The sequence below is a fragment of the Apium graveolens genome, chromosome 5 (genome assembly GCF_009905375.1).
Source record: "Apium graveolens cultivar Ventura chromosome 5, ASM990537v1, whole genome shotgun sequence".
Lineage (NCBI taxonomy): Eukaryota > Viridiplantae > Streptophyta > Magnoliopsida > Apiales > Apiaceae > Apium > Apium graveolens.
Genome location: NC_133651.1, coordinates 75897741 through 75969829, shown reverse-complemented (window position 1 = coordinate 75969829; position 72089 = coordinate 75897741). Strand labels below are relative to the sequence as shown.

The 72089-nt window shown below is 36.9% G+C and overlaps 1 pseudogene; it reads right to left on the bottom strand.

Annotated features, from left to right (window-relative positions):
• Positions 1 to 13328: 13328 nt before the first annotated feature.
• Positions 13329 to 53966, bottom strand: LOC141660184 (protein transport protein SEC16B homolog; annotated as a pseudogene).
• Between the last annotated feature and the right edge of the window lie 18123 nt (positions 53967 to 72089).

Sequence of the window (72089 nt, the reverse complement as noted above, 5' to 3'; positions counted from 1 at the left end):
ATTGAGGAAAATGACAAAGGGCTAGGAAAGAAAACCAGGGAACAAAGAAGAAAAAGATGATCTGCTCAGACTAAAGGAGTGTCCTTGGAAACACTGTAAATCTTCAATTACCTCCTAGTACATACACTTTTGCAGCATTTTTAAATTTCTACTTAGTTTCAATTCATATATCTGTTAAGTGTTTTGTTATCATCAAGTTAACCCTGAATTTATGCCTACAATTCTTATAGACATAAATAGGGGGAGATTGTTAGGAATGTATGTGCATTAGTTTGATGATATGTTTAACAAAATACTTAAGTAGAAATTTAGTGTCTGTAGCCTCAACGGATAAGACCACTTTGGCTATCCGTTGATGGTGTAGCTTTACTTAGAAATAAGTCTAGTGTTGTAGCATATTTCAGTCTCTGTATTTAAAATGTAATTCTTAGAAGTTGAGAGAAACTATGAGTCATGTTGACTACTAGATGATATGCAGATAGGAAGGCCAATTGTAAATACTTCATGCCTTGTAATTTTGTATAAGTGAAGTGGTATCAACGGATGACTTAAAGACCTTCAACGGATGAGAAGCTAAGCTTCAACGGATGTCTCTAAAGCTTCAACGGATAAAGTCATCAACGGATAACATCCTTCAACGGATGAGTGCATCAACGGATGAAAGCTTCAACGGATGTTCTGATGATTAGCCGTTGATAAGTGGTAGTTGTACCTACAAACAGAGGCACATGGGTTGATAGAGACAACTGAGATGTGGAAGCCGAATTTCAGGAACAACAGAAAAAGCAGCCGTTCTTCTTCAGTACAAAGATGCAATAGTCAACAAAGTACTGGAGTGAACAGGAAAAGAAGCAAGTGAAGAACTTATTTTATTACTGTATTTTAATATTGTTTTTCACTTGTACACTTGGTAATATATAAACCAAGTAGAAGCTAGTAATTAGATGTGAGATTTTCCAGAGCTGTTTAGAAAAATATTGAGAGAAAATTCATCTAGTTTGTACTAGGATGCAGCTGTGATCAACATTGTTTAATCACAGATTTTCTAAAAATACCATCTCTGGTGGAACAACAAATCCACCAGAAAAGTTTTTAAGGTCTGTTGTGTTCTTTACATTTGTGCTTGAATATATATCTGTCTGTATTAGCTTAAAGCAATTCACACACTTGTTCTTCTTGAACACACAACTTTATAAACTGCTCAAAACCTGAAAAAGTTTTGAGATTTACATTCAACCCCCCTTCTGTAAATCTCATTGTTAGTCCACTAGGAATAACACTTCTTCAATGCATCATCAGAAATCACGGATTAACATTCTCCCCCTTTTATGATGATGCCAAGGGTAAAGAAGTGTTATGCTCCCCCTATCAAAAACACTTTAATCTCCTGTTGCAATATGTTAGATGAAAACAGTGTATATATACAACAATCAGTTGATAATCATGAGAATATGCAAATGAAACATATGACTAATCAAATGAGACAGGTAAACAAATGGGACAGCAAATAAGATTAAAAACCAAGATTAAAAACCAAGCACTCAACAGTACTTAAAGTTATAAAACCTTAAATATTTAATCCAGCACATAAACCAGTGCTATCCAACCTAAGCAATATTCAAAACAAGTCTTAACCAACACACACAACACAAACCAGATAAAGCGATCGTCTTAAACAAACACATTAAAAAATTCTCCCCCTCAACATCATAAAAGGCGGGTAAAGAAACTAGTCGGAATCATCAACATCGACAGGAGCAGAATCTCGAGTCTTTCGCTTTCCCTTATTGTGGTAAACTGGAGAAGCACCATACTCAGAGAACAGTTTGTCTAACTTGCCTTCATCTGGAGCTTTCCCATCCCTCTTGCGAAGCCATTCCAGAATATACGAACGATATTCAACACGAGTCATCCCAAAAGCTTCAGGTGGAGGAACTGCAGGCAGGGGCAAAGGGGAAGTAATCTCGGCCAGAGTCATATCACCAAGCCAGTCCTTTTTCTGGTGCCATGGCATGCTACGGGTAGAGACCTGCTGAGATATGTACTTGGTTTCTGTACCAAGTTTATAGAAGAGCTTGACAAATTCTTCCTCCCACGCCTTGGCAGTGGTAACCATCCCCTCATGAAGCACACCAAACTCAAAATCTATAGCCCTACTCACCTTCTTATCATGGACATGTAAAATCTCCAACTTAGCATTTATTGATTCAAGAGAAGCAGTAACAGATTTATTAAACATCTCATAGGAGGCACGCATCATACTGACTTGTGAAGTCAGGGATGCCAAGGACTCGATAGAAGCAAACTGAGTTTTAAGAGACTCTACGAGATGGTTGTTTTCAGAAACTTTTGACAACAACAATTTCAATAAAATAGAGTCCTCTTGATCAGGATCAGACATATAGTGAGGAGACTCAGGAAACGAACCAAACGACTTATGACCCTCACCAAAAATAAGAACACCAGACTCAATAATCTCAATATTATTAGCAGACAGGACAGACAGATCAAACATAGGAGACACTGGCTCAGTGCTATCATCATCAGAAATAATAGAAAAATGTCTAAAGATCTTTGTCAACAAAGCAGGAAAGGACAAGTTCATAGACTCATGAGACGCACAATGACTCATGTATTTGATAATCAACGAAGAAATATCACAAGGAGTTTTAGTCATGAAAACCGAAATTAAAACAACATCTTGATAAGTTACACGGTCACGACCGCTCTTTCGAGGCAAAAGATTTGTATGAAACAATTTAAAAAGCAATAAAGCAAGTGGAGTAAGATCATGTACCATGGGCTTAAGAGAGGTACCGATAAAGTTCTCACCAAGAATCACTTTCAGTTGTTCTTCATACTGTAATCCTGGAAACTCCATGAATGCTGCATGCGTGGTATACGGACAGACACCGGAGCACGAGATACCACAAACTCGAGACAACAGATTAGCATTGAACACAATCGGAACACCTTGAACCTCAGAATAAACCATATCCTCCTTCATCATTGAGAAATTAGAGTAAAATTCCTGAACCAAAGAAGGGTAAATAACATCTGGTGGGGATAAAAGAGGTTCACAACCGAGAGCGGAGAATAAATCAACAACACCCATTCGCTGAAGCAGAGCAAGATCACAAATTCGTTCTTTAAGAATGGGTTTTGACACAATTTTAGGCTGAAAAGATTTTTCGGGTAACATTGGAGTAGAGGTATCAGGATTAGTTATTTGGCGTTTAAGAGAAGAAGATGATGGGTTAGGGGTTTTAGCGGGTTTAGATTTGGATCGAGTATGAGGGGTCGACATTGTTGAAGAAGAAGAAAAACGTTTGGAAAGAGGAAAAGAAAAAGAAGTTGAGATTAAATAGGACAAGAGAAGAATATGAAGAGTTAGAAGTGAGATAGAAGTAGAAAGGTGGAGTGTATCTCGAAAAACGAGGAGACACACAGAGATTGAGAAGAAACAGATGGAGTAGTCAAATCAAAGTTAAAGACTTGAAGGAAAAATGCATGCAACTCGGTTTAGTTCTAAAGTTCAAGAGTCCCATCAAATAATTACATATAAAATATATAATTAAGACTGAAACACGCAAACTAATTAAACCAAACACGGCAATTAATTCACAAAAATTCATCAATAAATTCCATAGATAAATCAGCATTAAATTAATCAATTAATTAAACACTCGATTATACAGTTTCAGACATAAAGATAAATTATGCAAATAATTGACACAAATAAGCTAAATAGAATGCATGCAGGGATGTAAAAATGAATTAATGAGAAATAGTGCACATACCAAGTTCACGTCTCATAAGACAAAAACGGTCTTCACCTAAAGGTTTGGTGAAAATATCTGCTCTTTGCTTATCAGTTGAGATATAAATTAACTCAATATTACCTTTTGAGACATTATGTCGCAGAAAATGGTGACGAACATCAATATGTTTAGTACGAGAATACATAACAGGATTTTTAGAAATATTAATAGCAGAGGTATTATCACAATAAATTGGAATATTTGTATAAGAAATACCAAAATCCTGCAATGTTTGTTGCATCCACAAAATTTGAGCACAGCAACTACCAGATGCAATGTATTCTCCTTCAGCAGTAGAAAGAGCTACAGATATTTGCTTTTTACTGTTCCATGTAACCAAACAATCACCTAAATATTCACACGCACCACTTGTACTTTTTCTATCAACCTGTGACCCTGCATAGTCAGCATCTGAAAAACCAATTAAGTTAAAAGAAGTAGAACTAGGATAAAATATTCCAAGATCTCTAGTTCCCTTAAGATACTTAAAAATCCGTTTAACTGCATTCATATGAGATTCTTTCGGTTGAGATTGAAAGCGAGAACAAAGACAAACACTATACATAATATCAGGACGAGAAGCAGTTAAATATAATAACGAGCCGATCATACCTCGATATTTAGTAATGTCTACAGGTGTACCTTGTTCATCTTTAGTGAGCTTGACAGATGTACTCATCGGAGTAGCTTTAGCAGAAATATTTTTTAATGCAAATCTCTTAAGCAAATCATTCACATACTTACTTTGATGTATAAAAATACCTGCAGCAGATTGGTTAATTTGCAAGCCTAGAAAATATTGCAATTCACCCATTAAACTCATATCAAATTCTTTATGCATGCAGTTAGAAAACCACTTACACAAAGATTCATCAGTTGATCCAAACACAATATCATCTACATAAACCTGTACTAATAGAAAATGATGGCGTTTATGAAAAATAAAAAGAGTTGGATCGAGTGTACCACGAGTGAAACCATTCTTTAGCAAAAACTGACTGAGACGCTCATACCAACATCGAGGGGACTGTCTCAATCCATAAACAGACTTTTTGAGCTTGTAGACATAGTGTGGATATTTTTCATGAATGAAACCTGGAGGCTGCTTCAAATAAACTTCTTCCTTAAGATGACCATTTAAAAATGCGCTTTTAACATCCATTTGGTAAAGCTTGAATCCTTTGTGAGCTGAAATGCCATTAGAATCTGAATAGCTTCGAGACGTGCTACAAGGGCATATGTCTCGTCGAAATCAATTCCTTCCGGTTGGTTGTATCCCTGAGCCACCAAGCGAGCTTTATTCCGAATAATGTTACCATCCTCATCCTTCTTGTTCTTGAAAACCCAACGAGTACCGATTACTTTTACATTAGAAGGAGGAGAGACAAGTTCCCAGACTTGACAATGTTCAAACTAGTTCAATTTTTCTTGCATGGCAACCGACCAACATTCATTTGCAACAGCTTCTTGAGCATTTTTCGGTTCAAATTCAGCAACAAAAGCACAGAATGCACATAAGTTATGAAGCCTACTTCGCGTAGAAATCCCTTGATCTAAATCAGTAAGAAGATTATCTGGTGGATGATTCTTCACAGTCCTAGAAGATTTAGGAAGTTGAATATTACTCATCTCTTCCTCATTAGAATTGTCTGCCTGGAAATGAATCGGAGTTGTCTCATTCAAAAGAGACTGCCTCATTTCCGCTTGTGAAGATTTCTCCAGAGGAGTAACAGAATTCACGTTTGAAACACTATCGGGAGTCTTTGGAGAGCCAGAAGATTCATCTAATGCTTGAGTAGATCCCAAAGAATTATCAGAAGACTGAGATGGACCTGGAGAGTCTTGACTGCTTGATTTGTCAAAATGAGACTGACTCTTTTCAGAATGAGACTGTCTCATTTGAGAATGAGACGATAGATCCGCAACATCTTCTTCAATTTGAGATATCTTCAAGGCAGATTCATTAAATGTAATGTTGATAGATTCTTCAACTTTGAGCTTGATAGAATTATAAACTCTATAGGCCTTGCTTGTAGTAGAATATCCCAAGAAAATTCCTTCCGTAGACTTAGCATCAAATTTTCCTCTAGTGTTCTGTGTATCTAAGATAAAACATTTTGAACCAAATACTCGAAAATAACTGATGTTAGGCGTTTTATTCTTAAGCAATTTATAAGGAGTTTTAAGCAAAATAGGACGAATAAGCACTCTATTTAATACATAACAGGAAGTGTTTACCGCTTCTGCCCAGAATTTACGTGGCAGATTACTTTCATGAAGAAGAGTACGAGCAGTTTCCTGTAGAGTTCTGTTCTTGCGTTCAACAACTCCGTTTTGTTGAGGTGTACGTGGGGCAGAGAATTCATGAGTAATGCCTCTAGATTTGCAGAAAGTCACGAAATCTTTCTCGAATTCTCCTCCATGATCACTACGAATAGTCTTGAGCTTTAAGGAATACTTAGTCTCAAGGTTAGTAATAAGATCTTTGAATTCACTAAAAGCTTCATCTTTAGTACGCAAGAATAACACCCAAGTAAAACGAGAGTAATCATCTACTATAACAAAAGCATAATTCTTACCTCCCAAACTTACATATCTTTCTGGACCAAAAAGATCTAGATGTAACAACTGCAGAGGAACAGAAGTTGATACTTTATTCTTCGCAGTAAAGGAAGTTTTCACCTATTTTCCAAGCTGGCAAGCTGAACATGGTTCTGACTTCTTGTATTTCAGCTTTGGTAAACCTCGAACTAACTCATATGAAGATATCTTTCGAAGTAGATCCATATGAACATGACCAAGACGCCTATGCCACAGATTATGTTGTTCTTGAACGGTAGCTAGACAGATTTCTTCTTGCTGCTCATCAAAATCTAACACAAAGATGTTTCCCTTTCTTTTGGCTACTAAAGCAAACTCGTTAGCTTTATTACCAATATAGCAAACATCTTTATCAAACTTAACACTATGACCAACATCAGTTAACTGACTTACGCTAATAAGATTATATTTAAGACCGTCAACTAAACGAACATTGTTAATAGCAAACTTGTCGTTACCTATGGTACCTTTACCTACAATATGTACGGTAGTGGAATCTCCAAGAGTAACTAAGCCTCCCTCTTTAGCGATTAATGAGAGAAACTTTGATTTATCTCCAGTCATGTGACGAGAGCAACCGCTATCAATAATCCACTTGTTTCGAGGAACATTGACTTTAAAACAGACCTGCAAAAGATCCTTTATCTCTTAGGTACCCATGTGACTTTGGGTCCTTGAATGTTAGTATCATAAATCTTATACAAATGCCTGTCAGATTTCTTAATCCACATTTGAACAATATTAACAGATTTATGTACAGATTTAGATCTAGTTGCTGAGTTAGTATCGTGGCCCTTAATACCACATAACCGAGATGCAGAATTGGTGTGACCATATTTGCCACAGTCTTGACATTTTTCATAAGGCATCTTGTATTTCATAGGAGTTCTTTTGTAGCCACTTTGAAAAACCTTCTTCTTGTTGGCTGATCCATACCCCAAACCTTCTTTGTCAAGAGAAGATTTCTGTTGGGCAAGTAAAGCATTCAAGGTTCCTTCTCCATGAAAACATTTGGCTAGATCAGTTTCCAGCTGGGCAACCTTTTGCTTGAGTTCAGGAACTATAGAATCAGAAGATGCATTTGCTTCAGCAGAAAAAGTTTCCTTCTTTAATGCATCAAGACATGCATCTTTCATCTCGATCTCATTTTTGAGGTAGTTGACTTCTTCTTTCAGCTTAGAGACCTTCTCAGATAGTAGCTTATTTTCTTCTACTAAGGATCATATTTGATGGAATCATAAACCTCATTGAGAACCTCACTCAATGCTTGTTTAAGATAAGCATTTTTTTCTTTTAACTATTTATTTTGAGCCTCAAGGTTAGTACATCCTGAGATATATATGAATTTCTATTAACTTGAACAGTATGTACCTCATCATTGTCACTAGAGTCAGATTCAAGTCCAGCAAAGCATAGTTGAGCTAATTCATCGTCTGAGTCAATTTCCACTTCAGAATCATCATCACTCCATGTGAGTAAAGCTTTTTTTTTGGCTTTGAGCTTGTAGCAGTCCTTCTTGAAGTGACCTTTCTTTCCACACTCAAAGCATGCATCCTTGTTTTGATTATTTTTGCCTTCCTTGTTTGAACTAGGTCTGAATTCTTTCTTTGGAAATGAAGACTTCATGGGTCGTTTAGATGCATTCTTTTTGGCCAGAAATTTATGGAACTTCTTAGTGAGAAGTGCAATCTCCTCATCAGAATCTTCAGAAGAATCACCTGCATCTGCATTAAGAGCCAGAGTTTTCTTGCGAGGAGCTTCATCTTCTTCATCATATCTGCGTAGTTGGTTCTCGAATTCTTCCAATTCACTGAACAGTGTTAGAGTATCCATAGTCGAAAGTAGTGTCGAATCCTGCAGAATTGTAACCTTTGGAGCAAATTTCTTTGGCATTGCTCTGAGGATTTTCCTATTAATCTCAGATTGAGGAATGATCCTTTCCAGAAGTGAGATGGAGTTCATTAATGTCAGAAACCTCCCTTGAGCATCTCGAACGCTTTCATCTCTTTCCAACCTGAAACCTTCATAGTCACTCATTAGCATACTTAATTTTACTTCACGTACCTTAGACGTGCCTTCGTAGCTGACTTTGATCGTATCCCAAATCTGCTTGGCAGTAGTACATGCTGAAACTTTTCTTAATACTGTAGCTACCATGCCATTGAGAAGTGAGTTCATCGCTTTAGCATTGGAGTTCATTGCATTCACTTCTTCAGGAGAAAGATCCTTGAGAAATTTTGGCTTCCCTTCTTTCATGGGAATTGTAAAACCATTTTCTACAGCATCCCATTCGAATGCATCACGCTGGAGAAAGATCTTCATCCGAAACTTCCAATCATTCTAGTTTTCAGCACCATGAAGCAGTGGTGGATAATTGTTTGAATACCTATCTGGTTGAGCCATGGATCGCTAGCAAAATAAACACTAAAAAGAGAATTAAATGCACCTGCTCTGATACCAAATGAAATTCGTAGGCTCAACAGAATTAGTTAAAGTGCAACTGTTCACAAATGAGACAGTCTCTTTTGTCTTAGCAAATGAGACAGGCTGTATCTAAATGAGACAGATAGTATATATTCAGCAGAATGTAAATTGCAGAAATATAAACATGCAATGCTGGAAATATGTTAATGAAAGAACACCAAATCTTTTCACTTGGTTCGGCCCCTATACCTAGTCTATGGACTACATCCAAGTCCCCATGCCAACTAGCATAGAGAATGTATTATATTCACTTAAATAAAGTACTTACAAACTTTCATTGATTACAATCTTGGCCCTGAATGAAAGAACTCTTTCCCTAGCACACAGCTACCTAGCACACAGCTACTTGGCCTTGATCTTGTAATCAATATTCCCACAACCCGGGACAAGTGATACAATACACCTTTCTTTCAAATACAAAGATAATAATGTGAAAGATTACAACTCGATTATAAACTCTCAATTAACTGGATAATCAATGAATGTAATTAAGAGGATGTTTTTCTCAGAAAGATAAAAGATGGAAAGTGCAGAGAGTTGTCTGTTTCTGAAAAACATCAAGTCGGTTTATATAGAAAACATGTAACAGATATAATGTATTTCAAACTCTTTTAAAGATAATAAAAGATAAGATTAGGTTTGAAATATTTGAATGTATAAAACAAGTAATCTGTTAGTATTGTTTCTTGAAAGAGATAAACCTAAGAGGGATAAGGAATTTGAAATATGTTAGGTTTATCTAAGATAGAGTTTGTTTTGAAAAAATAAGTCAAAGGTTATCCAGTTAACTAAGTTAACATTAAACAAAACTCTAAGACTTATCTAACTAACTAACAATCTGATTTGCTGTAGACTTCTTCAATGCATCATCAGAAATCACGGATTAACAAAATCAATACATGCGGTTCGGTTTACTTAATTTTTATTAACCGTCAATCAAATCATTTAAAACGATTTTTTGGTTTCGGTTAACCATTAATCGGTTTCAATTTTTATTCAGTTTTTTTATACATTTTTTATTTGTATAATTTTTTGTTGGTAATGTGTTGGATAAAAAAATAACATCTCCTCTCTTTCTCCGATCATAAAGCCCGCGGTAAGTTAAATGATAATATTACATTATTCACCAAAAATTTGTCACTTTAGAATTCGTTAAATAAAATTGATATATTTTATAAAAATAAGAACATATAATTCATATTATCTTAGATAATAGATACGAAATATGATAAAAATATATGTTCAGAACAATGAAAAAATAGAGTATATATCAAAACATATGATAAAATTGATAATATACATATTAAAAAAATTATAATTTAAGAGTATTTACATATTAATCTTGATTAAGTTATGATAATATATACATGTATATATACATAATATTATATATATATACATAATAGCAGTGCGGTTAATTTCGGTTCGGTTTTGATTGAAAACCGGAACCGAAACCGCACCGCTAATTCGGTTTTTGTCAGTTCAGTTTTTTTTGGGTTTTTTAGCGGTTTGGTTTATCGAATTTTTTCAGTTTCGATTTTTTCGGCTCACCCCTAGTTAGAATGATGAGCAACAGATTTTTACAATGATAATACTTAAGTAGGCTAATTTACTTTTCCCCGTTGTCTTTGATAATAGAATTCCCTCAAGAGTCAAGCCCCATTGGTGTTTCAGCTGCCATTAACGGCTACAAGATCGAATCCAATAAAAACAAGCCACAATTCTTGTGCAAACATGAATTTACTTGGATTGCAGTAGGGGCAGTTGCAATAGTGTTCTGCATCAGTTCTAAATTTCCACTGATTTGTATTTTCAAGCATTAAAATGATGGAACTATTTGACAGTGAGAAAAAGATGAATTGAAAAACAGCACAATCGAAGGCCTGGAATTGAAAAAAATGATGCAGCACAGTACTGCAGGCGACATCTACTAGCCATCACATTGTTGTTACATTTGGAACCTTATTATCTATGCTAAAATCACAGCCAAATATGAAAGGAGTGACAGGTTACTGAAAGAACAATGAGATCTATTAAACCAATAATAAGGTGCATAATAATATACGAAGACACGAAATGAGGATGGAAGTTTTTACAAAATCAATCTTAGCCATTCAATCAGTGCCCATCACTGCCACTGTAGACTTTTTCATCATATTCCAACTGTCCAAAAATAGATATTCAAGGGAGCGTAAAAACAAACATATAACAAGATCAAAGTTAGAGAAATTCTATCAACATCAATGTCCCTTCTGCCAATACTCTTAAAAAGAGCTTTTCAATGATAGAGACAATTTCCAGAAGACCTATAAGATCATCAAAATTGAAGAGCAACTGAGCAAGTGAAAGAGCATTAGAAGGGAATCGATACAGATGATACTTCAACCATTTAAATCCATTTTCCTTTATTTAAAATTTTTTTCTGCAAAAGATAAAATGGTACATTGTTGGGGCAAAGTAAATCTTCTTGGCTTAGTACATTTACCCGATGGGCAAAAGTTAAAGCGTCCACAGTGATTTACATTTCTTCCAAAGTTTTTCATCTGTAGACTACTGCAGTTCAACTTCTTGGAAGTCATCCTGGATGCTACTTCCAGGTTAAGAAAAAAGACAGGTGAATATTCGCTGGCTTAACCAGGAATTTTGTATCCAGCAGAATCTGGATCATAAGACATCTCGTTGAAGCTTCAACTCCAAGAAACTGTCCGACTCAGTGAGGAGCGAGGGGGCCATTACTGTTAGCCCCCAACCCCCTTTTCGTAATATTGCCCATGCTGGGATTCCTTTTCAGTGCTTCTCATAATTTTGATCTTGGGATGGTAGCCATTTTCGGTGAATGATGTAGGATTCCAATTAAAAGAATTTGGTTCTTGCATGTATTCTCCCGCTGGTCTTGCTATCTCATTAGATGGAGATGACATTGGCGTAGGAACAAAAAACTTGACAGTTGGACCACCACCAGGCTTCGGAGATATGCCAGAAGATGAGAATGTGTTTTCCGGCTGCCGACATCCCACCACCCTTATTAAAAGTGTTGACATACCTGAGACGTACACTAGTAAAAGTTCAATAAGATCATATCCATCTTCCACTTCAAAAAAAATCTCATTTTCCTTAAAGATGTTTTATGTATGTAACAAAAACAAACTTCACCTCACTTGAAAAGTTGCCTAGTTATTTAGATTTTATTTTAGATCATCTAAAATAATTTGTCAAATTAGGCCAAGCTTGTAGGAATAATAAATATAAATTAGTTTTATGTTATAGCAGATATTTATGTTTAGGGAGATTAGATAATGTTTCTTAGGTTAGTTTTCTCTGTGTATATAGCACAGCTACAGAATTATGGATAATTAAATTTAAATTTTACATCAATGTGATTATTTCTTCATTATGATATATTATTTTTTATGTAAACAAATAACAATTGGTACCAAAGTACTCTATTCTTGAAAAGGATGTGTGTTTTTTTTACAATATTCTGATACAAAATCACAAAACCATACGAAAAATCATATGTATAAAATCTTAACAAAATCTTAACATGCCATGACCGATGATATGTAAAAAATTTTACAACCAAAAATCACATTTACATTCATGGATGAAAATAGAAGTTCTTCTTAACTTAAATTATGATGCATATAACAACCATCTCTTTTATATGTCCGTACGTGCTATAACATATTTGGTACGTGTGCCAATACTTTTGGAATTATAGGTCATAAATAATTACGCCCAAAAGTGCATTATAAAAGTCTAAATAAGGGACACCTCATGCCCAAATTTGGGTGGTCAGGGGATACTTGGCAGGTAGCCAAAATGTCAATTGTCCAATGTTATCAGAAATCGAACGATAACATTGAATTTCATACCACAACTTAAAGCCCAAGAAGAGAAGAAGTTAATGGAATCCAGGAACATGAGGGAGGAAAAAACGAAAATCCCCTGTAATAAAAATGTTATTGGATTTCGAAATATTATTTTGATTTACTGCAATGATTAGCCATCACAGAAATCTAGCACAATATTCAGTTTTGTCATATTACCTTTCGGTAGATAGTTTCTTTCGTAATTCATTACCCTTTGTACACAATCTTTGTACAAGTATAATGTTGTAAGAGAAAAATAAGTGTTTGCACTTAAAAATTTAAATTTAGATAATCTGAGTATAAATGCTATGTAATTGGAATACGTATTGGGTTCTTGAAGATATAACCTTTTAATATTTTTGGAGATTGATTAACTATGTAATCCTTTTTTTATTATTATGATTTTTTTTGGAAAATATATGGGTAGTGATTCTTCGTAAATCACCCCTTGGCCTATCATATTATTGTTTCATTCTTTTTATTAACTATGGTCCTACAGTTCCTAGCAGTCTACAGATAGTCGAAAAGGAATTCTCTTGGACACCGAAAAACACAGTTCAGTTAACTTGGGTTGATTATTATATCAAAAATATAATCACGAAAAAGGCAAACAAGCAAAAATCACACGGAAATCTGTGAAGTGGACAACACTTAAACGCTACAAGAACAGAGCAACAACAGTTCATTCCATGATACCTTGTGCGAATACCCATCCTTCCACGAGTCGTAGAGTGTATTGAGCTATGTGGCATTGGTGGAATACCTGGAGTTGAGTCAGAAGAAGAGCCAACATTTGAACTTTCTGGCCTACTACTGGCATGCATATATTCAGTTTGAAGTCCGTCTTTTAAATTTTCCTGAGAGACCTTCTTCTGGAGAGCTGAAGTAGTTGGTGGAGGTGGCAAAGCTGCTTCCTCAGCTGGACTATCAACAACTTAAGATTTTTATCATTATAAAATTTGTTCTTCCCTCACAGCTTCGTCTTCAATACATATAAATGCCTACCTCTGGTAACACCACTGGTGGACTAGAACCACTTAAAAGATAAGCAACTGAAATAGATTGGCCATTTGAAGAACTGGAAGAATTTTACACAGAATATAAATAGTAGTCATAAAATACCTGACGGACTGGACAAGCTCGTAAAACCATCCCAACAGTTTTCTGTAATAGCTGAGAGCCAAACTGACCAAAGCGGGAATACTTACCAAAGCCCGCGTCATGTTCTTGCATGTCTGATAAACTTTCATCCTTAAAAGAATCACTCTGATCAAATGAAACAAACTTGTTATATTCAAAATTTGGCATTAAATTGACTCGGGTCAAACACGGGCTAGTTACAGTCACACTCGGCATTGCGTTGTGGGAGTTAGGACGCGTCCAAGCCTACAGGACGCGCCTACTTGAGAAGGGATATGTTACGAGGCGGGGAGAGTGCATGGTCAAGGAAGGACGCGTCCAGGCGTTATGGACGCGTCAATATTTATGAAAGTGCTTGGCAGATGAAATCTTATGGTGATGTACGCTCTAGGACGCGCCTACCTTAGCAGGGATGTGTCGTTGAAAGTGAAATGTTGTGCATGATGGTTTAGAGGAGACGGTGCAAGTCTAATAAGGTTAAGGACGCGCCCTATATTCTAGGACGTGTCCTGTGACTTTACATGTTATAAGAAACGATTAAAGCAGAGTTGGATTTATGGAGGTTAGGACACGCCCAATTGGTTAGGACGCGTCCTGTGTTTGATCTATATACTTTTGATGTTGAATTCAGGACAAAGCTTGCATGGAGAGGAGTAATGGAGGATTATTTTTACTAATGTATTTGTTGCAGGTACTCTCTGAAGAATTCCCTCCTTGAGACGGTCAAGGAGGGGGATGTCCGTGAAAAGCTTGAAGGCCTCCAGGGGTGTGCCTGATGATTGAAGGCCTCCTCCTGTATTCAACGGGTGTCCTCGTTGGGGATGTGGGGTTTACTTTGGTGTGTGCTTTGGGAGCTCTGTTCTTGTATTCAACGGGTGTCCTCGTTGGAGAACTTTGGAGTCATCCTGCACTTTGCACCCAAGAGCTTGGGATCACCTGTCCTGCTATCTGGTGGGTTATCCTCATTCGGGGGACAGGGACGCGTCTGGCATTTGGGGTGAACCGTGGCTATACCTGCGTTTGTAAATCAAGGGAGATAGCTGTAGCGGAGTGTTATCCTTGCGTAGGGAGATGCACTATCCATGAAGTCCTACGATTACGGACGAGCCTTGGGCCTTTGCGGTTGGGCCTCATAGTTGGACATTCCTAAAGCTAGCGGAAGATGGATATCGGATGGGCTTCTACTGGGCTTAGGAGTAAGAAGTCTAGATTCATTAGACTTCCTGTTCTACGAGAACTACGTCAGGCTTGATCCCTATATAAAGGGTACGTAGGCACATTGAGAGGGTAAGAAGTTGAGAGCTGAAAAGAGAGCCACCACTTACTCTGATCAATCTCAGCCTAAAACAACCACAATCAACCACACACCGTTTAAGTTTCTGGCAAAGAACCACCGTCACAGATCTTAGTTCCGGCGAGAAACCTCAATCTTTGTTGTTACCAGATTCCTCCGTCAACAAATTGGCGCTAGAAGGAGGGGTGCTAATTAAGGTCGCAATCTTAGGAGGAAAAGATGTCTTACAATCGTGATGGAAGTTCTTATGATGGAAGTGACAGCAGGTCTGAAGGAGAAGGCGGGGGGCACTATACTCGCCACGAACATTACGTTCCCAGAAACATGGCGGATCCACCGAGGGCTCCGGATGTGGGGGGGGGGGCACCTCGAGTTCTCATCAGCAACGTTGATATATTGGAGCAATTGTATCGCATGGGGGATACTCTTAACAGTTTTAACTCAAGACTGGACACGGTGGAGCGCCGAAAGACGAGGAGAGGTCGTCGTTTCCCCCGTCATGGTCATGCCTTGGGGAAAGCCCCTGTAGTTGAGGAAGATATCCAGGGGAGCGGGGATAACCCGCGAATCACTCCACGGCGTTTGCAGTATTCTGATGATGTAGAACCTATTATGGAGCTTGCGGATGAGGACACTGAAGGCAGAGAAAGGCCTCGCCTGGGCAACTAGGTAGTGCCACACCCGCATAGGTCTGGGCGTACGATGGACGAGCGTCGTCGTAAGGAGAACGCTCAAAACCAAGACGAGGGAGGAAGGGATCTTTCAGCCTTGAAAAGGAGGCTTGGCATAAGGTTGGAGGACGATGATTTGAGGATGTTGCTGGTAGAATGGCAAAAGGAAGGAAACTCCGGAGAAGCGAAGCTCCGTGATACGACGCGTGTGCCTCCCGCATTCCAAAGGGATGACGGGGTGCGGCAACGTGAGCACGAGCGTGCCCCTCCGCGAGGAAGGCCCGGGAATTACTACCGGGGATACCAAAGGAATGGACAAGGAAGAATGGGATATCAATACGGAAGAGCCCCTTACAATGGTAGGAGAGGTGGAGCACATTCCGCTGGAGAAGCCCCCGCCGTTATTCCCGTAGCTTCCCACAGCGTTACTGGTAATGGGTCTGGGGCGCGTCCTCATGACCAGGACGGCGGGCGAATTCAAGTAAGAATGCAGAACAATGATGAAATTCCGCAACGCGGTCAAGATGAACCTCGCGTACGGGAAAATATAAAGGACCAAAATGGTAACATGCCACCGCTGCAGCCTCAGGGCGAGGGGCGGCGAGATCCTCCGCCACACCCGGGGGGTAATCAAGGGAAATTTCAGCAAGTCGCAGAGCAACCCCAACAGCCTAATGTTCAGACCATTCCTGGGGTAGGGACGTTTAATGTGAACGACCTCAAGAGGTTGCTCAACCATCTTGAGGGAGGAAGAGTAACGGCGACTGCGCAAGCTCCTTCTCCTTTTGCTGCTGTTGTGAGGGAGGCGCAATTGCCCGCGGGATACAGGAACACAACCAATGACTTGCGTTTCCACGGGAACTCTGATCCTGTGGAGTTCTTGGGGCGTTTTAACATTGAAATGGATGTATATCAAGTACCTGATTTGGCTCGATGCCGTCTTCTGGCAGCTACTTTTAGAGAGGGCGCTCAGCAGTGGTTCCAAAAACTTGGTCCGGGTGTGATTTCATCCTGGGAACAAATGAAAACTTTGTTTTTGACACAATTCCAAGCCGCGGTGAAGTATACACCACCTGTTACCACGCTGGCTAATGTGAAACAAAAGGAAGGAGAAAGTTTGACTTCGTATTTCAAGAGGTTTAATGCAGAATCTACTTTGGTGAGGGGTGCCACTGATGAAACATTGAAAATATTGCTTATAGCTGGGTTGCGTGTGGGGACGGATTTCTGGAAGCACCTGCAAGGGAAGGACCCAGTGTCGCTAGCTGATGTGCTTGCGCAGGCGGAGTCGTTCAAAGCGATCGAGCAGTCGCTTGCAGAAACAAAAAAGAATGACAATACCCATAACTCCAAGGGGCGATCCAAGAGAAGGGACAGATCCTTGAGCCCAGATTATCGGCGAAATGCCAGAAGCCCTAACAGGGTAAATACTGTGAGCTCGCGGAGAGAATGGAGCCCACCATCGAACTACGAGAGAAGAGTGAGCAATTATACACCGCTGGCGGCGTCCATTGATCATATCTTCGAGGTAAATAAGGATAGAGGAATCTTCAAGAAGCCCGACCGTTTAACTTCATGGCAGAGCAGAGACAAGAAGAAGTATTGTGACTACCATGAGTCTACTGGCCATGACACCCATGAGTGTCGCCACTTACGGGATGAGATTGAGGAATTGATCAAGGCAGGATACCTAGGAGAATGGATGGACAAGGTGAAACGACGCAGGGGACTTGACGACAAAGGTAAGGATGAAAAACTGACCCCGCGGGCGGAGGATGTCGAAAAAATGGCAGAGGTCAAGTTTCAGAGGGCTGGCAGTATCAGGGCAATTTTTGGAGGACACCCTTTTGTTGGTGATAGTAATCGAGCACTGGAAAAAACCGCGAGAGAAGCGCAACATCCACCGCTCACCAACATCCACAGCTTGGAAGATAGACCCCCGAAGGTCTTTAAGGGGGAGTCCGCTGATATTACGTTCAAGGAAAAAGAATCTAGGTAGGTGCATCATCCCCACAACGATGCGCTGGTAATTACCATGCTCATTGGGGCGATGAACGTACATCGAGTCTTCTTGGATAATGGGAGTTCCACAAACATTTTGTACTACAGCACCTACAAAAAGCTGGGTTTTCCAGATAGTGACATGTATTTCGAAGATGCGCACGTCAATGGCTTTACTGGGGAAGCAGTGAGAGTCATGGGTTCTGTCAGGCTTCCCATCACACTCGGGGAAGGGGCCTTGTCGGTTACCCAAATGATAGATTTCAAGGTACTAGATCAGGATTCCGCGCACAATGTGCTAGTCGGCAGACCTTAGTTGCGAGCATTCAGGGTGATAACCTCGATACACCACCTGATGATAAAGTTCCCAACGCCAAACGGGGTTGGCAGTCTGAGAGGGTCACAGTATGAGTCACGCGACTGCTATCATAAGGCTGTCAAGGAATTTCGTAGAAGAAGGTATGAAGGGAAAGGTCTCCCATTTGAGGATGCAGAAGATATTCATGTCAAACCAAGTGGAGAGGTTCATGCCCACTATTTCGTTGAAAGCCCCGGGAAGGAAGAAACCAATGTCTCTGGTAATTCTTTTTTGACGCGGGGGCGTATTTCGAGGATCCGTAGCGTAGAGGAAGTGGTGGTGAACCATATCGAGGCAATCATACAGAAAGAGGTTAACGGGAAAAAATTGGAAGGAAGAAGTGAGATTTTGCAAGGTCTCGGGAATAACCTCAAGGTAGATGCTCCTCAAAATAAGGACGCGCCCTTGAATGAAATTGAGGTTGATTCTCCTCCAAACGAGGACGCACCCTCAGATGAAAAAGTGGAAGTCGAAGACCCCCGAGACTTTGATTTCGATTTGGATCCCAGGATCCCTATGCCCACCGAAAAAGCGGGACCGGCCGAAGACACAATATCCATTCCAGTTGATAAAAATGACCCGAGCAAGGTTTTGAAAGTGGGATCTCAGTTGGATGATGAGATGAGAGGAAGTCTTACCCGCTTTCTAATTGCAAATCTTGATGTTTTCGCATGGAGTCATTCAGATATGATAGGAATCGACCCGGAAGTAATGTGTCACCGTTTGAATATCCTCCCGAATTGCAAGGGCATACGCCAGAAACGCCGCCCAGTAAGTGGAGAAAGGGCGATAGCATTAAAAGAAGAAGTAGACCGGTTGTTGGAGGTGGGGTTGATCAAAGAATCGTTCTACCCCGAATGGCTTGCAAATCCAGTACTGGTGAAGAAACCGAATGGGAAGTGGAGGAAATGTGTGGATTTCACGGATCTCAATAAGGCCTATCCAAAGGATAGCTTCCCGCTGCCAAGAATCGATCAGTTGGTTGACGCGACGGCGGGGCATGCGTTGTTGAGTTTTATGGATGCATACTTCGGTTACAAACAAATTCCGATATATGGCCCCGATCAAGAACATACATCCTTTATTACGGACAGGGGGTTATACTGTTACATAGGAATGCCGTTTGGTTTGATTAATGCTGGCGCAACCTACCAGCGGTTGGTAAACATGAGGTTCAAAGATCAAATCGGGAGAACTATGGAAGTGTATGTGGATGATATGCTGGTGAAATCTGAGGTGACGAGTGACCACATCAAGCACCTGATGGAGATGTTTAATATTCTGAGGAGGTTTTGTATGAAATTAATTCCGCAAAAATGTGTGTTCGGCGTGGAGTCGGGCAAGTTTCTCGGGTTCATTGTCAACCACAGGGGAATTGAGGCCAACCCCGCAAAGATCAAGGCATTATTGGATATGAAGTCACCCACCAATGTGAAACAGGTGCAGAGTTTGACTGGGACAATCGCTGCGTTTAATCGATTTGTTTCCAAGTCGTCTGATAGATGCAAGGAGTTTTTCAAGGCGATTAAATTAGCTGGGAAAGACTTTGTATGGATGTCAGAATGTGAAGAGGCTTTCAAAAGAATCAAGGAGCAACTGGGACATCCTCCCATGTTGTCAAAGCCGTTGGATGGGGAAAATCTAATATTGTACCTCGCAGTGTCTGAATATTCAATCAGTGTATTTCTGGTAAGAGAGGAAGATAGGCAGCAATCACCAGTGTACTACATGAGCAAGCGGTTACACGACGCTGAAACTCGCTACACAAATATGGAGAAACTGGTTTACGCCCTAATTCTTGCGTCAAGAAAATTGCGGCCGTATTTTCAAGCCCATAGAGTTGAAGTTCGTACAGCGTACCCGCTGCGACAGGTCCCGCACAAACCAGAGTCATCAGGCAGAATGCTGAAATGGGCTGTGGAGTTGGGACAGTTTGATTTGGAATATGTGCCTCGAACAGCGATAAAAGGGCAAGCCTTAGCCGATTTCTTGTTGGAATTTGATTCTGAAATTGATGATAAAGCTTTGGTAATGCTACATCCACCTCATGCCGAGGAGTCTTTGGAAGAGTTTCCGCATCCTTGGTGGATCTTGCATGTGGATGGGGCGGTTAACAATGGAGGAGCAGGTGCGGGTATAGTACTTGTGTCTCCGGAAGGCCACCACCTGATGAGCGCAATTCATTTCAAGTTTTATGCAACTAATAATGATGCGGAGTACGAGGCGCTGATTAATGGCCTGAAAATCGCTTTGGAAATGGCGGTGCGAAACTTAATTGCAAGAAGTGACTCAGAGTTGGTAGTGAATCAGGTGAATGGGGGATTTCAAGCGAGAGGCCCGCGAACAGAATTATACTTGAGATGTACACAGCGCCTGATTGGAATGTTCAAAGAAGTTAGATTGGAATGCGTTCTGCGGGAGAAAAACAGTAATGCGGATGCTCTGGCAAAAATGGGGTCGCAAGAAGAGGCTGTATTGTTAGGATCCATCCCTCTTGAAATCCAGGAGGTTCCTAGTATCCCAGAGATAGAAACTATGCAAGTGGATGAGGCTCCCAAGGAAACATGGATGACGCCCATTCTAGCTTACATTCGCAAGGGAACACTCCCCGAGGATAAGTTTATGGCTCGTCGACTCCGTTATCAAGCTGCAAGATATGTGATATACGATGAAGTCCTATACAAGAGAGGGTTCAACCAACCTCTGCTCAGGTATGTTGAAGAAGAACAAGGAAATTACATCCTAAGAGAGGTGCATGAAGGAATCTGTGGCAATCACTCGGGGGGTAGCTCGTTGGCAATGAAAGTGTTGCGCCAAGGGTATTATTGGCCCACAATGAGAGAAGATGCTACAAATTTCGTCAAGGCATGTGATCGCTGCCAGCGCTTTGCAAACTACCCGTCTATGCCGGCTACACTCTTGACGCCTATGGCAAGCCCATGGCCGTTCGCCATGTGGGGAATTGATCTTATCGGAGAATTACCGAAAGCTAAAGGAGACGTCAAGTATGCAGTTGTTGCGGTCGATTACTTTACTAAATGGGCGGAAGCTATGCCACTGGCTACTATCACCGCAAAGAAAATCAGGGATTTCATTTTCAACTCAATCGTATGCAGGTTTGGAATCCCTTACAAGCTTGTTTCCGACAATGGAAAATAGTTTGATAGCAAGGAGTTGCGACAATTATGTGAGGAATTGAAAATCAAGAAGGAGTTTACAGCGGTTTATCATCCTCAAAGTAATGGACAAACAGAAGCTGTTAACAAGATAATAAAGCATACCCTCAAAACCAAGCTGGAGGAACGTAAAGGGAATTGGCCTGAAGAACTCCCGAAGGTGATGTGGTCATACAACACTACGCCACGATCTACTACGGGAGAAACGCCGTTTATGCTGACTTACGGCTATGAAGCTATGGTCCCCGTGGAAGTTGGATCGGGATCACTTCGCAGAGATTATTACAGGAAAGAAGATGCTGAGATTAATCAAAGGCTTCATTTAGATCTCTTAGAGGAGACGAGGGAAAATTCTCAACTAAGGCCAGCGGCGTATCAGCAACGCGCCGCAAGGTATTATAACAAGAAGGTAAAGGGACAATTGCTGAAGGTGGGAGATTTGGTACTTAGGAAAGTGATGCCCAATACAAAGAACCCCCAACATGGAGTGTTTGGAGCTAATTGGGAAGGACCGTACAGAATAAAGTCTATCCTGTGGAAGGGGACTTATCACCTTGAAGATATGGACGGGAAGCTAGTTCCGCGAGCTTGGAATGCGGAACATCTCCGAAAGTATTACCAGTAAGGCGTGGCTTTGGCCCCTTGCATATTTCTTTTATCATTTTGGTTTATGCCCAGTTTATAGGCTAGAATTAAATAAATTCCTCCTAGCCTAGGGGGGTAGTGCATGTACTACTTACCTTGGGACTAGTTGAAGGGTCATTTTTTAGAAATAATTTCCCCACAGAGCATAGTAGCCGTGGGACTGGTGCACTTTTGACATCAGAGCGCATTATAAATAAAATTTTGAAACTTTTCTAAGGGATATTTGCTCAGTTTGCTTGGTCTCATGACGCGTCCTAAATGTAGGGTGCGCCCTAAGCTAGGGTTTTATATAAATGAAACTCAAGAAAAATGTACTATTTTCAAGGACGCGCCCAAGTTATCTTGGTTGATGCTCCTTTAGACTGGATGTTACTATGATATTGACAACATAAGTAAAAAAGAAAAAGTGCTTGTCAAAGACGCGTCCTGCGTGAAGGATGATTTATTTTGGATCAAAGGTGAGGCGCGTCTTGATTGATAGTTCTATGTGAATGTTAACTGAAGTACTGGCTGCTAAAAGGAACAATAGAACTTGAGTAAAAATGTAACTAGGAAGTGTACTATTTCAAAGGACGCGCCCAAGTAATATTGGTTGATGCTCTTAATTTAAAAATAAAAGCAAGTCCCTACCAGAAAATATTTCTAAGAGAACATTAAGGCATGTCAAACAGTTAGGACGCGCCCCATCGTGCCTTGTGCATTGGTTAAACACACAAGTACAGTGTAGTGCCGTGCTCATGCACTTTCCAAAACAAACAAAGACGCGTCCAACTAGAGAGGACGCGCCCACAATGGATATTTGCCTGACGGGAGTAAAAATAATAACAAATTAGTCAAAGGCGACGCGCCCTAAACACAAGGCGCGCCCATGTAAATGATTGAGTAAAAAAACAAGTGCAAGTGAATGTTCAAAAATAGTCTTTACAACTTGCAAGGCTTCAAGGGGCCCTCACCCTTAAATAGTTCAAGTACATAAAAGATAAAGGACGCGTCCTAAGTAGGAGGTGCGTCATGTGGCTTGTCTTGGCCTTCTGCAAGGGGAGGCTGAGTCTGAAGTGGAGCAGGATCAGGGGACGCGTCCTCTGCCTCTAAGCCCAGAAAAATCCTCTTATTCTTGATGGATTCTGCGGCCCTGACCCTGAAATCATTTACCCATATCTGGGTATCTGCATCAAACTTTGAGAATGTATACTCTGGGTCGTTGGCAATGAACCCAGAGCACCATTCTTCAAATCCAGCCTGGAAGCCGTGCTGATAAACCAGTTTTTTCTCCTCTGTCCATCCATGCAGCCTATCATCATTCAGGGTGTCGAGCTCCAGCTGCATGGTGGAATTCAGGGCGATGACGCTGTCAATTTGCTTCTCTATTGCGGAGACATTGCCTTCCAACACAGCTTTTTCCATTTCCAGACGCGTCCTCTCCCCCTCCAGGCGTCTGATTTCAGCATCTTTTTCTTGGGTAAGCAGGGCAATGTGTTTTTCCAGAGATTTGACCTTGTCTTCGGCCTGGCTCTTTGCAGTGTCTGTAACAGCAAGACGCGCCCTAAGCCTGGCAGCCATGTTAGCGCTCTGCCTGGCATGCAGGTGAAGCTCGGCTGCAGCCTTGACCATGGCCTCCTCCGTTTGCTGCTCCGTTCTAAAAGTCCAACCTCTGACTTCATCCTCTGTGAAATTTCCAACAGAGGACGCGCCTAGGTATCTGAGAACGAAAGACTGGTCATCAGGGACAGTCTTTTGATGCTTGGAGCGCGCGTCCTCCATTCTTTCAGGAATGTCTAGCACAGTGGTGTCGATTATCTTGGGAGGAGGAGAAGGAGTTGCAATAGGAGTTGGGGTTTTTGCCTTTGGATCGACCTTTGTAGGAGTCTATTTCCTTGCCCTTAGTTTTTTGGAAGCCCCAATTACGAATCCTTTGGGGAGTGAAGCCATATCTGTAATAGAAACAGGAAAAGATATTAGTTAAAGGCTCTAAGACGCGTCCAGGGAGTAAGACGCGCCCATGTTGTGATATAGAATTCTACATGCATGGCAGATTAAAAGTAAGAAGGTACATGAAAAGATGGTAACCAAAATGAGTAAATGCATAAAGGTATAATCAGGAAAATGAAAGACATGAGTAATGCATATATGTATCAAGCAAAGAATGACGCGCCCTACACATATGGCGCGCCCTTCCTAGAGACATGTTGGTTGTGACAGGTTATGGAAAAACTTGAGCTGTAGGAATATAGAACAAGAAGGACGCGTCCTGTGAAAAAACGCGCCCTTAGCAGATGTGTGTGCATGAAACACCTTTGATTCTTATGTAAGTTAACATTTTTTGAATGGGGAGCTAAATTTTGTAGCTGTGGACGCTTCCAAAATTTATGACGCGTCCTCCCTCACTTAAACATACCTTGTTCTAAGTTGAATTGCTTACTAATGTCAATCTTGACCACTTCTGCGGCACTGAGGCCCCTGGTTTTTTCTGAAGTTGTGAGAACAGGTTTGCCGTTATGAAATTCACGGAACTTGCAGATAGAGCCAACCCGGGGTGATAACGCGCCCACTAGCTTGAGGTTGTCTTCTGTAATCATGTCTTTGAGGTTAAAATGCTTCTCTGCATACTGGAGAACCTTGTCTGCCCTGTTTTTCCTTTTCCCTGATAGTTCTTTCTGGACTCTTTTGTCTAGAGATAAAGGATGGTAAGAATTTGTTAAAGAAAAAAGGGAGGACGCGTCATACCAAGAGGGCGCGTCCGGTATATGAAAACATGTTTTTGAGTTACTTACTTGGTTCTAGGTTGAAACGAACACGGGATCTCTTGACGTCATAGATATAAAAGAAGGGTTCTTTCCAATCCCTTTCATGGATGATCTTGCCTTCATTAAATCCCTTGTTGTTCAGCCACTTGTTGACAACGAAGAAGTGATAACCAGGAATTGATTTTCTTATGCTGAAAAAGAAGCTGAATTTCTTCATAGAGGGCGCGCCCAGCCTGAGGTTGTGATACATCATGTACAAAGCCCAAGCCAGTTTGTATGAGTTTGGAGACAACTGGATCGGAGCGACGTCATACCACTTCAGGATCTTCTTAATGTATGGGTGCAAGGGCGCGCCCACGCCTAAAGAAATCAATTTTGGAGTAAGCACCATTCGGGGAATCCTTTGATTCCCAATGTTAAAAATATGTGGCCTCATGGTTCGAAGAGGGCGCGCCTAGATGCCTTCCATGTCGTAGTATTTCATGTGCCACTGGATTTCCAGGTCAGACGCAGTAGAATCAAGAGCTACGCATGCCAGCTTACCCTCTCTTTTCCTTCTGGCATTCTTCTCTGCTTCAGTAAGGGTACCGAGCCTCGCCCAGTCACAATCTATTTCTACGTCTGAAGGTTCCCAATGCTCTAGGGGAGGATCAGACTTTTGAGGAGATACGGGATACGTCTCAGGGTCAGGAATCCTTCTTTCGAATTCACTTACATTGTGTGGGGACACGTCCCCAGAAGGAGCCGCACCCTGGGAAGATGACGCGTCCTGTGTGTTTGACGCGTCCATATCAGAAATAGCCATTCCTTGAGGTTTTTGGCTTGTAGAAGGGATAATTTCATCGTCCGTCCAATCTTCGATGGCGGCCCTTGTATGGAGAATTGGAGTTCTTTGCCTTTTGACTCCCTTCTTTTCCATTCTTGAAATTATGGGAACATGGTCCATGGAGTCGGAGCTGGAATCAGACATTATAGAGTTTTATGATTTAAGGGAACGAAAGACGCGTCTTTCTGCTCTAAGGAAGGAATTTGTCCTGTGGATGTTGGGAAAGTCGGGTTTAAAAGCTATCAGATGTGGGGAGTAGATTCTGAGGCGTTTGTTGAGGGCTTTGAATGGATGAAATGGTGAGAAGGAGGACGCATCCTCCAGCTGCAAAAGAATGAATAAAAATTTGAGGACGCGTCCATTTATGTAAAAAAAAAAAGAAAAAGAAAGATGGAAAAAAGGATACTGGAAGGGCACGTCCTAAAAATCTACCGCAGGGGGTGTGCTACAATGACGCGTCCTAATAAACCTTTGGCCCTATATTACCTTTGTTTGGGACAGCTTAAACATGTCTTAAATTAGGAGATACAGGACGTGCCTTATCGGGAAGACGCGTCCAACATGATTACAATCGTGGAATGTTAATCGACTGTTAACAATTTGGGGGAAATATGATGAAATCCTAGAAACATGTAGTTGGGAGATCAGGAAAGCAAAACATGTTATAGTTACAGATATATACACATATACATACAAGGAGAGCTAAGAATGGTGCATGGAAACTCGAAGCATATGAACGGGTTTTTGCTCATTAAACTCGATTTACTTAATTAAATAAGAAAGTAAAGGAAGATTTGTATACCTTATGAGTTGGCGGTTGGATTGAGCTAAAGAAATAGGGAAATGGCTGGATAGATCACAGGAATTTGGACCTCGAAACTCCTGCTTGAAAAGGCGGCAATGGCGGTTGTGTGAGAGAGAAAAAGAGATGGTGGTGGTGGTATGGTGCAACTAGGGTATTTATAGAAAAAGGACGACAGCTGTACACCACATGCAGAAGGTAAAAGTAAGACGCGTCTTCCTGTCATGACGCGTCCACATATTTTGAGCCAAATTTCGCTTGGAAAGAAATTCCAATTTTGTTTTTAACTGCAAATGGAATTTGGGGGGTAGTTGTTATATCCAAAATTTGGCATTAAATTGACTCGGGTCAAACACGGGCTAGTTACAGTCACACTCGGCATTGCGTTGTGGGAGTTAGGACGCGTCCAAGCCTACAGGACGCGCCTACTTGAGAAGGGATATGTTACGAGGCGGGGAGAGTGCATGGTCAAGGAAGGACGCGTCCAGGCTTTATGGACGCGTCAATGTTTATGAAAGTGCTTGGCAGATGAAATCTTATGGTGATGGACGCTCTAGGACGCGCCTACCTTAGCAGGGATGTGTCGTTGAAAGTGAAATATTGTGCATGATGGTTTAGAGGAGACGGTGCAAGTCTAATAAGGTTAAGGACGCGCCCTATATTCTAGGACGTGTCCTGTGACTTTACATGTTATAAGAAACGATTAAAGCAGAGTTGGATTTATGGAGGTTAGGACGCGCCCAATTGGTTAGGACGCGTCCTGTGTTTGATCTATATACTTTTGATGTTGAATTCAGGACAAAGCTTGCATGGAGAGGAGTAATGGAGGATTATTTTTACTAATGTATTTGTTGCAGGTACTCACTGAAGAATTCCCTCCTTGAGACGGTCAAGGAGGGGGATGTCCGTGAAAAGCTTGAAGGCCTCCAGGGGTGTGCCTGATGATTGAAGGCCTCCTCCTGTATTCAACGGGTGTCCTCGTTGGGGATGTGGGGTTTACTTTGGTGTGTGCTTTGGGAGCTCTGTTCTTGTATTCAATGGGTGTCCTCGTTGGAGAACTTTGGAGTCATCCTGCACTTTGCACCCAAGAGCTTGGGATCACCTGTCCTGCTATCTGGTGGGTTATCCTCATTCGGGGGACAGGGACGCGTCTGGCATTTGGGGTGAACCGTGGCTATACATGCGTTTGTAAATCAAGGGAGATAGCTGTAGCGGAGTGTTATCCTTGCGCAGGGAGATGCACTATCCGTGAAGTCCTACGATTACGGACGAGCCTTGGGCCTTTGCGGTTGGGCCTCATAGTTGGACATTCCTAAAGCTAGCGGAAGATGGATATCGGATGGGCTTCTACTGGGCTTAGGAGTAAGAAGTCTAGATTCATTAGACTTCCTGTTCTACGAGAACTACGTCAGGCTTGATCCCTATATAAAGGGTACGTAGGCACATTGAGAGGGTAAGAAGTTGAGAGCTGAAAAGAGAGCCACCACTTACTCTGATCAATCTCAGCCTAAAACAACCATAATCAACCTCACACCGTTTAAGTTTCCGGCAAAGAACCACCGTCATAGATCTTAGTTCCGGCGAGAAACCTCAATCTTTGTTGTTACCAGATTCCTCCGTCAACAAAACTATTCTTTTAAGGCTAAATTCCTATAAAAGGATAATGTTTCGGAATCGACTAATAGTTTTCTCAAAAAAAATCATTGTTTCTTACTAGTCTATTTACATGACTGCAGAGCTGTAGTAACTATTAAGTGGTCTATTTAAAACAGTTTTGAAACAAAAGAGATTGCAGAATTATAAAAACATTTATATAAATAATGCCATATCGACAATTTACCAAATATATCTCTCCTTCTCAATTAAGCTGCTCACAATTGACAAAAGATAATCACCAATGATTATATAGTAGTGAGATATTACTTTTAGTAACATAATAGTTTAATAATAGATTATGTTAACTTATTAATAAGCAATCATTTCCAAAACAATTATGTAATTGAAGTAACAAGGTCATAGTGTCTAAATATGTTCCTGCAACACACATATCCCACACATATCCGAAAGGCAGGCTTAAGTAATTAAGTTTTATATTAAAATGAATAACTAAATCTCAAATTATCTCAAAATCTAAAAGTTAGTAGAAGAATGAAGTGAAATTATATTTTTTTAAATTCAAAATCACAGAATAAATATCTACCTTTCTTGGTGATTTACTGATTTACCAATGTCTGGCTCTGAAATGCTTCTACTATGTCTTGGCTTTTGATTGCCACTCCACTCGTTTATTGGTTCAATGGATGTTGATGGCACTAATGAAGGCATTGCCATTGTTCACTGACCACTGCATACCCTTTGTCCTTTATGGTTCTCATGCTTGTGTGTAGCATTGCTATGCGATGTTGAGAGAACAGGTGGAGGAAGGCCCCCAACAACCCACTGAGCAGTACTATCAAACAACTTGAGAAATTTACCAACCAATTTCGCTGGAGATGAACCAGAAGTATAACCACCTTGTAAATTGCATATATAAGATAAGTAATCAAATAATAAGTAAATCCAAAGAAATATATACATACCTGCTGGTAAATTCATATTGTAATCGCTTCATAAGAGATGATACTAAATTTTTCCATGTGTCAACCTCTGGTGCTCGGCCAATCTTCCAAAACTTCAAAATAGCTTGACAGTACCTGACCCATGTTATCATATCAAGGGGGAAGCGAAGTGCTTGTAAACAACATATGAGCCATAAACCTACCTTAAAGCTTCTGAAATTTTTCCAACTTCAGCAAGCACGAATGCATAGATTAGCTTATATGGCTGAAAAGGTAGTAGAAGAAACTGAGGATTTCCAAGAGACTTCGAGTACTTGTATAATTCAGTAATCTGTCCAGGATAATTTATGAGTTCAGTTACCTCAGTTAAAAAAAACCATATTTATATTTAGGAGCGATGAATATGTCAGTAGAACTGTATACTAATCTAGCATATTTTATACATTAGCCGTACATTTTCATATATTGCACAATTTAAGTAAGTATATACTTAACCTGATGCCTAAAAAGAATGTGGAGAGTCCAGCTCTGTTCATCATTAAAACTTTAATTAAAAGATGAACTTAGATTTGATAAATAGATAAAGAAAAATAAGTTTTCTCTTTTTTGTATGGGCGTGACTGGGCATTGGAATGTGTCTCACAAGTCACAATTGTCCAAAAAAATGTAGAAAAAAAGTATGCGTGACACACCTGAATAGCTTCAGAGCTAGCATATGTTCGAGGAGATCTCCAGTGATCTGCAGTTCTGCACTAATAAGACACATCGAACACTGTCTGAATATGATCTGAAGTTTGCTTCCGCAACTACATAACAAATGTAGGCACCAATAACCTGTGCAATATCTTTTCTTATTAACAGGAGAGGAAAGCTTAGCATAATTTAAACTATGTGGTTGCTGAGGCCTAAGAGAGAGGGTAAGAAATTAGCGTCCATTCCTTTTTCTTTTAAAGGTGTTAGGTCACACACACCGAAGAAGGGGGTTCAATAGAGTGTATAATACAATTAAATCGAATTAAGAACACAAGTATGTAACACAAAATATTTTTATTAATAAAACAGTATTGCAATGGAACCGTTCTCTCTCAGTGATGAACAAATATCACTAGAGCTGCTAAGGTTATAATAAATAATATTCTCGATAAAGATAACACATCTAACGTAAATCCTATGTTGTGTTTATATATCACACAGTTACAAGATAATCTTATAATTGATATCGAATATAATTCTGTATCCTAAAATATATCAATTAATTATCTTTTCCTCCGAGTTTTCTATTCTTCATAGAATTCTTCTCCATGCATATCTCTTCTTGTTTTAGTCTTGATCTTCTTTCCCTTCTATCAGTCGTCTTCCTTATCTGAAAGTCTTCTTAAGTACTGATATTATCTCCTGATGAATATCTTCTGATATCTTAAGTTCTGATAACTTAAGTTCTCATATCTTAAGTTCTGACTTCAGTATAAGTACTGATTTCCAGTTAAGTCATGATTTGTCCTGTTAGTCAAGATCTGAAAACTAAACATAAATCATTATTAGACATAACATCACAAATATATCTAATAATCTCCCCCAACTTGTAAATTGGCATAATATACAAGTTTAATAGATATTTGATGATGTCAAAAACATTAAGTACAAATGCATATGAGAATTTGACTAGATAACTACAACTCACAGTCCTTGTAGCTTTTACCATCCTTAAAGTCTGATATCAGCTTTAGCCTATATATCCTTCAAAATTTAACAGTTGTAATCTTTATCCTGGCTTCAGTATTTGATCTCCTGAATGTCAGAAGTTGTTCTGAGATAGTTCTTCAAAAGAGTTCTCTCAGCATATTCAAGTTCATTTATCATCCTCCTTTTAGCATCTTTAAGTTCAACTGTATCTTCTCATGTCTGAAAGATAGCAGCCCCGAGATCATTAATCTTTGCTTTCCTTATTTCCTGATCCAATCTGATCAGATAAGCTTTGTCAGACTCTAGATTAAATTCAACACCCTTAATACCCAGAAATGTAGTGATCTTGGCGGTATTGGGCTTCATCTCAATAAATTCACCATTGTGAGCTCTGTACTTTGGATAGTATGGTATGTCAGACTTTACAGAGTAAAGTTTCTTCTGCCTTTGAATATCAGATTTTAAGTAACTGGTAGCACCATCTGTTGACCTGTTCTTCACTTGAAGTAAAAATAAAACATGTTGCAGTTCTTCATAATACTTCAACCAAATTGCATCCTTTCTTATATGGAATACTCTCCTATCTGGAATACTCTCCTATCTGTCATAAAATAAAGCATTATGTCTTCTTTCAGCTTGGAATTATAAACCATCTGTACAGACTCTAATTGATTTAATCTTTCTAGAGTTGTCCCTACTCCTGGTTCAGAAAGAGATGTAGGATCTAAGGTAGAGTTGTTTACTCTTTTCTCATCAGCATTACCCAGTCCTGTTTTATCTCTAGCATCCTTCCCTTGGAGCAATCTACCCTGAAAAACATTTGTTGAAATCTTTATAGGTTGAGCAGATTGTTGAGCTTTAGTAAACCCAGGTAGTAGAATATTTGAAGGTTCAACATGAGCAATGTCAGAGGTTTCCTTTTCTTCTGATGTCAAGACAACTTGAGCTCTGTAAGAGGTTGCTTGAATATTGCTTTTCTTCTTCAAAAACAGACTTGTATCTTCATAAGATTTTGCTTTCAGATCCATAGTTGGCATATATATCTTTACAGGTTCATCAACTTTTGCCTTACCCTTGAATCTAGGATCAACTTCCACCTCTGATTTGGACTTGGCCTTAGATGCCTCAGTATGTGTCCTCTCTTTGATCACAATACCCTTAGGCTTAAGTGGTTTCTTTACTGTGACTGGAGCTTTAGACTTTGACTTAGATTTGTCGTTTTCAGCTTTTAGTCTAATTTCTTCTTCCTTCAGGCTTTCAAAATCCATGCATGGATTATCCTTTATGAACGGCCTTTTGGAGATCTATTCATCAAGTTTCAGAGTTTTTTCATTAGAACTTATCCTTTTACCAGTATCAGAACTTGTTCTTCTCCCAGCATCAGAACTTGTTCTTTGACTTGTAGTTCTGGCTTCCCTTGATAAAGAACCCTTTCCTTGACTTAGACCTCTATTCCTTTTAGAGTTTCCCTGGTCTTCATTATCATCATCATTACCCTTCAGTGGTTGATCAGTTTTGCATTTGGACTTAATCACTTTCTCCCCCTTTTTGGCATCATCTGGTAGAAGCAGGGAGACAAGCAATTCCACAGAGTTTTGGATTTCATTGAGTTGGTCTTGTTGAGCAGCTTGATTTTTTAAAATATCAGATAGTTGAGCTTGCTGCTTTTCTTGAGTCTTTTTTATATACTCAATGCGGTCAAAGGATGGCTTAAAAAACCTTTTCTTGTCCAATATGACCTTCATGTCTTGCTTAATCAGTGTTTCTTGAAGTTTGTCCACCTTGGCTTGAGTTATTGAGTGTTGACCTTGAAGGTTCCTGGTACTCAATGCAGTAACTCTGAGCTATGATTTGAAGTCATCATTCAATAGCATCTCATCAGCTTTAGCCAGGTGCTCAGCAAGAATATTTGCAGTAGGAACAAAATCAACTTTGTTCCACTCCTTGATCCACTCTCTTCCTCTGAAGGTTTCACTCCAAGGTACTGGTGCATCCTCTCTCACAAACTTCTTAATCAAATCAGCTTTATCAATTGTTTGTAGAGGTGCATGTCCTGAAGGACCAACTGCGTCAACATTAACATTTGTAGCAGCTTCACCAGTATCGTCAGCATTTACTTCAACAGAACTTGCAGAATCTTCAGTATCAGCATCTTGTGATAGAATAATTGTATGTGAAGCAATAGAAGATTCATCTGCATGAACATCAGCATCTAGCAGTGGAGTTGCTGGTGGAGTTTGTTGTGAAGTAAGTAAAATAAGTGGAGCTTCCAGATACAAAGACCATAGGCACATCCCAATTATTGATATTTATTTCATAACTTATGCCCGGATTGTCAGCATGTACTGGAGAGTTTATTGGAGACACAGGAGGTGTAGACATTGAAGTAGTCTCTGGCTCTTGGATTGGAGATTTGTGAGCTTCATGAAGTTTTGGCTCAGCACTTGGAAGAGATTCAACTACAGTAGGGTCTTGTGGGATCAGAGATTCCTGACCCCCTTCCACAGTTGTTGCTTCCATTCCTTCTTCATAGATTGATTCTTCCACAGCCCTCCTTGCTCTTTGCTTTTTAAGTCTCTTAGCTGGTGGAGAGACTCTAGGAGCTTGATCATCAGAGTTTAGCTTTCTAAGACTTTTTAGGGGCCTAAAACTCCCAGTTTCTTGAGCTTGATGAGAAGAGGCCTTCTCAGCTACTTCAGCAACAGGTTCTGATGGGAACCTGTACCTCATCATCAGACTCATCTCTTAAAATCATCTTCCTTCTTTTCTGCTGTGACTGAGGTATTGTCTTAGTCTTCTTTGTTCTAGAAGAAGAAGGCTTTACTTGATTTTGTGCTGATGGTTGGTTGGCATGTTCTGATGTGAATGTTTGTTAAGTGACAGTAGTAGGTGCTGATGGCTGTTGTGTGTTGGTGGGTTGGACATCAGGATATAACAATAAATAGGTATCAAAATCAGCATTTACCAGAGCTTGCTTTACTGATAAAGGAATTCTAAGGGGTCTCAAAACTTCCTTCTTGTTGTCAGCAGTTAAGAGATCAGTAAAAGCCCTCTTAGCTAATCTAAATGGTTCTATGAGTTCACTTGCTAGTTATGGTTCATCTGATGTACAATAACTGTAGATTAACTGACAAAACCTAGCAAAGTAAACTACATTCTTGTCCTCATACATCCTATCTCCTATAAAACATAACACAGTCTTTCCATAATTAAAATGAGACTGGTTTAATAGTGCATACCCAATTTGTTGTTTCAAAATAGGAATGGCATCAAAATTTGAGCATTTGTTTGCGAACGCCTTGGTGATGCAATCGAAGAAAAAGCTCCATTCTCTTCGAATATGTGGGCGTTTAAGTTGGCCCAACTTTTCCAAACTCTCCTCATACCCTAAATTAGCCATCATTTACTGTAGCAAGGGCTCCTCCACAGCAGAACTGAACTGACAGTTTTCAGGTAGGTGTAGAGCTTTTCGAACTGTTGTCAAAGTAATAATGTACTCCCCGTCCTTTGTTGAAAAAATGATGCTTGGAGTCCCATCATTACCACCATCATCATAAAGTCCCGTTCGTCAAAACTTGAGTTCCAGATAAACTGGATGGCTGTGTCAAAGCGAACCCAATTTCATTATGAGATAAGAAATCCTGGATAAAATGAAGTTCGAAGGAGCTTCACTCTTAGTGAGAATGGCAGCGTAGTTGTTTGGTACAAACTTTGCTCCATTAAATATTATATCCTTGGGTGTCATTGTAAAAGAAGTGAGAAGTTAGAGTGCCTGAAAGGTGTTTGATAAAATGTCTGTATAAAAAACCGTCAGAGAATATGAGAAAATAAGAAAAAGAGAGAGAGTATAGAAAGAAATGTAAGTAAAAGATTTTAAAATATTTATCTCTTTTACTTATACGCTCCACTTGACAGCAGTTATTGAGAAGTGGAACAGACTTTACACCTGTCAGCCATGCAGTATTTACGACAAAAGGTAATGGGCACGGGAAATAAGTAATGATTATTATGCACATGTAGTTTTTCAAAAAAAAAATTATTCCCGCTAAACAAGTAATTATGACTATCTTTTTCTCACTTAAACCAATACTCTGATAAAATATAACCGTTAAAGTATTGACCAAAAATAAATCAAGGAAATAAATACTGCCACGTAAGCATCAGAACTTGATTATTATCAGAATTTAAAAGTCATCAGAATATGGCTTCTGAACTCATAAAGTGAATGTGTATTTCTGTAATTCTTCACACAAATACTGATATGGTTTCCGCAGAACTTAATCATCAGAACTTCCATCAGAACTAGTCCTGAGAATTTATGCAAATGACACTTAAACTGTTCATCTAAAAAAACATTGATCACCACAGTAATTTTTATCATTCATATGGAGTGTAAGTGTGTGCTTTTAAGCTAAATATCAGACAAAGAGAAAAGTCTGATTCACTTCAGTACATCTTAGAAATAAGGCATAACTAAGAACTTTGCTCAAAATCTGTCATTAGTCTGAAGTCTGCTATAGAATGAGTTCATGCATGATTCCACCTCAACTGTTTTGTGCTCATTTTATGCATCTTTTGATATTCTTTTTCACAGGAGCTCCTCAGTGTAAGTGAGTCACAACTGCTTATCAGAATTTATGCTATTATCAGAGTATTTCTCCCGTAATCAGAGAATGTGAAAAGTCACCAAGAAAATTTTATTTTACTTTTCTAATGCATATTACTTAATACCAGCAATGCACTTGGGTCTTCCCTTCCACATACATTTTTCTCTAGATCTCAAAGGAGTACCTGATATCTATTTCTTTTTTTTATTTTTTTTTCTTTTGATAAGTGAGGCTTATCAACACTTAGTACATCCATAAGATTTATCAACATCAGAACAGATAAGAAGCACTATTCTAGTTTTTGACTTAGTAATAAGATACACAAAGTAAACCTAACCAAGCTCAATATTAAAATTTGCTTGTGTTAAAAGATTTCCACATAAACAATTACTTCAAACATGGGATTTCTAGTATATTAGTGACTACTAGGTCAGCATCTAGCACAGTTATCCTCATTGGATTGAATAGTCACAGAAACATTCATATCACTATCAGAGTTTAGAAATTCACATCAGACAACAATCAACACTTAGGTAAATTTCAATTTAAGCACAGATTACGTAAAGATAGTAATTTGTATAAATACCGATTATAAGGTCTGATGTAGCAGAACATAAACTAAACAGATTTAGAGAAAGAACCTGAAACCATTCCAAGTTCATTTACCAATCTTGTAAAAGTAGCTTCACATTGTGGTTTTATGAAGATATCTGCAAGTTGTTGATCTGTTGGAACAAAATGCAATTCCACTGTACCTTCCATCACATGTTCCCTTATGAAGTGGTACCTGATACTGATGTGCTTTGTCATAGAGTGCTGAACTGGATTACCTGTCATAGCAATAGAACTTTGATTATCACAGTAAATGGGTATTTTAGAATAAGTTAACCCATAATCCGGTAACTGATTCTTCATCCAAAGAATTTGTGCACAACAGCTTCCTGCAGCAATGTACTCTGCCTCTGCAGTTGATGTGGAAATTGACTTTTGTTTCTTGCTAAACCAAGAAACTAATCTGCCTCCAAGAAATTGGCAGCTTCCACTTGTGCTTTTCTTGTCAATTTTGTACCCTGCAAAATCTGCATCTGAGTAACCTATTAGCTTAAAGTCTGATTCCCTAGGATACCACAATCCTAGATCAGCTATACCCTTAAGGTACTTGAAAATTCTTTTCACATCTGTTAAGTGAGGTTCTCTTGAATCTGCTTGAAATCTTGCACAAAGACAGGTAGCATACATAATATCAGGTCTACTTGCAGTTAGATAGAGTAGTGAGCCAATCATACATCTGTAATCAGTAATATCTACTGATGTACCAGTATCCTTATCCAATTTTGTTGCAGTGACCATATGAGTGGATGCACTTGAACAGTCTTGCATTCCAAATTTCTTCAACAAATTTCTGGTGTACTTATATTGACAAATAAATGTTCTTTCTTCATTCTTATTGACTTTAAGGCCCAGAAAATAGCTAAGTTATCCCATAATACTCATTTAATATCTTGACTGCATTAGATTGGCAAACCTTTTACAAAGTCTGTCATTTGTAGAACCAAAAATGATATCATCAACATATATCTGCACCAAAAGTAAGTCATTTCCATGTTTGAGATAGAATAAAGTTTTGTCAATAGTCCCTCTGTAAAATCCACTTTCCAGAAGAAACTGAGCTAATGTCTCATACCATGCCCTTGGAGCTTGCTTAAGGCCATAAAGTGCTTTATCAAGTCTGTAGACATGATTAGGAAATTTTGAATGTACAAAACCTGGAGGTTGTTCAACATATACTTCTTCTTCCAATTCTTCATTAAGAAAAGCACTTTTTACATCCATTTGAAAGACTTTAAACTTTTTGTGAGCAGCATAAGCCAAAAATATCCTTATGGCTTCCAATCTAGCAACAGGTGCAAATGTTTCATCATAATCAATTTCCTCCCGTTGAGAATATCCTTTTGCAACCAGTCTTGCTTTATTTCTTGTAATTACGCCATCACTATCAGTTTTATTTCTGAACACCCACTTTGTACCAACAACAAATCTATTCTTTGGTCTTGGCACTAGGGTCCAGACTTTATTTCTTTCAAATTCATTTAACTCTTCCTGCATTGCTTGCACCCAATCAGCATCTTGAAGAGCTTCTTCCACTTTCTTTGGTTCAGTCTGAGAAAGAAAAGAATGATAGAGACATTCATTTGAAGTTGCTGTTCTAGTTCTAATACCTGCTTCAGGATTTCCAATAATCAAGTCAGGTGTATGTGCTTTAGTCCACTTTCTTACAGATGAAAGGTGATCTCTAGAACTGGATGCTCCCCCATGATCCATGTTGTCTCCATCAACATTTTCTGATGCTCCCCCTGAAATTATGATCTCTGAGTTGGATTCTTCAGAATTTGAGTTTCCAGAATTATCAGAACTTGGCCCATCAGAGCTTGGTGAATCAGAACTTGAAGAGCCTGTTCTAGGTTCTGAGGCTTCTTGAGATGTGGTTGGATCTTCAATATGCTCCCCCTGCACAGGTGCATTTTCCTTTGACGTAGTCACCATAGTTTCATTAACATCAGAGTTTAACCCGTCAGAGTATGCAGTATTAGGATTTAGACTATCAGAATTTAAAACTTCATTCTCAAATCTCAGCTGATCATGATCATTGAAATCTTCAAGTCTAGTAATCTTCTTATCATCAAAAGAGACATGGATAGATTCCATGACAACCCTTGTTCTTAAATTATAGACTCTGAAGACTTTTATGGAAAGTGGATATCCAACAAAAATTCCTTCATCAGCTTTTAGATCAAATTTGGAAAGCTGTTCAGGATGAGTCTTAAGAACAAAACAATTGCATCCAAATACATGAAAGTACTTTAGATTTGGCTTCTTTTTCTTCACCATCTCATATGGTGTCTTTCCATGCTTGTTGATAAGTGTTGCATTCTGAGTAAAACAAGCAGTCTACACAGCTACAGCCCAAAAGTAGGTTGGTAACTTTGCTTCATCAAGCATAGTTCGTGCAATTTCAATAAGAGTTCTATTCTTTATTTCAACAACTCCATTTTGCTGTGAAGTTCCAGGAGCAAAGAATTCTTGTTTTATTCCATGGTCTTTGCAGAACTCTTCCATAATCATATTCTTGAACTCAGTGCCATTATCACTTCTTATGATTTTCACAGAGTCTTTGATCAATTTATCCAGTTGTTTGACATGATCAATCAAGATAGATACAGTTTCACTTTCTGTGTGCAAGAAATACACCCATGTGTATCTGGTAAACTCATCTACTATGACCATGGCATATTTCTTCTTTGTAATAGACATGACATTCACTGGACCAAATAGATCAACATGTAGTAGGTGATAAGGCTCAAGAATTGAAGATTCAGTCTTGCTCTTGAATGAATATTTTCTTTGTTTTGCCTTTTGACATGAATCACAAAGGACATCAGGAGCAATTACTGATTTTGGCAGTCCTCTCACAAGATCTTTCTTGACTAGTTCATTTATATTGTTAAAATTTAAATAAGAGAGTTTCTTGTGCCAATCCCAGCTTTCTTCAATTGATGCTCTGCTTAATAAACAGATTGCAGAACCATCAGAACTTGTTGAAAGCTTGGTTTCATAAATGTTACCATGCCTATATCCCTTTCGAACAATTTTAACTGTAGATTTGATTACAATTTCACAATGTTCTTTAAAGAAATCCACATGATAACCTCTGTCACAGATTTGACTAATACTCAGCAGATTGTGTTTAAGTCCTGAGACAAGAACTACTTTTTCAATGATGACATTCCCAAGATTGATATTTCCATATACCAGAGTTTTTCCCATTTTGCCATCTCCATAAGAAACTCTTGGGCCAACTTTCTCCACAAAGTCTGATAGCAGGGCTTTATTTCCAGTCATATGTCCGGAACATCCACTGTCCAGAACTAGGATGTTTTTCCTATTGCCCTGCAATCACAAAGACCACTAATGATTAGTTTTAAGGACCCAGACTTGCTTGGATCCTTTGGCCTTATTAAGTTTGTTAACATTTGCAGCGGATTTAACATCAGTGTTTATGTTAACATTTTTCATAACAGATTTTACAGTATTAGACTTTGCATCAAAACTTACACTAGAAGGAATAATACCAACTTTCTTTAAAGAAGGTTTTATTTGATGATAATTATAGTACAAACTATGATATTCCTTACAAGTATAAATGGAATGCCGTAAACTACCACAATGAAAACAAGGATTTTGTGTTTAAACCTAACATTCCGACTCTTAACTCCTGATTTAGGAGGTAAAGAATTTATATCATTATTCTTCCTGAAAAAAGAAGCAAGATGGTTAGTGTTTCCATAGTTATTGCATTTCTTTCTAGGAGCATTAGGAACAGACTTATAATTATTGTTTTTATTCACACCTTCCTTTCCATTCATATTTTTCCTAGGTTGCTTTACCTTGTTTACATTCTTAATCTCTTTCAGCTTATACTTAAGTTGCTTCTTTATCATTAAGCCTATGTTAATTTCAGCTTGTTTATCCTGTTTTAATTTGTCAGAAGTTGACTCTGCCTTAACTTCTGTATCAATATCTTTCATCTTTTCAGAATCAGACTTTACAGACTTTAGAGTCTTAGCTACAAACTTAATAGGATTTACCTTTGGCTTAGTAGTCTGTTTAACAATAATTGGCTTAATTTGTTCAGTTCATGTTTCACTTTTATCATCTCCATAACCTAAGCCCTCTTTCCAGTTTCCACTACTTAGCAAATTCTGAGTTGTTCTGCCAGAGTTAGTCCAAGTCCTGATAATCTCTCGTTCTTTTTCTAACTCAGTTTTTAGAGATTGATTCAATTTTAACACTTCATCTCTAATATACAAAGTATCATCTCTTTCTATCTGAGTTTGATGGAACATAACTAACTCTTTTTCTAAATAGACATTCCTTTTCTTAAAAGCCAGATTTTCAGAAGTTAACCTATCACATGTTAAGGTCTGATCTCTATAGCTAATAAATATGGTTTTAAGATACGATCTCAACTCAGTAATATCATCAGTATGAAAAGCATAAGTTGTTTGAGGTACCTTTAACTTAGCAGCTTCAGAACTGCTATCAGCATTTGCCATTAAGGCTTAGTTCACCTCATCTTCAGAATCTGAAGTGTCTGTCCAACTTTTCTTCTTTGTGACAAGTGCCTTGCCTTTGTCACCTTTTCCTTTCTTGCAATAAGGAGATATGTGGCCTTTCTTACCATAATTGTAGCATTTAACATTTGAGTAATCTCCTTTTTCAGACTTTCCTGCTTTGCCTTTAGATTTTCTGAATCCCTTCTTATCAGAACTTCCACTTTTTCTCGAAAACTTCTTTCCCTTTCTGAATTTCCTGTAGGCTATCTTTGTGATACCCTTCACCATAAGAGCACACAATCTCATCATCTCTTCATCAGTATCCATCTCAGATAGACTTTCAGTTTCTGAATCCTCATCATCATCATCAGAACTTGATGAATCTGAATCAGACTTTATGATGAAAGCCTTTTATTTTCCTTTCTTTGAGACAGCCACTTTGGGGGATTTCTCCTCATCCTTAAGAGCAACTATCCTTGACTTTCTCCCATGTCTCTTGCTTCTTTGATCCATCTCAAGTTCATGAGTTTTGAGCATACCATAAATTTCATCAAGAGTAGTTTCATCAAGAGCATAGTTGTCTCTTATAGTAGTTGCCTTCAAATCCCAACTTTCAGGAAGAGCTAAAAGGAATTTAAGATTAGAATCTTCAAGATCATATTCCTTATCCACCAGTGACAGATCATTCAAGAGTTTGACAAATCTGTCATATAAGCCAGTTAATGACTCATCAGGTTTTAAGTCAAAGTGCTCATACTCTTGAGTGAGTATAGTCCTCATGTTCTTCTTAATTGCATCAGTTCCCTGGCATCTTGTTTCCAAGGCATCCCATATCTCCTTTGCAGTCTTGCAGTTAATTACCCTATTTTACATGACATTATCAATGGCACTATGTAGCAAATGCCTTACATATGCATCCTTGGCAATAGATGAGATATCTTCAGCTGTATACTCACTTTTCTCCTTTGGTACAGTCTTTGCTGGCTGATCTGCAACTACAACAGAGAGCTTGGTTGGCTTATGTGGTCCTTCATTAATTCTGTCAAGGTATTCTGGATATGTAGCTTCCAGAAACATAGCCATCCTCACTTTCCATATGGGATACTCAGAAGGTCTCAGCATGGGAACCCTAATAGTCTCATATCGACTGTGGATTTGAGTCTTTGGAGTTTCTTCAGTTTTGGTGGGCTTGGTTTGAGTTTGTTCTTCTTTAGACATGATTATTTTGGATCTTTACTGTATATGTGTTAACAGATTGGCTCTGATACCACTTGTTAGGTCACACACACTGTAGAAGGGGGTTGAATACAGTGTATAATACAATCAAATCGAATTAAGAACACAAGTATGTAATATAGAATAATCTTATTAATAAAATAGTATTGCAATGGAACCGTTCTCTCTCAGTGATGAACAAATATCACGAGAGCTGCTAAGGTTACAATGAATAATATTCTCGATAAAGATAACACATCTAGTGTAAACCCTATGCTGTGTTTATATATCACACAGTTACAAGATAATCTTCTAATTGATATCAAATATAATTCTGTATCCTAAAATATATCAATTAGTTATCTTTTCCTCCAAGTCTTCTATTCTTCATAGAATTCTTCTCCATGCATTTCTTTTCTTATTTTAGTCTTGATCTTCTTTCCCTTCAATCAGTCGTCTTTCTTATCTGAAAGTCTTCTTAAGTACTGATATTATCTCCTGATGAATATCTTCTGATATCTTAAGTTCTGATATCTTAAGTTCTGACTTCAGTATAAGTACTGATTTCCAGTTAAGTCATGATTTGTCCTGTTAGTCAAGATCTGAAAACTAAACACAAATCATTATTAGACATGACATCACAAATATATCTAACAAAAGGCCTTTTTTGTGGAGCATGTGAAAGTAAAACTTTCAATACCTAAGGGATTATGATTAGGAGTTAAATATTTTCATCCCATTTTCGGGGTGAAAAATTGTCAAATTTGCATTCATTAACACTTGTTTTCGCTTCTTTTAAAAACTCCGGAGTAAACTTTGGGTGAATTAAAAATGAAATACTAAAACAAAAAAAGATTGCTCCTCTGCAATTCTTTCTCACACGAGAGTCGGCCGCCCTAGCTTCACCTAACTCTAGCCGCCCTACCTTCTTTTTCATCCTTTTTAGCCATCTCCATCTCCATATTCATCTTTATCTTCTCCTTTTATTCACTTTTTCTTTAATAAAATCGAGATTTGTTTTACAAAACTCGAAAAATCCATTACGGTTCTTCACTTTAGTTTTCAGATCTACTAAGGTAAGAGTTTGGATTTTATAATAAAATTCAGTTTTTGGATTCAAAATCTCCGGTCTAACTACATATTACAATTTGGTGTTATTCCGAGATTTTTGTATTTTGAGCTTTTTTCATATTGTTTTGTTTATGTTATTATTTGTGTGTTGATTGTCTCGCCTTATGTGATGTGTCTCGCTTTGTGCGATGTGGTGGTTGTGTTGAAAATGAATTGGATGGTGTATTGGGAGATCTGGATATCTCGCATCAACAACACTTTCGGCAGGTCTATAGCTGGTGTCCGACAGGTAGATAGCTGGGGTACGTTTGGAACGATGGTGAAAATTACATGTGCTCACCTCTCATAAAGAATATTTGTTCATAACACGAGGCCTCTAAACTCAGTTGTTGCAACTGAGTCCTCTGAACATTGCAATATCAATCGAATTAATGTGAGGGTCAATTGTGAAACTACTATTTTCGGGGGAGATGCTTGCTGGATTGTCCGGGAAACCATTACCTTCATTTTTAATTTTCAGAATATTTATATTCAGTTTGTTAAGCAATCCGAAAACAAAATGGCTAATTATTTAGCTCTATTTATTTTTCAACCTGGTTGCATGATCAGTTGGGGGTTTGTCCCGATTGAATCTCTTTCAAGTCATTAATGAAATATGCTTTAAATTTGGCAAAAAAAAAATTCTGGAGCACCATTACGGAGGAAAATAAAACTATTTTACTTACACTTCACTTGATTTACTTTCTTTTTAAAACTCTTGAGCAAGGGATAAGACTCAAACTTTTCCTTTTTTACCTCAGAATATTTGCAGCAGCCAAAGGAGTAGTTAGAAAAAGATAGAAGAAAAATCTTGAATAATACGAACATAATACACCTCAGCTTTCTTCTTCAATAGGAAATCTCCAATATGTATAATCACAAGCTCGTCGTTCTCTGTTTTGTTAGCAGTTATAATAGTTAAATTCTCTTCCCAGTTACAAAGCATTGAAAAAGCCCCGGCCTGTATTTAACAAGCTATGTTATATACGGGTTTTCTACTGATTATACCTTTACACTTTTCAATTATACTTAATGATAGTCAGCTACTTTCTTGTTTATTTTTCAAAACTCTCATATTCTCGCTTTTTGATTTTAGCAATATATAAACCTGGTTAACATGTCTTACTCCAAAATTTTCTAATTTGTTTGTATAATTCATGTATTCTTTTTTTATTCATTTATCCAAATTACATATTTTTATAATAAAATAATTTGACCATTTTAAAAATATAAAGAATACTAACTAAGAAAATATAAATTCTAGAATAGTGTGGCAAATCTTAATAATATTGTCATAAAACAAATTTTTTTTTTACAATATCAATAACTCTAATGAAATTTTTATTTTCATATCTCAATTTTTTAAATAAAAGTAAAATACTGTTAATTTTATATATACATATAACAAAAATTAAAAAATGAACCAAAATGTGAAATAATTTTAACTGCAATGTTAATAAAACTGTAGCTAAATAGATTCATATCATCTTGCATGAAAAATTCAACAAAAAATGAATTACTTCTAATGTTTTCAAAATTTAAGATGATAAACTGGATTCAAACTTTAGCTGTTTGCAACACTTTTTACTCCGTTTCTGAGGCATTTTCAAGTGCATATGGTTTTCTTCCTCTTTTTCTTTGTCCGGACATGTAGTATAGTTATGACCTTGTTTCTTGTAAAATCTGCATAATTTTACTTGCTGCATATTCACCTATTTTCCTCCTTTTGATCTTTTACTCTTTGGACGCCCTTTGGTCTTTGATTTAGGAGGGCAATAAACAGGGCAACTTAATTAGCATCTTCAAAAATATTGCTTTCTCCCTGGATCTCACTAACCATATCCACCAACCTCTATTGATCAAATATTATCTTACTATGCCAACAATATTATCTTATTATGTCAACGCAATGGAAAGTATAAAGATGGAATAGTGAACATATCTTGGTGAAGGAACACACTCAAAATGTGACGGCAAATGATTCCCCAAAACTAACATGAACACATCAATATTTGTCCATTCTCCATAACTTCATGCTTTTGTATATCACCTTGAGCATAATGTTGCACTAAAAATCCCCCAACACTGCTAGTGTGTACAGTATAATGAATAGCTCTTTTAAACTATTCTTGAAATTTTTTGAAAGAGAATGGAGTCAAGACTTTATGTGCTTGCTCTTCCGGGGGAGAGAAAGTGCGCAGGGAAGCTCCTCTGTATTTCTCTAACATTCTAGCTTGCAACTGATTTTGTCCAATATCTTCGATAGCCAAATCAACCTATAAAAATATTAATATCACAAATAAAATTACATCATAATAAATAATGTTATGAAAAATAGTAAAAAAGATAGTTACATTTAACCTATATTTAATTATATTTAACAATATTAATATTAAAATACAACTATATCATAATCAAAGTATAAAAAAAGATTAAAAAAAAATACTTACTTGCTTTATACATTGGCTTAAACATATACGTGAACTTGGAAATATCTTGATAAATGCATTGAAACTTTCGGATCTCCCAGTTGTGGTCAATCCAGCAAAAAAGTGTTCACGGAGACAAGCAGTTACCCAACACTACACCATAAACAACCTATTGTAACACCAAAAAAAGTGTGAATAAAGGTCAAAAAGCGTTGCTGAAAGTGAAGAAAATGGCTATGGTAACACTTTTTTGAAAAATAGAATCGTAACTAATATTAGTGTTATCATAGGGGTCTATGGTAACACTTTTTCAATTTTTGGTAACACCCGAAAAGTGTAACAATAGAACATCTATGCCTACACTTTTATTGTTTTGGTAACATTAAATTTGGTGTAACTATAGACCTGTGGTAAGAAATTATGGTATTTATTACATCATATTTGGTGTAACCATAAGGATATGGTAACACCATATTAGCCATTGTAACACTAAATTTTGAAAAACAAAGTTATCAATGGCTAAAACTTGTTATCTATAATTACACTTTTATGTGGACCTTTTAAGCTTTTACCTACACTTTTAAATCTATACCTATATTTTTTTGGTATTCACCAACAGAGAATATGAACAATTTATATCATTAACTACACTTTACAGGACTCTTTGCCAACACTTTATGAGAAAAAAAGGCAATATAATATTTGAAAATAGAACTTCCCCATTTCAAAGTTTACCAAACATTAATCAAAAAAAACAATCCAACAACCAAAACAACTAATTCAAGTACCACCAACCACCAACAAGTTCCAAGCTTACCAACCACCAACCATACCAAAACAAGTACTTGAAACTAAAACTAATAGACCACATCAAGATCAGGATTTATAATATCAAACCAAAATAGAGTTCAAATGCATAAAGTATTCCAGTTGCGTAGTCTTCGACTGCTCTTAGGAGTCCACAAGTTTGCACAGCTGCATCCAGGGCATCTGGAGCCCATGATGGTGATCAAATCAACACCTCCTTTTGTCGAACTGCCTGGGTTGATCTTCTAAGAGCATTAGGGAAAAAAATTAACAATACATCAGATGTAAAATGCTACTTCATTCGGATAAAACTTATAGACCCTGGTGATGTGAAAGATCCTATTTAATTATATTAAAAGGATATTTCACATTACAAGGAGTTTTATTCGAATGATGTAGTATCTTACGTCTGATACAATATGAGATTTTTTCTCATCTTTCACTCTCCATGCTGGCCTAAGGCAAAATTAACAGATCAATACATAATGGTTATTATACCTCCAAATACATAAGTAAATTTATGGTATTAACTATTAACATATTACTAGGCTAAAAAACAATTAGAGCAGAAGAGAAATAATGTTGGAGTAGTAAAAATCTTAGTATTTAGCCATTTTTGCCCATGTCTACTAGGATTAAAAAAAATCAGAATGACTCTTGAATTCACGACAACAGGGCATAATGAATGCAACCACATATAAAAACATAAATGATATTGGTTTTAATTTTAGTTTGATGTAACATGGATACAAAAATCACAATTACACCACAATAACAACGTACAAGTGCTTCACCTCAGCAACAACAGATTCATGAGACGCACGTTCAATCTGATTAGCAAAGTCACCCTTTTTCCCAACTTTAATTAAGTAGACCGTATCAGGTAGGAGACCTCTCAGACGATAACTTCATGAAGAATCTGTTAGAATCTCCTCATAATTCAAGGGTCTATGATTCCTTTTAATTCATCTAGCTCTGTCAATATTAACTTGCATGCACTATCAGTAATATTTTATAGACAATAGCAAGAGACCATGATTGATAACTAAATTACAGAGTTGCCCATAAGAGATTATGATGTATGGGCTGCAAAAGTAATATATTGCTGAAGGGAAGTTAAATGAACTAAAGAATTTCTAAACGCACTGTTTATGGGCATTTTAAGTGAAAGCTTCGAATTCAAAAGCAAGTTCATACTTTTCCTTGAGAAACAAGATAAACAAAAAGCAAAGATTCCGCCCATAAGTTAGTTTTTGGAGGAATACCTTAAGCAAAGGTCTGAGATAAAAGCTCCCCTGAAATAAATTATCAAATATGAAAGTCCCACTATGACCAGCCACTTAATTATTTCTTTAACCATCTTCACGACTTCACCACTCAATGATAACAGGACGAAAGGAAAAAGTTCTTCAGAATCTTCTTCTGAATATATATGTACTAATATTTGACTGAGCTTCTGATAGGAAAATGAATTAGGTCCAATGGCCTTTACATGATAGTCGGGCTGCGAGGAAGAAGTGCCATCCATATTGCTATAATATACAAATCCAAAGTCTATAACCAAACTTGCAAACACACCGAAACTATCTAAAATAGCGGGCTACTGGAAAAGAACAAAATATGGACTCTTTCAGGTACTTAAATACTTCACAGTTTTTCAAAGGGAGCAACTGTCCATAAGTTTAAAGGACCTCCCAGGTCAATACCCCCTCTCGACCAATAATGCCTAAGCTGAACTTGCTCTAACAATAGATTTCATTTAGTGAGTGTATACTTGGTATATTAGGTTGGCATACCAGCACAACCAGGGGTTTTGAGACTGCTATAGCATTGCTTCCATCCGTATCGTATATATCCCGCACACAACGATTGTCACATATATACATATAAACATATGAATATACAATCACCAAGAACGGAAAGTCTAGACTTGAGCATGGATGACAATTTTATCCAATAAGACGGATACCCAAATAAAATAAAATCACTTCCAAAATAAACAATCAACTTCTTGAAAGAAAAAAAGGTACCTTAATAGAAACATAATCATCAGTCGTTTGGTTAATTTCAAGGTACATAAACTTGCTTCCTTCTAGCTGCTAGTACACCATCAATGATTACAATAAAAAAAGTGTAGGCATAGATAGTTAAAAATAATTTTAAGGCACCTATGGTCACACTTTAGCTGGTTATACTGAAAAAAACCGTTACAACAGGTCATATATAGTGTAGTACAAGAATGCCTTATGTTGTACAAACCTAATACATGTTTGTTCTTCTTTAGCTTATGTTTCTCAACCACTCCAGGCCATCTATTTTCAAACTCGTCATAAGTATCAAGTCTATACAAACTATAGAAATCTGAACACCAATTAAAATATTGTTTACGGAGGATTCCTGAGAACCAACTATTAAATTTTGATGTAATGTGTAAATAACTCATGATTATGTGTAACAATAAGCTCGGTGACATGCCATTGTTCTGGAAAAATTTCAAAACTTTTCTTCAATGTTACCCTCATATGAGCTTTACAATCACACCTAGTAGATGGAGTATTTCGTTGTTTCAACACTGGATCCACCATCTTTGAAAGTTGCAAACCTCCAGGATGACACACAAAATCTCTTCTCTTGATTTCTCCATCTTTATTTTTGTCAAATCTTGCTTTACAGATAGAAAAACCATATTGTTTAGCATATTTGTGATAAAACAAATATGTTTCTTCTTCACTCAGGAAATATTGGCCAATAAAAGGCTCAAAGTTGATATTTTCATTTTTTTTATTCTATTTCACTAGCTTCTTGTTCTTCATCTTCAATGACTTCTTCACAAAATTTGTTTAGATCAATATTATTCTTATTCATCTTGTGAAAGTTTTAGGAAAAGATAGGGGTTTAAGAAAAAAAAACAGGTGAGATAAACTCACTCAGTGAATACGAAACGATTATGATTGAGTGCAGTTATTTATAACAAATTAACAGTAAAATAAAGTTATGTGACAAACTAAACTTAAAAGAAAGTATACTAAAAAAGTATAAATTTATTAAAAATTAAGATATTAAAAAATTATTATTAGGTGACAAACAAAACTTTCATATTAAAATTCATATTAAAATTATTTATATAAGAATTTTTTAATATTTTTGTTTTTATAAACTTTCATATTTTGTAATTTTGTAATTTTGTAATATTTATTTATTTTTATAAACAAAACTTATAAATTTGTTATTGGGTGACAAATACAACTTTGATACTAAACTTTATTATTATTTTGTAATTTTCTAATATTTATCATCACACAATGTTCTTGTCTAATAATTTCATGTAGTTTCAATTTTAAAAAGAGATAGCAAATTTCTAATATGAAAGTAATTTTTTTACTAGGGTCATTGATATTGACAAAATTTGTATAAATTTTTTATGATAATATTATTGAGGCGCCCCACTATTACAGAATGTTTAATTAATATGTTAAGCTCTTTTTTATTTTTAAAATGACCAATTTATTTTATTATAAAAATATATGATTTGGAGAACTGAATATATATATATATATATCTATATAAGGAACACTGTACAAGAGGGTATGATAAATATAGAAGAAGACATGTTAACCATGGTTAAGCATTGCTAAGATCAAAAAGTGAAATATAAGAGTTAATACCTTTTATGAGAATAAACAAAAAAGTAGCCAACTGTCATTAATTGTCATTGAAAAGTGTAAAGATATAATCCTTAGTCGTGTGCCCCACACAGCAGAAAACCTAAAATGAGCATGCCGAAGAAAAGCATTCTTGATGTGCATCTAGAATACATGATAATTGAGTACAAAAGATACCAAATAAGATGATTTAGTCAAAAGCAGTGTTATGAAAAGCGCGTTAAGCAGCCGCCTAAGCGGCCGTTTAATCGGAATCGGACCATTAAGCGCTTCGATTTTATACTAATCGTAGAAATAAGCGTTTTTAAAGATTAAGCGGCCTTATAAACGGATTAAGCGGTAATTAAGTGGATTAAACAGTCATTAAGCGTTAAAACCGATTTTGACTTGTCAAATTTTTAATTTTAAATATTAATATTTATTTTAATAAAATAATGATCATGATTAAAAAAATAAAAATATATAAGTTTTTAAGAAAAATTTATATTTATATTCTTGATACTTTATTTATTTTCATTATTTTAGTATTACACATATTATTATTATTATATATAAAATTTTAAATAAATATTATTTATTCGATTTAGACCCGTTTAAAATTTCGCTTAAGCATCCGACTAACCGCTTAAGCGCTAGAAAATCTTCCCACCGCTTAGGAGCGATTTACGCTTTTCGGAACACCAGTTTTTTCAAAAAGAAAGATAGAAGATCATAATTATCTCAAATAGGTTTGTCTAAGATTTGTAGAGACATTTTAATTGACACGGGGTGTCCAACATTTTGGTCTTTGTCTGTTTATTCAACAAAGTCAACTAAAAGACGGGCCATGTACCTTGCTGAGTAATTTATAAATAAACTACAATAAAATCTATAAAAAATGAATATTGTGGATGAATATATGCAAACAGCAGGCAACATTAAAAGCTACTTTTACATTGATTAAAAAGAATTACATGCAGTCCAAATCCAGCAAAGAAGAATATCGGAACAGATTAAAGGCAACAATAGTTAGACTTAGCGGATACAAACATGGAAATCAGGGAACAAGTACACTAAGGACCCAGACTCCCAGCGCTTAAAAAATGCGAAACATGGGTTTAACCAGGGTTTTAGTACAAGACAAACGAATTCGAGAATATATTAGGAAGTACGAATTCGGGTTTCAAATTAAATTAATCATTTTTTTACGTAAAAATAAGATTCTAATAGATAACAATAGACCAATAGAGATTACTGGAGAATATACTAAATAGGTTCTTAATAGATTGGTCACAGATATTTTCAATATTGTCCAAAAATCAATTCATACCACTTCCGTTGATCATTACATATCTGTTTCTTCTCATTTCACAGTTCAAATAAATTTGATGCACACCACAAAAGAACAGCGATACTGTGATACAAATAACATGAAGAAATTGGTAACTGGTACAGCAACACAGCTCACAAAATGTGATACAGAAACCTCTTTCATCCCCATTATTAAAAAAAGATTACCTGAGAAGGCTGCTGAGATATCTTTTCGGTAACATATAAACTGTTACTATTGTCGGAGCAGCAATATAAATCTGTGGCCTGCCCTGAAATTAGTAGGCATAAAGTTCGCAAAGGTGACCCTGCTATTAATTGTCGCAAGCCCATTTTCTTTACTGTTTCACCATAGAACTTCATTTAGAAAAAGGATAAGTCAATAATATTTAAAACTTGATGGTTATGCCTTCGAATATGTCAAATGAACTTTGAGCAGTGTTTCTGGGGAAAGTCAAAACTATAAAAACATAAATAGTAATAAAAAAGGATAATTCAGTGCTTAACCCTTAGATCAAAAATAAAATTTTCTTACAAATAATAAATATTACTCCCTCCGTCCCAATTTATCTGTCATGTTTGACTTTTTATGATCAAATTGACTTAATTTTGACCGTAAATTAAATATCAATCTTTCATTATTTTGAAAAACCGAAAAATACACATTAAAGTAGATTATGTATACTTTCTAATTATATAATTTTTATATTTTTTTTCATTATATACTATATAAAATTTTCAGTCAAAATTGGCTAAATTTGACCGCAAAAAGTCAAATAAGACAAATAAATTGGGACGGAGAGAATATTACCCATTTGTTTAAAGTATACTCTTTTCAAACCATAATCGTATTCACTGACCACGTCTAGAATTTCTAATAATTATAGATATAGAAAAAAAAGAAAGGCAAATAGAAATATTGTATTTCATCAATCAGTTCCCTTTCACATCCATATCTAAAACTTAGTAACATTATGTAGGGTAATGACGATATGGAGAATAGAACCTGATCACCAATTTGTGTTGCAAGAATCAATTCTGGTCCCCATAATTCGCCATCCTGTGCAAATCTTTATGCTTCTTTTATTCTGCCAGTAACAAGAAGCTTCTGCACCTCGAAAGCATCTGCCTAACAGCGTAAGGCAAAAACTATTTATGGCAAGAGAAACTTGAATATACATTTGGTCAGCAGAGAAGCAATTACAAGATAAGCTTCAGAACCTGCATCTTTCCTTCAAAAGGAAAATTCTGCACGTAGAGACCAATGTAACCATATTCAGTCACATTTCTTTTAGCAGATGCAAAGAGTTCAGCTACTACAGATTCAGGAGAATCGCTCTCCTTCTAATAAGAACAGAGCCAAGGCGGAAAGTCGTCTTTTAAAAAATAGAACTAGTTGTTAAAGAACAAAGAAGGCGCTGCTTATCTATCAATAGACAATGAAGCAATAAATAAATTAAATATGTATATGAATTATCTGACCGAGGTTATAAAATAGTAGACAATATCGTGAATTATTTGTCAATGACATGATAACTGAAAGAATTCCCTGAAAGATTTATCAATAAGATCAGGAATTAAATTGAGAACCTGTAGCAGGTTTAATCCTTTGCGGATGTACATAAGTGAGCACAAAAAGAAGAACAAACAGATTTTATAAGCTGAGCACCACTAAAAAAATTCCCCTACGAAACTTGTTAATCGTTTTAGATATTCGTTAATGCAGTGCATTTCTTGAAATTAAATGTGTCTCGATATTAATGGCACCTGACTTGCTAGTGTATACAGTTATATATACTTGGTTATTACGACAATACAGTCAAACAGCTCGAGGAATTTAGTAATATTCTTAGCAGGGCCTATATTATACAATTTATGAACTGAAACAATGGACTCTAGTGATACCAAAAATTATGAGATACCTTCAATGCATGATCAGTGCCGAAGGGAGATCGAAGTTTTCCTTTATAGTGACATGCAATTTTCAGCACAGAGAAGAGTAACCGCAAAAGTCCACCTTTTCTATAGTATGTCTGGTGATCCAGAGTTAACAATCTTATCATCAATCCATCTCTCTAATTCTTTGCATGAAACACTCATACCCACCAATGGTCTGTTAGAAAATGGAAAGTTTGAGGCATGTTTTATACATATTCTTGATGTAATTTCCTAAAACTATATGTTAAAAGTTGTTCCTTGTTATAAGTATTTAAACTTTCATATTTGAATCTAAGTTTTTTTCTTAGTATAATCCATAAAGAAATTGAGTTGTAGTTAGTAGTTTGAAATGTTTAATTAAAATATTTACTGACTTATTATACTGTTTTAATGTGAATATTGAATCTGAAACTCAATGCGAATTATCCGTTGAAGTTCAATGTGGATTATCTGTTGAAGTTCAATATGGATTATCCGTTGACATTCAATGTGGATTATCCGTTGATGCACAATATGGATTATCCATTAATGGATTTGTTGAGTGCATTATACATTGATGCTAAGTGCAAATCTTAATATTGACTGTTACGTTTCTGGAAACATTCATTAAATGTAATTTAAGTCTGTATATTTATTTTAATTAATGTAATACATTCAGTTACGTTTTTGGGTTATATATATATTAACTGAACAAAACATATAGAATATATATACTGTAATCACTAAATCGTGAAAACCCAAGCTACTTCTTCTTCTCTCTTTCTCTCCTGCAAACATACAGAATATAGCATAGAGTGCTACGTATCAGTGGACGAAATACTCTGAGCTGTTGTATCCTGGAAGCGATATTGTTGTAACCCAACACAGCGTAAATGGGGCAATAATCTCTTCAAGAACAGTCTAGACTTCTCGAAACGTAGGCGCCTCAGCTGTTCTGGTTTTTTCAGATTGGTTAAAGATTCTGATAGAGCTAAGTGTTCTGTACGCTCTTTGTCAATTTCAGTTAGTGATATATATCTTGTTGTTTGCCTTCATAATTTTGTTTCGTAATTTGGTTAATTACTTGTTCTTGTTAATTGTGATATATATAACTGCATCATTGTTGCGCGTCGTGTTAGTTTCCTTTAGAATTATACCCAACAATCTTGAATAGATTATCTGTATTATATAATAATTAGCAAGATGGTTAATGAAACTGAAGTTCCTAAGACTGTTGAAACTGGTTCTACTTCTGGTGATACTGTTTCCATTGATTGGACTATGTACTGTTTTCCCCAGCCAATTGATTTATCAAGTATGCCTAATAAATTCGGTGGTGGAGTTTCTTTTTCTCGTTGGCAGAAAAAGATGAAGCTCTGGTTAATGGTTAAGGGTCTATGGTCAGTGGTACAACATGATCCTCCTGTGTTGGATCAAGAGAAAGCTGAATCTGTTAAGGCTTATGCTTTATGGGGTGAGAAGGATGTGGTGGCTAGAGCAGCCATTTTGGCAGCCTTGGAGAACACCTTGTTCTATGTGTATTCATCAGATGCCTATACTACTAATTTCTTATGGGATAAGCTGGACCAAACCCATAATACTGATTCTCAAGGTCTTTAGAAGTATTCTATGGCTAGGTTTATTGATTTCAAGTTGGTGGATGGAAAATCCATGACTAGACAAGTTCATGAGTTTGAGATGTTGGTTCATGTTTTGGGTGAGACCGATATGGTCTTGCCTGAGAAGTTTCAAGTGATGTCTGTGATTGAAAAGCTCCCTAAGTCTTGGGAAGAGTTTGCTCTCTCCCTGAAAAGACAGAAAGAAGAGATCACATGGACTAACTTGATATTGGACATCTTTGTACATGAGCAGCACAAGTCCAAACTGGGACATGTGTTGCCTGTGGAACATGGGAGCTCTAAGGTGAATGTAGTGACTGAAGGATAGAAAAGAAAGGTAGTCATTAAGAAGGCTAACATTAAACCTGACAAGAACAAGGCTAAGAAACCAAAGGTGAACAAATCATGTTGGTCATGTGGACAAGTTGGTCATTGGAGCAAGGACTGTCCAAGTAAGAAAGCTAAGAAAGCTGGAGTGGTAGCTCAAGAAAATACTGTGCTTGGGCCTGGAACTACGAGTGGGCCAGTAGCTAACATGGTCATTGGTGAGGTTGTTGCCTCTGGAACCGATGACGGGTATGTTACTTACAACCCTATACTACTTTCCACTTATCTGTCACATGAGTGGTTGATTGATATTGGAGCTAATGTACATATTTGTGCTGATATTAGCTTATTTGTATATTATCAACTGAGTCATGGAGTGACAGTAACGATGGGGAATGCTAGTGCTGCACAACTGCTTGGAATAGAAAACGTGGACCTGAAATTTGCTTCTAGGCGAATTCTATCTCTCACTAGAGTGCATCATGTTCCCTCTATTCTAAGAAATATTATAAGTGGAAGTTGTTTAGTTAAAAACGGCTTTGAACTTTCATTGAAGTGTAATAAAATAGTTATTACTCATACTGGTACATTCTTTGGCAAGGGTTATTTGTCTGATGGTTTATTTTTAATAAATGTTGAACCCGTTTTGGGTGGTTTCATTAATGATAGTGTTGTATCTTCTGTTAATTATGTAGAATCATCTGATTTGTGGCACTTACGACTTGGTCATTTAAATTTTGGTGCTCTAAAGAATATGATGAATTTAGAGTTGATTCCAAAGTACACAATTGATAAGAAATCTAAGTGTCAAGTATGTGTAACTGCTAAACAAACAAGGAAACCTTTTCATAATGTTGTTAGGGATTCAGACTTGGTAGATTTAGTGCACTCAGACATATGTGAATTGGGTGGTGTGTTGACTAAGGATCACTGTAGATATTTCATTACATTTATAGATGATTGTAGTAGATATTGTTGTGTTAATTTGCTTAAACATAAGGATGAAGTACTATATAAATTCATTATGTATAAAAATGAAGCTGAAACACAAACTGGCAAAGTACTTAAACACTTGAGATCTGATAGATGTGGTGAGTATACGAGTACCTTGTTTAATGAACTTTGTGCAAGTAATGGAATAGTTCATGAGGTTACACCACCATACAAGCCTGAGTCTAATGGGGTGGCAGAGTGAAAGAACAGAGCTTTTAAAGACATTATTAACAGTATGCTAATTAATTCCGTGTTGTTTAAGTACATGTGGGGAGAGACTCTGAATACGGCTTGCCATATTCTGAATAGAGTCCCTCTGAAACATATGAACAATACACCATATGAATTATGGAGAAAGCGTAGGACAAGTTTGAGTTATCTTCGTGTGTGGGGGTGCCTTGCTAAGGTGCTTGTCCCTAAACACAAAAGAAAGAAGCTGGGTCCGAAAACTGTTGATTGTATCTTTCTGGGCTATCTTGAAACCACAAGTGCTATGAGATTTTTAGTATTAAAATCTGACATAGATGGTATTATGGCGAATATGATAGTTGAGTTTCGTGATGCAACTTTCTTTGAGGAAGTATTCCCTATGAAGACTGGTATACCTTTGGGTAGTTCTGAGGATGATCCCACTCACACATCGAGTTCTATTCCTGATCATGTGGAAAAAATGACAAATGTGGGGGTGGATCCTGGTAGTAGCTCTACACCTAATGAAGTAGAGGAACCTATAAGGAGTGAGCGTGCAAAGGTATTCAAGGACTTTAGAAGTGACTTTATCACTTACAATGTCAAGGATAAGCCTTTAACTTTCCGTCAAACCATGGATTCTTCAGAGTCAAGGCATTGGAAAGGCGCTGTAAAGAGTGAAATTGACTCAATTGTTTCAAACGAAACATGGAAGTTAGTTGATCTCCCTCCTGGGTGTTCTACTATTAGATGTAAATGGATCTTCCAGAGGAAGCTAAACCCTGATGGCTTAATAGATAAGTACAAGGCTAGGCTGGTTTCTAAGGGCTTTAGGCAAATGGAAGGCATTGATTATTTTGATACATATTCTCCAGTTTCCCGAATGACAACAATCAGAATGCTTATTGCATTTGCTTCTGTACATGGTCTTATCATCCATCAAATGGATGTAAAGATAGCTTTTCTTCATGGTGACCTTGAAGAGGAGATTTATATGGATCAGCCTGAGGGATTTGTTGCTTTTGATAATAAGAGGAAAGTATGTAGACTAGTCAAGTCCATCTATGAACTTAAACAAGCACCTATAGAATTGCATAAAAAGTTTGATGAAACTGTTTTAGACTTCGAGCTTTTAGTTAATGAAAGTGACAAGTGTGTCTACTATAAGGTTATAGGTAATGATTGTGTAATCGTGTGCTTGTATGTAGATGATATCTTGTTATTTGGAACCGATATTGAGATTATTAACGAGAAAAAGAGTTTCTTGAAGAGGCACTTTGAGATGAAGGATATGAGTGAGGCTAGTGTGATTCTTGGGATCAAGTTGACTCAGTCAACTGATGGAATAACTTTGTCACTGTCCCATTATATAGAGAAATCTATACTTGAGAAGTACGGTTATCCAAATTGTAGAATCGCTAGTACACCATATGATTCAAAAGTTGCCTTATTTAAGAATAGTTCAGGAGTTCTTGTGTCTCAGTTAAGGTATTCCTCAGATTATTGGGAGTTTACAATATCTTGCTAATGTGACTAGGCCAGATATTTTTTATTCTGTGTCTAAGTTGGCTAGATATACAAGTTGTCCAAACAACATTCATTGGCAGGCACTAGATAGAGTTCTTAGATTTTTGAAGGGAACTATTTCCCTTGGCTTGCATTATCGGAGATTTCCGGGGGTACTCGAGGGGTACAGTGATGCAAGTTGGATAGCTAAGAAATCTGGTTCCAATGGAGTGACTGGATATGTGTTTACCCTTGCGGGTGGAGCAATATCCTAGAAGTATTCTAGACAGACTTTGATTACTCGGTCTACTTTTGAGGCTGAGTTGTGTGCACTTGATGCCCCGGGGACGGAGGCTGAATGGTTACATGGGGTCAGAAGTGTAAAGTATAATGCTAAAACAAAGAGACACATCCAAGTTAGACTAAAGTCTATAAGGGGTCTTGTGTCTAATAGGATTATTGCTATAGAGTTTATAGGAACTCGGGATAATATAGCTGATCCGCTGACTAAAGGGCTTGAGCATGCTATAGTCCTTAAGTCGAGGTTGGGGATAGGGCTGATAACCCATCATAATTCATCAACAGCGGGAATCCAATACACCTGAGAGGAGATCCCTCAAAGTGTATTCAATATGGTAATAACAAGTTGTAAGGATGAATTGGTAGTACCTCTACCATATATATTTAAATACTTATATATCTGAGTCTATCCCCTGTAAACCTTAAGAGGTTCTTGAACTGCTAGTTAGCAAGAGTTTTAACAAACTCTGATTGTAACAGTTTTGGACCAGGATTTGATAAATTCTGATGAACCAAATACTGTGTCAGAATTTCCAAACTCTGAATGGGGTCAAGTCATAAGGCGAGATGTTGGTAGTACATCTTTGGAGATGCCCAGCTAAGCGAATGCAATTGTACGGTCGCAATTAGAGGAAATGGTTATTCCTTGAAGCATTCGACGAACAGGATCGAGATAAGACCATAACGTCTCAAAGCCGTAGATATGCACCATAGCCTTTTGACTTGTTGTCTTCTATGGAGTGTGATTACACCAAACGGATAGAGATTCAAGATAAACCATTCCATCTATATATGGTACCATCAAAGTAGAGGACTTAGGAGGGTTGAAACCCGGGAGGGTACCGACTCTAATAAGCAAGTCATGATAAAATCTGATAAGCATTTCTGTATGGATATGTGGGGGATTGTTAAAAAATAGAAAGTTTGAGGCATATTTTAGACATGTTCTTGATATAATTTTCTAAAACTAATTGTTGGAAGTTATTCCTTGTTATAAGGACTTAAACTTTCATGTTTGAATCTAAGTCTTTTTCTTAGTGTAATCCATAAATAAATTGAGTTGTAGTTTGTATCTTAAAATATTTAATTAAAATATTTACTGACTTATTATATTGATTTAATGTGAATATTGAATCTGAAGCTCAATATGGATTATCCGTTGAAGCACAATGTGGATTATCTGTTGAAGTTCAATGTGGATTATCCGTTGAAGTTCAATGTGGATTTATCCATTGATACACAATGTAGATTATCCGTTGATGCACAATGTAGATTATCCGCTGATGCATAATATGGATTATCCATTGATGGATTTGATGAGTGCATTATCCATTGATGCTAAGTGCAAATCCTGATGGGCTAAATCCTGATACCGACTTTACATTTCTGGAAATATTCATTAAATGCAATTTAAGTATGAATATCTAATTTAATTAATGTAATATATTCAGTTATATTTTTGGGTTATATATATATTAACTGAACAAAACGTATAGAATATATATACTGTAATCACAAAATCGTGAAAACCTAAGCTGCTTCTTCTTCTCTCTTTCTCTCCTGCAAACATACAGAATATAGCATAGGTATCTGGGAGAACTGAGGTAAAAGTCGTTGTTGAGTGCTACGTATCTGTGGATGAAGTACTCTGAGCTGTTGTATCCTGGAAGCGATATTGCTGGAACCCAACACAGCGCAAGTGGGGCAATAATCTCTTCAAGAATAGTCTAGACTTCTCGAAACCTAGGCGCCTCAGCTGTTCTGGTTCTTTCAAATTGGTTAAAATTTCTGATAGAGCTCAGTGTTCTGTAAGTTCTTTGTCAATTTCAGTTACTGATTTATATCTTGTTCTTTGCCTTTGTGATTTTGTTTCGTTATTTGGTTAATTGCCTGTTCTTGTTAATTGTGATATATATATATAAATGCCTCATTGTTGCGCGTAGTGTTTGTTCTGTTTAGAATTATACCCAACATGGTCCAAGTAATGATATCGTGCACAAGGTATAGAAGTACTCACGACCACCCAGCCTGATGGATAAATCACGTTTTTCCACAAGTTCTATCAAGCTGATTATATCAATCACACCACCAATATCGGTAACGCCTCCATCTGAGACCTTCATGAAATAAAAAAAAAAAGAACACCAAATAGTTTTAGAAGTTTTTATTATGAACAACATGCTTTAACCAATTAAAGAAAGAGGATTGGAAAAAAACCCAGGCTCGATTGTGAATTTTTGACAAGCAAATAGTTATCTTTCATGGTAATAAGTTTACCACCAAATGCAAATGACACTAGAGCCCGTGGAGGACGACCAACTGAGGATCTCCCGTCATTGGAACTAGAGACCGACATAGAGCCATTTTGAGCTGGCTATTGAAGAGATGTTGGTGTCTTCATATTGTCAATCCAAGATGGTGAGAACTGCCTCTACTTGTTTGCCTGCCTCTTTTGTTCATTAATTTATGAATAAAGGTTTTGATCAGGATTAAAACTTTTGACCACGCCATAGTCATTGACATAAATCTTTTTAAAATGTTCATATGAAGGTTGTTGGTTCTGCTCATATTCATATGAAGTAAGTGGTACATAGGGATTGTACCATTTTTTTTGTTCTGCTGATCAGCAGAATTGTATGCATAATAATTTGAACTATATGAATTTTGTAAAAGCTCATTTTCAGAGAAGTTAAAAGCTTTACTCTGGGGAACAGGTTGAATTCTAAAATTAATAAAGTTATAATACTGATTGTCACTTGTAGTTTCACACCAGTGCATAGATTGATCATATCTCTTTAGACTGGGTGAACAGTATGCTGCAGGATCCTGATAATTACCGTAACTGCTTTGATTATGCCCTTGTGTGGATTCAACTGTCGAAAGATTTACATTTTGACTATATTTTTGGATATCTACTTTTAGGGGTATCAGCGTTGCAGTGTAAGATTCCAATGGCTACCATTCTTGGGCTATTGAATCATAATACCAATCAGGGTACTGAGGATCAAACATCATATGTGTTGGGTACCCTTATATACTTGTGAACCTTGATTGTAGTTCGAAACAGTGTCATGAGAATGACATGTTTAATTGTAATAGGACAAGTTTAATTGTTGAGTTGTGACTATTTTGCTATTAACTAAGCCATTATTATTATTATTATTATACTCATTATTTGGTACACTACAACCAGTTTCGCTGTACCATTCTAAATGAAACCACTGGCCAGTGTTATTATTATACTCCCTCTGTCCCTCCATTTGTTTATACTTTTCTTTTTAGGATGTACCTTCCAATTATTTACATTTCAAAATTTTCTAAAAATAGTAAAGTTCTTATGATATAAAAAGTAATTTCATCCACTACTTCTCTTCACTATATCCACTTTATACATATAATATTAAGGGATTATACATAGAGTAAAGTTCTAGGGAGACCACTATTTCATTGGAGATCTCGTACACCACATATGTTCAGCAATCAAAACAGATAGAATATATTATTTTTTGAAGTATGTTCTACAAATATCACTAATTCATTAAAAATGTTAAAGATCCCTTAAGTTTAATAAGTAGAACGTGTATGTTCTGCAAACTCAACAAATATTCTGCAAACGAAACATGTTTCGTAAAATAAAATATTTTGTAATGTTCTACATGCAGTACACGTATGATGTTCAAGATTTTGAATAAAATAATGAACTTTGTAGACCATGATTATCAAAATAATACGTTTTGCAACGTTTTTATGCAAGATTTTAGTTGCAGAACATAAGTGATCTCCAACCAAAACGCGGTCTCCATAGAACTTGACTCATTTTACATATAATATTAAGGGATTGATGTGTCTGAGGTTGTCCTCAGGGTTATGCCTGAGGTTATAAGATTTCCTCATATAATAGTAGGGGTATTTTTGTAAATAAGGGGGGTTGACTTAAAATTACAAGTGTTTCATACCAGGCCCTTGGAGCTTCCTTCAGTCCATAGAGTGCTTTATCCAGTAAGTAGACATGATCTGGATACCTTAGATCAACGAACACTGGAGGCTGTTCAACATAAACTTTCTCTTCGAGTTATCCATTTAAGAATGCACTCTTCACATCTATTTGAAACACCTTAAACTTCTTGTGAGCAGCATAGGCAAGAAAGATTCTAATTGCCTCAAGCCTTGCAACTGGAGCAAATATCTCAACATAATCGATGCCTTCTTGTTGTGAGTATCCCTTTGCAACTAGTCTTGCTTTATTCCTTGTAACAATGCCCTCACTGTCAGTTTTATTTCTAAACACCCACTTTGTGCCAACTACAGATCTGTTCTTTGGTCTTGGCATAAGAGTCCAGACTTTGTTCTTTTCAAATTCATTGAGTTCATCTTGCATTGCTGTGACCCATTTAGTATCTTGTAGATCTTCTTCAACCTTCTTGGGTTCAGTTTGAGATAGAAAAGAATGGCAGAGACATTCATTTTGAGTGGCTTTTCTTGATCTTACACCACTGTCAGGGTTTCCAATGATTAAGTCAGGTGTGTGTGACTTGGACCAGCAGATGGAAGTTGACTCCTTGAAGATGAACCTCCCCCTTGATCCATGAACTCTCTGTTATTTCTTTGATTAGTACCACTATTGTTTCCTGATGCTCCCCTTGAACCAGTGTTCCCATTATTATCAGTATTTGACTCATTAGAATTTGAGGAAGATGAGTCTAATGATCTTTCTGCTGATGTCTCTTAAGATGAATCACTTCCAGTAGTATCTAAATTTGAGTCATGTTGCTTCCCCTCAACATATGATTCAATGTTAGAAGTATTTCCATTGTTTTGTAGAATCTCAGAGCTTTGAGAGATATCAGGACTTACTGTAAAAGAGTCAGGACTTAAAAGTTCAGCATAAGGTACTTAATTTTCAAATCTCAATTTGTCATGGTCATCTGCATCTTCTAGACCTGTTATCTTCTTGTCATCAAAAGATACATAAATAGATTCCATGACTGTTCTTATTCTCAGATTGTAAATTTTGAAGGCTTTTGTGGTTAACGGATAACCCACAAAAATTCCTTCATTAGTTTTCAGATCAAAACTGGTCAGCTCATCCGGATGAGTTTTGAGAATAAAACACTTACAACCAAAAATATGAAAGAACTTCAAATTTGGCTTCTTTCCCTTCACCATCTCAAATGATGTTTTTCCATGCTTGTTGATCAATGTTGTATTTTATGTAAAGCAAGCAGTTTGCACAGCCTCAGCCCAAAAGTAGGTAGACAATCTTGCTTCCACTAGCATGGTTCTTGCAGCTTCTATCAGAGTTCTATTCTTTCTTTTAACAACTCCATTTTGTTGTGGAGTTACAGGAGCAGAAAACTCTTATTTTATCCCTTTGAGTTTTCAAAACTCTTCCATAGAGCTATTCTTGAATTCAGTTCCATTATCACTTCTGATCATCTTCACTTTGTATGTTGATCATTTTTCCAGCTTCCTCACATGATCAAGAAGAATGGATGGAGATTCATCCTTGGTGTGCAGAAAATACACCCTTGTGTATCTTGTATATTCATCAACAATTACGAGTGCATACCTCTTCTTGGCAATTGAAATAACATTCACTGGACCAAAGAGATCAACATGAATCTGATGATATGGTTCAAGAATGGAGGATTCAGTGTAACTCTTGAAAGAAGTTTTCCTTTGCTTGGATTTCTGGCATGAGTCACATAAGCCATCAGGACTAAAGACTGCATTGGGCAATCCTCTCACAAGATCTTTCCTTACTAGTTCATTCATATTGTTGAAGTTGAGGTAAGAAAGTCTGTTATGCCAGTTCTAGCTGTCTTCCATATATGCTCTACTCAGCAGAAAAACTTTTGAATTATCAATACTTGTGGAGACCCTGGCTTCATATAAACTACCATGTCTTACACCAGTCAATGCAATCTCGCCATCAGGCTTACTGACAATTTCACAATGCTCCTCATAGAAGTTAACATGGTAACCTCTGTCACAGATTTGACTCACACTAATCAGATTATGCTTGAGTCCTGCAACTAGAGCTACATTTTCAATGATGACATTTTCAACTTTGATTTTGCCATATCCCAAGATTTTTCCTAAATTTCCATCTCCATAAGAAACGCTTGGACCAACCTTCTCCTCAAATTCTGATTGCAGGGATTTATAACCAATCATATGTCCTGAACATCCACTGTCCAAGATTAGAGCATTCCTCTTGTCACCCTGCAATCCTGAATTTGAATCAGTTAGTGTTTTTAAGGACCCAGACTTGCTTGGATCCTTTGACCTTTTTAAGTTTGTTAACATATGCAGTATAAGAATTTTTATCAGATTTTATGTTAACATCCTTACTATCAGTATTTATACATACAGAAATAGATTTTTCTTTAATTAAAGAGGGTTTCAGTTTATAATAATCATAATATAAACTGTGATACTCTTTACATGTATAAATAGAATGTCAAACACTTCCACAATGAAAACAAGGACTCTGTGGTTCATATCTAACTGTTTTATTCCTAAACTCTGATTTGGAAGAAACAACATTTATCTTTTTATTCTTCTTGCAAGAGTTAGCAAGATGATTAGTGCTACCACAGTTTGAACAGGTTTTTATAGGTGCATTAGGTAGAGTTACATAATTTCCATTCTTACTAACACCTACCTTTCCATTCCTATTTTTTCTAGACTTTTTTCTCTTGTCTTTCTTGTGTAGATCCTTCAGCTTTTGCTTAAGCTGTTTCTGAGTTATTGAACCAATATTTACTGAATTTGTGTGAACTTGTTCACTCGTATCAGTAATTAAATTTGATCTAGGTGCTGAGGTTGTACCTTCCTCATGGATTGACTTAACAGTATTAGCACTAGGATTAAACTTAATGGTCTTAAATTGAACCTTATTCAGTTTGACCTTGCTATTAGTTTTTATTGGTTCTATTCTCTCAGTTTCTTTTCCACTTTTCTTATTAGAATTAGATCTAGCTGAATATCCTAATCCTGATCCCAAACAACCATTCTCTAGAATTTCTTTAGTTGAATTTCCTGAGTTAGTCCAAAATTTAATGACTTCTCTTTCTTTTGCTAGCTCATACTCTAGATAAGCATGTTTTTCTCACAATTTGTCCTTAATATAAACATCATTATCTCTTTCTTTTTGAATTTCTAGCATGGAAAACAACTCAATTTCTAGGTGATCATTCCTTTTCTTTAACACAAAGTTTTCACTCTTAATTATATTATTCTCTAAGTTTTGATCCCTAAAACTAACATGCAGAGACTTAAAAATAATCTTAATTTATAAATATCATCAGTATCAAAAGCAAGAGTAGTCTGAGGTACCGTTAATTCAGCATTGTCATCCTCAGTATCAGCTTTTGCCATGAGAGCATAATTGACTCCATCATCTGAATCTGATGAATCATCCCAGTTTCTCTTCCTTGATATCAAGACTTATTTCTTCTCAGCTCTGGGTTTTCAGCAGTCAGCTGCAAAGTGTCTAATTCCATCACAGTTGTAACATCTCTTTTAACTTGTCAAGCTTTCGAGATTTTGATTCCTTCCCACCAGTATTTCTCATATTTTTCCTCTTATCAGAGTTTGAGGAACTGAAACCTTTTTTGGAAAATCTTCTCCCTTTTCCTGAAGTTCTTGTAGACCATCTTCTTAAATCTTTTAACCAGTAGGGCAGTCATTTGATCCATGTCTTCATTATTGTTATGATCACTGTCAGTATCTGATTCAGTATCAGTATTTGAGTCATCATCAGAATTTGATGATTCAGTATCTGACATTGCAATCATGGCTTTCCCTTTGGAGTAGCTTTTCCTCCTAGCTTTCTCCTTTCGCTTCTCTTTAACCTTGAGTGCAAGTGGTCTAGATTTAGATTCTTTCCTCTTGCTTCTTTGCTCCATCTCTGGTTTATGAATTTTCAGAACTCCATAGATCTCATCTAGAAGCGTGTTATCAAGTTGATAGTTATCCCTTATTAATGTGACTTTAAAGTCCCACTTTACAGGGAGAGCAAGTACAAACTTCATATTTGAGTCCTCCAAATCATATTCTTTATTGACAAGGGACAAAGTCTGATAGAGTATATATTTATATGTATTTTAAATAATTTTATTCCTCATATTTATTATATTTTGAATTTAGTTAGATTTTTATTAAATAAATTGTAATGTTTTATTTTAGGAAGCAAGGAATCCTAGACTTGGAAGGATTGAAGAATAAAAAGCTGATTTTGGAGATTTATTAGAAGATAATTCGGATTTATTGGACTGCACACACATGCTACATTGTTTGGGTCATATCTTGAGTTCCAGAAGTCCAAATTGGGCGATTCAACGGCCCACGTGAAACTAACGAGATTCTCTTTCATTCTAAGGTGGTACAGAGATCAAAATTCATCTGGAGCAGCCCGAACTTTCTAAAGAAAGGTCAACTACGAATTTTACCTAGAAAACAGAATCAATTTGAGAAACTTATTTGTATTTTCCTTAAAACATTAAAAATAAATTAATTAGATACATATATAGATAAATCATATATTATTATTAGGTATTAAGTTCATGGAGAAGAAAAAGGAGGCTACACTCAAGAGGGAAAAAGCTTGAAGAAGATGAGATTGTTGCATCTACAGTTTTTATCTTTTCTCCTTACTTTTCCACTATGTTTACATACTCATGTGTATTGTTTTCTCTTGAGATGATGTAACAATTTTCTCTCTAGGACTTTAATGGATTCTTTTGTTAATATATAAGATATATTTTTTTCTCTCTATGTTTGTGGGCGTATTAATTGTTTATATTGATTTGTGTTTAATGCTTCTCAAAGATTGATCACCATTTTGATTGATTTCATAATTTAGGTGGACTTGGAAAAGAAAACCTAAGTTAAGACCCAATCAATATATTTTAGGATTAATATTTATATTAATTTATGTTTAGGATAAGAATATACCTAAACACCCTAAGGAGTGCAATTAAGACAAAGATTAATGTTATTTATGCTTTTAAATCTTACATAGGAATATGGGGGTTATTGCATAAATTAGAGTCACTTGAGATTCAGAAGGTCCTTATGAATACATGTTTGTCTTAGACTAGCAATTAGATCACGAGGATAGAGGTTAAAGAAGAAGCTTATTGAAGAACATTAGATGAAGTTAAAGGCCTAGTTTTTATTCTTTTGGAATTTATTATTCGTTTTTGTGTTAGTTTAATTATTTAGTGGTAATTTAGTAAAAACTTCACTTGATTTTTATTAGAATTGAATTAAAAAAGTAGTATTTAGTATTTAACATCTTATTAATAGTCTACATGGGAACGAATTTATATACTACTTGTTGCGATACGTGCTCTTGCGTTAAGGTTGTAAAACCGACAAGAAGTTTTTGGCATCGCTGTCGGGGACTATTTTTAAGTATTTATTTGTTAATATCATCGCACTATTTAGTACTTTGAGATCGAGTTATTAATTGTTCTTTTGTTCAGCTTTGTAGGGCTTGATATTGTATGCGGAGATGTGACTCATCTTCACTTCTTCCACTTGATTTGGAGATTGAGAAAACTGCGGAAAAATATTGATAATGGGAACAATGTTGAAGGAGTTCAACCTGAAAGGCGCTTGCGGGTTGAGTACATAATGCCTTCTTTTGATGGCATTCACTCTAATATTGCGAGACCCGCCATTGCTGCGAATAACTTTCATGATGATTCAACTACAATACAGGCTATCAGGAATAACAAATTTCATGGTCTTTCTGCTAAAGATCCTAATGCTCACTTGAGGAATTTTATTGAGATGGTTGACAATTTCAAGGTTAATGATGTTATAGAGGAGACTATAAGATTGAGGTTATTCAGCCGGTCAATTGATGAAAGAGAATGGTTGGACTCTCTACCAATAAACTCTATCACTACATGGAATCAACTTGTTGAGAAATTTCTAAACAAGTACTTCTCTCCAGCAAAGACAGAGCGTCTGATCAAATAAATTTAGAATTTTCAGCAATTCAATATGGAATCTCTTATGAAGCTTATGAGAGGTTTAAATATCTCTTAAGGAAGTGTCCACATCATGGGCTATCTGATCAGTAGAAGATTTGTACATTCTATAATGGGTTGACATTGTAATGTGCTGCTCAATTTGATGGAGCTGCGAGAGGTTACTTGATTAACCAATATCCAGAAGATGCGTTCGAGATTCTAGAGGACATCACTTCAAACAACTACAGGGTTTATGGTCGAGCAAGTTCAAAGAAAGTGGAAGGTGTGTATGAAGTTGATCCTTTTACATCTTTCTCAGCTAAAATGGGATTACAATTTGAAGCCTTAAACAAAAAGCTTGAGTCATTATCAGTGGATAGGCATCAACCAGTGCAACAGGTTCAACAAGTTCAGAATTCTCCAACATTCTGTGATATGTGTGGATGAGGACATTCAACTCAACAATGTCTATTGATGTATCATGATGCATCATAGTCTAATACCGTGAACTATGTGGAAATAACCAGCAAAATATTCCTTATTCCAATACATATAATCCTGGATGAAGGAATCATCCCAATTTTTCATAGAGTAATAATGCTAGACCAAACATTCCATACAAGTCTAATGTACCTGCGGGTTTTCAACAACAACCAAGGTCATAAGAGATTGAAAAGAAGCCAATCACTGAAGATCTTCTTCTTTAATATATATATAGAAAACAGATGTTGTGTGTCAAAGCCAAAATGCATCGATGAGAGCTTTAGAGATGCAGATGAGTCAGTTAGCTAGTGCCCTGAATAATCGTCCTCAAGGTTCTTTGCCTAGTGACACTGAGCCAAATCTAAAAAATGATAGGAGGGAGCATTGCAAGGCAATTACTTTGAGGAGTGGAAAGGAAATCGAAGGAAATACAAAGAATATTGATTTTGATGCAAACATTGAGGCTGAATTAAGTGAAGAGCCTAATTAAATAGTGAATAAAGAACCCATTGCACTACACAATTCTCAGACTGATGCACCAACATAAAATAAACCTATTTATCGTCATTCTTCGTTCCCTCATAGATTGCAGAAGCAGAAACAAGAGAAGCAGTTTCAGAAATTTATGGATGTCTTCAAGAAGCTTTCTATAAATATTCCTTTTGCCGAAGCATTGGAGCAGATGCTAAGTTATGTCAAGTTCATAAAGGATATCCTGTCAAGAAAGAGAAGATTAGAAAAATTTCAAAATGTGGCTTTAACTGAGGAGTGTAGTGCTATTCTACAGAAAAAGCTTCCTCTAAAACTTAAAGATCTAGGGAGCTTCACTATTCCCTACACTATTAGAATACAATATTTTGGAAAAGCTTTATGTGATTTGGGAGCAAGTGTCAATTTAATGCCATTGTCAATTTTTATGAAGCTAGGAGTTGGAGAAGTTAAGCCAACATCAGTTAGCTGGCAGATAGATCTTTGGCATATCCCAGGGGTATAGTTGAAGATGTTCTTGTAAAGGTGGATAAATTTATTTTTCCTACAGATGTTATTGTTCTTGATATGGAAGAGGATTCAGACATACCAATGCTTCTTGGTAGGCCATTCTTAGCTACAGGAAGAACTCTTATTGATGTTCAGAGAGGAGAGTTAACTATGTGTGTGCATTATGATCAGGTCACCTTTAATATTTTATCTGCTATGAAATTTTCTAATGACGAGGAAAGTTGTTTTTCTTTGAATGCTATCACAGGTGAAGATGACATGCAATTGTTAGCTCATCACACTACTGATGCTCTAGAGTTATCTTTACAAGAAGCAGGGGATGAGAGTTTTGAGGAGATTGTTGAATGTATCATGGAACTAAATGCACTTCCTACTTATCGGAGAACTTTTCATAATTTCGAGAGTTTTGACATGCCAGAGAAATCCAAGACATTAAAACCATCTATTGAGGAGCCCCCAGAACTAGAGTTGAAACAACTTCCAGAGCATCTCAAGTACGTATTTCTTGGTGAGAATGTAACTTTGCCCGTAATTATATCTTCTACTCCTTCAGTTGCACAGGAAGAGAAGTTACTGTGAGTTTTGAAGGAATTTAAAAAAGCTATTGCGTGGAAAATTACCGATAACAATGGTATAAGTCCTTCATTCTGCATGCATAAAATTTCAATGGAAGATGGCCACAAGCCTAGTATCGAACATCAAAGAAGGCTAAATCCTATTAGAAAATAAGTGGTGAAGAAGGAGATTATCAAATGGCTTGATGCGGGAATTATCTATCCTATCTCAGACAGCTCTTGGGTTAGCCCAGTTCAATGTGTGCCAAAAAAGGGGGGAATTACAGTTGTGGCTAATGAGAAGAATAAGCTCATTCCTACGAGGACAGTAATAGGATGTAGGGTATGCTTGGACTACCGAAAATTGAATAAGGCCACGAGAAAAGATCATTTTCCTTTACCATTCATTGATCAAATGTTGGACAGACTAGCAAATAAGGAATTATTATTTCTTAGATGAGTATTCTGGTTACGATCAAATTGCTATAGCACCCGAGGATCAGGAGAAGACTACTTTTACATGCACATTCGGGATTTCTACTTTCAAAAGAGTGTCATTTGGGTTATGCAATGCACCACTTACTTTTCAGAGATGCATGATGGCTATATTCTCAGACATGGTAGAACAGGGCATGGAAGTTTTTATGGATGATTTTTCTGTACTTGGTGAGTCTTTTGATTCATGCTTGAGTAACTTGGCTCAAGTGCTGCAACGGTGTGAAGAAACTAACTTGGTACTTAACTGAGAAAAATATCATTTTATGGTGCAAGAAGGCATTATACTTGGGCATAAAGTGTCAAGAAAAGGCTTAGAGGTTGATAGAGTGAAGCTGGAAACTATTGAAAAGCTCCCACCACCAAGTTCTGTTAAAGGAATTCAAAGTTTTCTTGGTCATGCTGGTTTCTATAGGCGATTCATCAAAGATTTCTCAAAAATCTCAAAGCCATTGTGTAATCTATTGGAGAAGGATGTCAAATTCATATTTGATGTTTCTTGTCTTGCAGCATATGAGGAGCTTAAAATGAAATTGATTTATGCACCAATTATTATCGCTCCAAATTGGAGCCTCCCTTTTGAGCTGATGTGTGATGCTAGCGACTTTGCACTTGAAGCAGTTTTGGGGCAACAAAGTAATAAAATCTTTCACTCTGTTTACTATGCAAGTAAGACTCTTTCTGGTGCTCATTTAAATTATACAACTACTGAGAAAGAATTGCTTGCTGTGGTGTATGCTTTTGAGAAATTTTGATCATATCTTGTGGGTACAAAAGTAATTGTGTACACTGACCACTTTGCTATTAAATATCTGATTGAGAAGAAAGATGCAAAGCCTCTCTTAATTCGATGGGTTTTACTCTGGCAATAATTTAATTTGGAAATCAAGGATAAAAAGGGTTCTGAAAATTAAGTTGCTGATCATCTATCTCGGTTGGAGAACAAGGAGAATTCTGATAATTCTCAAACCATTGATGATTCTTTTCTTGATGAAAAGCTTATGGTTGTCAACACCAATGGGCTTCCATGGTTTTCTGCCTTTGTTAACTATTTGGTGAGCAATATTATCCCTAACGATTTTAATTTTCAACAAAAGAAAAGATTTTTGCATCAGGCTAAATCCTTTTTGTAGGATGAGCCTTATCTTTTCAAGCTTGGTCCTGATAATATTTTGAGAAGATGTATTCCCGATGATGAGATGGATAGTATCTTGAATCATTGTCATAGTTCTCCCTATGGTGGCCATTTTCAAGGTGACATGACTGTTGTAAAGGTTATACAATCAGGTTTTTACTGGCCTTCTCTCTTTAAAGATGCACGTGAGTGATAGATACCAAAGGACTGGGAATATCTCTAAGAAGAATGAGATGCCTTTAAATTATATCTTAGAGGTTGAATTATTTGATGTATGGGGTATCGATTTCATGGGACCGTTTGTGATGTCGTTCCGCAATCTATATATATATTGTTAATGGTTTATTATGTTTATAAGTGGGTTGAGGCCGTTGCAACCCCAACTAATGATGCATCTGTGGTACTTAAATTTTTGAAGAAGAATATATTTAGTCATTTTGGAACTCCGAGAGCGATTATTAGTGATGGGGGATCACATTTTTGTAACAAACAATTTACGGCATTGTTATTAAAATATGGTGTGCGTCACAAGGTATCATGTGCATATCATCCTCAAACAAATGGGCAAGCTGAAATTTCTAACAGAGATATCAAGAAAATTTTAGAAAAGACGGTTAATTCAACAAGAAAAGATTGGTCAAAGAAGTTAGATGAA